Consider the following 72,089-nt stretch of genomic DNA (forward strand, 5'->3'; position numbering starts at 1 on the left):
CTCATCATAATATTTCTCCAAAAATCTGTTTTTAATAAAATCTGCTTATTCTAAAAGTTGATTCCTATCTGTGCAATTTCTTTTTAGTCGGTTAAATTGTCCTAGTGGCACATTATCCATCCATCTAGGTAAGTGACTACTGGATCTCAAAATATAATTATTTTTATCAATCTCTTTAAAGAAAGTTTTTGTCTTTAATCCATTATCCTCTGTATAAATGACTAAATCTAGAAAGTTAATCTTTTCTTTACTATATTTGCTCATGAAATTCAAATTCACTGTGTTTGTATTAATATGTTCAAAAAATGTATTCAGTTTATTTTCACTCCCTTTCCATATTAAAAACACATCATCAATGAAACGGCTCCATAGTACCAGGCCCGCCCCGGGTCCTTCCCCCACAGGCCAGATGAACTCCTCCTCCCAAACCGCCATGAAGAGGTTGGCATAACTGTGGGTGAACCTGGTACCCATTGCCGTTCCACAATTTTGCAAATAAAATTCACCACCATACCAAAAATAGTTGTGATTTAAAATAAATTGTATACTTTCCACAATAAAATCTGCCTGAATTTCCGGTAGTTCTGTATCTTGTTCTAATATACGTCTTATGGCTGAACAACCCTTATCATGGTGTATTGACGTATAGAGCGATGTAACATCACAGGTAGCCATTAAATAGTGATCCACCCATTCAAACTCATTGAGTGTATTCAAAATATCCATTGTGTCTCTTAGATATGATTTTTGTTTGGTTACATATTTCTGGAGAAACCTGTCGATATACATTGACAGATTAGCTGTGAGTGAGCCAATCCCCGAGACAATGGGTCTGCCCGGGGGATTGGCCAAACTCTTGTGCACCTTTGAAAGATGATGGAAAATTGGCATTCTCGCTTTATCTTCATACAGGAAATTGTATACCTTCTCATTGAGAATGCCAATTTCCCTTCCTTTATCTAAGAGACATTTCAATTCTTCAGTATATTCTTTCAATGGATCAGATCTGAGTTTTGTATAGGTGGCTCGATCTTCTAGGAGGCGTAGTGACTCTTTGTCAGAATCTCCTCTGTCCATCAGGGCAACACCCCCTCGATTATCGGCTTGTTTAATGACCAGATCATCATTCTCCACCAGTTCCCTTAGTGCATCTTTTTCTCCCTTAGTGAGATTATCTTTGGTTTGGGTTTGGTTCTTCATTAGATCCTCAAAATCACTCGTAATCATTTTGAAGAACACCTCCAAATTATTGCCTTTGGCAAACTGGGGGTAGAATGGGGACCTGGGTCTCAAATCTGTGTGTACAAAGTTTCTCTCTTCCTGCACCACTACGGGAGTCTCAACATCAATTCTAGGTTCTAGATTTCTTCCCAGGAAATCTTTTCAGGTTCAGTTTTCTTAAATATTTGTTTGCATCAATGTAGAGGTCAAAACTGTTGTGACCTCTCACTGGTGCAAAAGACAATCCCTTTGATATTACTTCCTTCTGTGGTTCTGTCAAAATAGTAGAACTTAAATTAAAAATATTATTATTTATCTTGCACTTTTTTTGTGTTCTCGTTCTTTTCCTTCTGCCTCTGTTCCCTCTAACGGTCTTCCTCTTTTTAGGTTTTTGGATTCTTTTTCCACTAATGGGAGATAACGATTTTTGTCCTCCCATAGTGTGGATGAACCCTCTGCCCCTAAAAAAACCTCTGATCTATCCTGCTGATCATCTCTCTTCGCCTCCCTTTTAACCCTTTCCTCTTCTCTTCTCCCTTTAAGAGATTTTTCTTTTTTCTTCTGATATCTATCTTCTTTTCTTTCTTTTTTGTTGGTTAATGGGGGTAAAGTTAGCTGCACCCCTCTCTCGTGGTTCATATGATTCTAACCTCTCTCTCTGAGGAGGATGGTTTTTATCCTGTTCTCTTACTTTATAATGATAATTACCTTTCTTGTTGGATCTATCCTGATTTCTTTTAAAATTCCTCCCTTTATTCCAGTTTCTTTGTTCACCTTTTAAATAATCTTCTTCATCTCTTTTGAATTTCTTTAGTTTATTTGCCTCTGTTTCCTTTGAAATGGAATCAATTTTATTTTGTAACAATCTACCTTTTTCTTTAAATTCACTTGTATGTTCTACTGCAGTCAATTTATCTTGAATTTCATTAATATCCTTATCTAATTGTTTTAGATGGGCGTTTTGTTGTTTAATTATCAAATAAATTAAATCCTCGGAACATTTGTCCAATATACTATTCCAATCAGATATAAATTCTGCATCTTCCAAATCAAAGGAAGGTTTCACATTACAGTATGTGTCCTCATATTTTTTATGTGTTTGGCTAAGGAGCTTCAGACTACTGTATAAAGTATGAACTTGTAACGTTAATCTCTGCTTCAAATATAAATCTTCAAATTACAATTACTGTACACACACACAGACTTGCAGAACTGTACGGCTGTACAGTAGGTTGAATTGCTATTACACTTTTAAGACAACAGCTCGCGATCGCCCACTTGAGTTTCTATAGTCCAGACAACGCTAAAATGCAATTTTCTGCGCCCGATAGAAAACCGATAGAAACCCGAGTCAATTGCTATACGGTTGGAAAACATAGCGTGTCATGACCCGGTATTCAGAGCGGTATGCAGGGCAAGGTTTTAGAATAAAGGCTTGCGCCTCTGTATGTATTGGGGGGTTAAGTAAAAGTTTCGTGCTAAAATTTGTTTTTGGTAGCATAACCGGCTGCGTAAACAGATGGTGGTTTAAATCAGCCGAAGCACAGGAGCCAATAGGAAGCCTCACCGTCAGAAGTCACAGCTTCCAATTTGCCCGAATGCCGCAGGAGATTTAAGAATCATGAAGCACCATTAAAAAATTCTTAACTAATATTCCAGTATAAAAAACATCTTGTCTCCAATTAATGATTTCAGAACTTTCAAGTAAATACTTAAGTAACTCAAGTTAATATTCAAGTAAATCTCTAGTTAATATGTTTCTATTATTGATTTACTTATATAAATGGTAAAGAAAGAATACTATATGCTAGACTGGGAAGGATAGAAATTTTTAGCCATGTTGCATATTGTTTAAGGATTTAATTGAACTCTACATGGCTATTGATTTCTCTGGTTTGGTTCCCTATTCAATATGCTATGAAAACGCTTTCCCCTCCAGATACAAGGAGCTTTAATCTTCCCAAGGAAGGGGAAGCTTTTTTTTTAAAGAGCATATTACCTATGTTTCTACTATAACAATTTTAACACAGGCTGGGAAACCTTGGGTACCGTGAAAATACTAGTAGTAACTATTGGCAAAATTATCTTGTTGTTTTATTCAATATAGTTTCTGTAGGAATTCAATTTTGTACAATTTCCTACCACTGAGAAAAGAAAAAGTTAAAATAAAGCTCAATTGAAAACTATAATTAGTTCATATTCACTGTTGCTTAAGATGCACTAAGGAAAATAAAGATGCTAGATGTATTGAAAAACTAATTTAAAAGATTGAATAATATCTTAATAAATGTAGTCCTTAATTTATTTTGAATTATGGCTTTGAATAGAAGATACTGCCATAGACAATGTTCTCCTACTTGGATGGACTTGGCCTTCTTTGCATTTCTAATCATGCATTACTTATAGGATCCAATTTTTAATCAGCCAACAGCACCTTGCCTAATGTATGTTCACATGGAATTAAATAAAAAATCAGAGATCCAAAGGATGCTAATGAGTGCTCAGGAAGGAAAATAATGATATTGGAAATGTACTGTAGCTAGGCTTAGATTATCTGTCATATACTTAAATTGGATAATTAACTTTTATGAAGCTATAAGAACACTGAAAAAAACTACACAGTCAACCTTACAGCAAGCTATTAAACTGGGCTCATATATAAATGACTGTGAAAAATTGATCATATAGCACAAATATTACCCCTAAAATGTCCACTCTGCTACGGCAGATATGAATAAAATATATCTAAACATAAACAATTTATTGCTCAGTATAACCTTGTGAACACTTGCAAATTGAACCACCGCTCACTCTAATGGCACACATCACAAATTTACAACTTGTAAACAACTACAGTATTTAAATTTCTACTCATACTATTACTCTCTTTAGCAGGTGATATTGAACTTAACATCCAGGGTAGGAAGGGAGCGATGATTCAGGAACACCCCAAAAACAGAAATGAACAATGATGGTGCAGTAAAATCACAAATGTATGATGAAGTAAAGAAACTTGGCTCATATAGATTGCTTACTTACAACAAGTAGGGGAAGAATCAGCATTTGCGGGGAACAAAGTGTGTAGAAACTCAGGAGGGCTCTCACTCAGGATGATGTTCATGAGAAACACGGCAAAGAGAGACCATAGTGCAGACTAGCAAACAGTTTATCACAGTAAAAAAGGTTAAGAATTGTACTCACAATGTGTACAGCAAGTATAGGCACCTAAAATAGTATTGAGGCAGTAAGTCTCACGTCGAGAGAGGTGGTGATCTGGCGTCTTACTTCAGAGCTCCCACAGTCAGACTGCGTTGGACGGCGGCTGACATCACATCCGTTACGGGCTGAACAGCTTCCGGTTAGATGGGAGAGGGGACGGATACGCGGCACGTGGTCTCTTCACCTCTGGAACGGGGGTTACCGCATGCGAAGTTGAAGCTCTACGCGTTTCGCTGAACTAACGTCAGCTTCCTCAGGAGCAAACATCGACTCAGGTATACCCCAGGTTCTCAGTAGTGGAGACTCAGATCTCCTGTGCACAACAGGTATTGCACCATATACAGTTGTGTGAAAAAGAAAGTACACCCTCTTTGAATTCTATGGTTTTACATATCAGGACATAATAACAATCATCTGTTCCGTAGCAGGTCTTAAAATTAGGTAAAAACAACCTCAGATGAACAACAACACATGACATATCACAATGTGTTATGAGTTATTTATTTAACAAAAATAAAGCCAAAATGGAGAAGCTATGTGTGAAAAACTAAGTACACCCTTACTGCTTCCATAGGAATTAAGATGCTAAGTAGCAGACAGGTGCTGCTAATCAAATGCCCTTGATTAATTGATCATCAGCAAGTGACTAGGACATGCACATTTGTTTTAGGGTCTTTCTCGCCAGATAAACCGCTCGCCGTGGGGTGAAATAAGCCAGACGCTGGGGGAAAAATCACCTTCAATACTCGGAGTCAGCTGCTGCCAGAGTCTGGTCGATCGGCTCCTCCGCTGACGTCACCTCCTGTATCTCACTGCTACGGTGTCCCTGCGATGCCAAAAAACCTCCAACGCGTTTTGAAACTTCTAATAGTGGGTTTCTTCATCAGGGTTAGATGCTGCATGGGTCTGTACTTCTATTTATACCCCAGATTGTCCAATTACAATGATTGACAACATTTGATTACACTTAAATACACTTAAATACTTCAGTGGACACCCAGTATAGTTAGAATCCCCTGATAGAACATAAATGTTAGCAATAGCAGATGGAAACTAATTATAAATGCAATTGCAATGAAGGCTGAATCAGAAATGCCCAAGACACGGTTCATTTAATCAGGGGGAATAAAATCCCTCTTAATAATACTTGTTAAGGGGAATATACAGCAAAATATAAAGCAACAGTTCTTGAGCATCCAAAACAGCATTATAAAGCAATTTGCTTAAACATATACAACCAAATCAATTAAATCAATTAAAATCTGAACATACAGAGAGAACAACATTATGTATCATAGTTTCAAACTTATTATTACAAACATATTGTTACTAATTACATGGTATATTGTTACTAATTACATGGTACCTAACAGATATTGAAGAGACATCATGTTAGGCATGGAACCTTAGGAGAGAGATTACAATATAGTACTGTGCAATAAATTAAACTAGTGTAGTGATAAAATTAATGTTGATGATGATAATCATCATTCGCAGTATTATAATTATTAATTATAATTATTAATGTGAAATTAAATAAACTTATAAAAATAATCTTATAAAAATAAATTTGAATGAACTTATAAAAAATGAATGAACTTATGATGATATATATATATATATATTTTTATTTTGTAGCAGGCTACAACAACAAAAAGCGAACAATGACGATCAGAAGTGTGCTACTTGCAACACTTGTCGGCAGACAAATCCATTGTTCATTTTATGATGTTTGTTTTTGAAATATTGCATTACTATGTTGTCAATCATTGTAATTGGACAATCTGGGGTATAAATAGAAGTACAGACCCATGCAGCATCTATCCCTGATGAAGAAACCCACTATTAGGAGTTTCGAAACGCGTTGGAGGTTTTTTGGCATCGCAGGGACACCGTAGCAGTGAGATACAGGAGGTGACGTCAGCGGAGGAGCCGATCGACCAGACTCTGGCAGCAGCTAACTCTGAGTATTGAAGGCGATTTTTCCCTCAGCATCTGGCTTATTTCACCCCACGGCGAGCAGTTTACCTGGCGAGAAAGACCCTAAAACAAATGTGCATGTCCTAGTCACCTTTGGTGAGTAGGATTTCAATTTTATCAAGGCGGAGCAAGTTCATTCCTCATAGTGCAGACGCACAGGAAAATTTTACATTGGCATCCATTGATATATGGAAAAAAGGGGAAAGGTCCTCAGGCGCATGAAATTGAAGGGAAGAAAGGGGAACCACAGTGAAAAACAACACAAAGGTTATACACAATTCACTTCTTCATTTGGGGGGAGGTGGGAGGGTAGACAATAAAAATTCACTTCTAGGAGGAGACACACTCACATCTAGTCTCCAGTAATGATTAGATGATTTCTCCTCTGTGGGTGATTGGATGGGCTGGGAATGAGGGGATGCTGATTGGCGCAGCAGCAGCAGATGCCGGTGTTGGGGAGCAGAGCAGAGAGATGATTGGCCAAATCGTGCTCAGGAGGGACAGCAGCAGTTTCCTTCAGCTGAGTCTCCTCATGAGGGAGACCACAATTGTGCCAATCCAGATATACAGTAATACAAGCTGCTGAACACGATTTGGCCAATCATCTCTCTGCTCTGCTCCCCAACACCGGCATCTGCTGCTGCTGCGCCAATCAGCTGCTCTTCTCCCCACCGGCATCCCCTGCTCTGTGAGACCCGGGACACTCAGCAAAACCCGGGACATTTCCAGATACCAGGAGGCATCCCCTCATTCCCACCCCATCCAATCACCCACAGAGGAGAAATCATCTAATCATTACTGGAGACTAGATGTGAGTGTGTCTCCTCCTAGAAGTGAATTTTTATTGTCTATCCGCCCACCTCCCCCCAAATGAAGAAGTGAATTGTGTATAACCTTTGTGTTGTTTTTCACTGTGGTTCCCCTTTCTTCCCTTCAATTTCATGCGTTCTACACGTCGTGGAGCCACAAGTGGAGCAACGCGCCTGAGGACCTTTCCCCTTTTTTCTACCTACACCTGTACAGAGGTTGGTGAATCACCTCTGAGAGACTCGGGCAGCGAATCTCCTTTTGTGGAAAGAACTGAAGCCACACATTGAACAGTAGGCTATTCTTTTTGGCGCAACTTCCCTTTTCCTGCTATCCATTGATATATGTTTGTCATATTATTATATTATGTTTTGATTAATTGTTTAATTGTTTTATGTGTTAATTGTTTTATTAAATTTGCTCCATTATATTTATCCATTTTTGTCCCTGGATAATACACTACTGCAGTGTTTTTTTTTGTATGTTTTGTCGTTTTTCTTGAGGTAACTGTCTAAGAAAAGAACTTTATCCACGACCACATCCATATCCTTACCTCAGCACCACAGGAGGTTCTTTCCATCCGTATATCTACTTCTGGTTGGGAGAGACCAGAACAACCTTTGGGCAGCTCCAGGACAATCTTTTGGACTTTTGTATCACAGGTTTTTAATTGTCACATGTATTAATTTGATTTCTTTTGTCACACGAGCGCAATATTGCACTCAATATATCACCATGAATAGGCCGAGTGAAGTATAGTGCCTGCAAAGTTACATCATATGCAGTAGTAATGGAAGTTGATGTGATGATGGCACATATTAAGAAAGGTCATTTGTAGATAGCCTTGGTGAGCTAGATAACAAGCAACGACTACCTTTAGTACTGAGTTAAGGAGTGTATTAAGGTTAAAAACAATGTTTAATAAAACAATAGGATAAACAGTGGTGACATAATTGCTTCCAAATAGAGTCCAGCATTAAGCTAAGGAGAAGTGATTTGGGCTGGACCATTGGATCTGTGAGGTAAAGTGCTGTACTATAAAGATTGTTTATGCACATGACAAGTGATTGTACCATATTCCTGTTCTAACAGCTTTTTTTTACCATAATTGCAGAGCGTATCCCATGAAAAGTGATGTTAACAAGATTAAAAGTGTTAAAACAAGCACGTGCGTGGATTGGGAGTGAAGAAAATTTGAGGATGTCAAATTTTTGGATGAAACATCAATTAAAAACCAGAGACAAAACATAAAACACAGACAGAGCTCAGTGCACATCCAGTGAAATTCATATACGGTACAGTGTCTAAATATATATGTATAAATATCTATTAAATAAAATGGTCTTTTAGTTTAACATTTTTGGCCAAAATTGTTGTAAGCCCCTGAGCCACTGCACGGCAGACCACAATTCCAGGGGTCCCTAACACAAATATAAATTCTTAATAACCTGTGCAATACCAGGAACAATGATTTATAATAAATCTGTCAATATTAGTTGCAAAGTTCTAAGTCTGATTGAAGCTTTTAATAACCTGTACATTACCAGGAAAAGCACTCTGTATTAGATTTGTCACAACCATACTGCAAGCAAGGAAGTTCCTCTGAGTGGGAGATGCTATGGAGTGAGCTTTTAACCATTTAAATGTGGGAGGGGGTAAGCTTCAATTAGGTAGGAGGTTGCCGCCCTCCAATCAGCTAAGACTAGCTGAAAAAGAATTGTAAAACATACTGGACACCTAACAAGCTCCTATTGAACCCCCAAAATAACCACAACATATATTTTGGCCAAAAATGTTAAACTAAAAGACCATTTTATTTAATAGATATTTATACATATATATTTAGGCACTGTACCGTATATGAATTTCACTGGATGTGCACTGAGCTCTGTCTGTGTTTTATGTTATGTCTTTGGTTTTAAATATATATATTGCCATGCTCAGTAGCACTCCTCTGTGAAACTTATATGCTTATATATATATGTTGTGGTTATTTTGGGGGTTCAATAGGAACTTGTTAGGTGTCCAGTATGTTTTACAATTCTTGGTCAGCTAGTCTTAGCTGATTGGAGGGTGGCAACCTCCTACCTAATTGAAGTTTACCCCCTCCCACATTTAAATGGTTAAAAGCTCACTCCATAGCATCTCCCACTCAGGGGAACTTGCTTGCTTGCAGTATGGTTGTGACAAATCTAATACAGAGTGCTTTTCCTGGTAATGTACAGGTTATTAAAAGCTTCAATCAAACTTACAACTTTGCAACTAATATTGACAGATTTATTATAAATCATTCTTCCTGGTATTGCACAGGTTATTAAGAATTTATATTAGTGTTAGGGACCCCTGGAATTGTGGTCTGCCGTGCAGTGGCTCAGGGGCTTACAACAATTTTGGCCAAAAATGTTAAACTAAAAGACCATTTTATTTAATAGATATTTATACATATATATTTAGGCACTGTACCGTTTATGAATTTCACTGGATGTGCACTGAGCTCTGTCTATGTTTTATGTTTTGTCTCTGGTTTTAAATATATATTGCCATGCTCAGTAGCATTCCTCTGTAACACTCATATGCTTATATATATGTTGTTGTTATTTTGGGGGTTCAATAGGAGCTTGTTAGGTGTCCAGTATGAAACATAAATTACCCTGGAAACATGTTCCACAATGGCCTTCAAGGAAAAAAATCATTTATCCTTGCAACCTCAACCTAAACATCCACTCAAGATTTGTGTGAGGGGCAATCACTAGAATTGGACCAAGATCTTTTGTTACTGTATATTTAGAGATGAGAGAATTTATTTTAGCGGATTTGTATCTGCAACAAATCGGTTGCTTCCTTTGATCCACAGATTTCAGAAGGATCAATCTCAAAAAGGGCAATTCGCATTTTGCGGATTTTTATTATTATTGCCAATAGACTCCGGGGATTCCACAATGCATTGACGGTTTGTAGAATCCAATCCGCGTGATTCAGCAATCCGTTGGCGGATTTTTAAGAATGTGCGATTGACATGTTCATATTGGAAAATATTTGGTAAAATAAATAGGTTCTCCTGACTCTGCCTAAAGAATATAAATAATTCTGCTGGCCGGGCTGCTGTACACAAAGTATTCCTACAGGTGGAATTTCACACATTTTCACAGTACTGAAGACAGTAAGTCTTGCTATATCTGTATATACAAATTTGGACTAACTTTATTGAATTTTGAACTTTTTGCAAACATTCACGAGATTTTTGGAAATATTTGCCTAGTTATTAAAAAACCCTCAAAATATCCCAAACAGAAACAAATAAAAAAACTTAAATGGTCTCAAATTTTGTGGTAGTTTTCGGTCAAATTATTTCCATTATAAAATGAGTGATCTAAACACTAATAACTAAAACTGTTACAAACAAATAGTCCACAAACAATCTTTTCCTGCTGAAGATTTTATGATACATTGTAATCATTAACCAGTCTTTTATTATTAAGCTGAAATGGCCAATTGAGATAAATAGTGATTTTTGAATTATTAATTTTGTTTTCTAGGCTTTCTGACCAGACTTTGTGACTTTGTGACTTTGCAACTTCTAACAGCCTTCTTCTAGACTGCTTTGATGACACCAACAGCAACAGTCTTTCTCATGTCACACAAATCAAAATGACCAGGATAGTAAGAGAAGCTCTCAAGACACGTCAATGATGGCATTTTCACCAGACTTCCGGAAATATGGACTGTCTTCCAGTTTCTTATCAGAATGTTGTTAAATCTTTTCCTTCAGCTCATAAAATCTGCAAACAATGGGAGAAGTTTAACTATCCAACATAGTGCCATATCCAACACCAATATGTCCAGGGTTGTTCAGGATGATGAACTGTGCAGTAAATCCACCAACTTCCATGGGTGGGTCATTGTTGTGGTCTCCATCAATGTTACCGCAGAAAAGTTTTCTTTACTTTGAAACTAATATTATCACCAGACATAGCTCCAGTCAGTGCCTTGTGGTTAATTTTGACAGGATTGACATCAGTTTTCACATTCACCGGGGCAAAAGTAAACAACATGCTTGGATTCAGGATACCAGTTTACACACGACCAACTGGTACTATGCCAATACCTTCAATCTTGTTGGCATCCTGGTGAAAAAATAGGTGCAAAAATAAGCGCTCCTGTACACATAAGTAAATATAAAACACAACCTTAGATACAATGTCCAATAGGTAGTCCTGGAGCTGCCCAAAGAGATTGTTCTGGTATCTCTAGATGGGTATGTGAAGAAGGCGCTACTGCGCATGACAGAACTGCTCAATGTCCCGGATGAAGCAAAACAAACTTTATTGGCACAACTACAATGGGGCTACACCACGATCTCCTCCTTAATTGAGTAATGGTCGGTTAGACATAGAGTCCTCTGATAGAACTTTGATGTAATTGTTGCACCTCTACATCGAGATGACAAGGAATGAATAATTAAACATTATTATTCATTCCCTGTCATCTCGATGTAGAGGTGCAACAATTACATCAAAGTTCTATCAGAGGACTCTATGGGCCTCATGCAGTAAGCGTCGATTAAGTGAAATCGGCAAGCTTACCGATTAGTCATGTTAATGGCGATTTTTCCTCTCCGTATGCAGTAAGTGCCGAATACATTCAAAATCAACCCGAAAACAAATCCGCCCACTCTCACGATGATTATCCGATCACACACAGGTGTATCGGCGTGCGTGGCGGGGTGCTGATAGGTTGCCCAATCACAAATCTTGCTGAATCAGGCGAAACAAGCATGTATTGGATTGCGCGCCATATTTAAAGGCAACGTGTACTGCTAATCATTCTCTGTGTTGTTGGGAGTGAGAGAGAGAGAGATGCACAGAGCTGGCTGATTGAACATTTGCATATTGACGGAGAGACTTGTTGTGTATTGGGTGAGCTTTGTCCATTGTTGTTTTGTTTACATCTTTGTCTTGTTTTATATGTGAAAGTGTTTCGTGTGATTGGCTGTACATTAGTTGTCTGTTTTTTGTGAGTGATGAATACAAAAAGGATGGGGGAGCACAATGGTTGGAAACAGGCAGTGTTAGAGAACTGGTGATTGCTTTATAAGGTGAAGCGGTTATATCTTGAGCGGATGTGTTAGCTCAGGTGTCTAATCTCTAATTGGAAGGATAGGCACACATGGGTGTACGTGTGTTGGTGTGAAGGTGAAATAAAATAAAGATATATAAAACTTACACGGCCTTGTGTAAGCTCTGTCACATCAAGGTTTCTTTGGGAGTCCCGTGTGCTTCTGATGAGGCTTTTCTTCTTGCGATGCGGGTTCTTCGTCTTGATGTAGCGGCCACTTACTTCGTTGATTCACAGTGCCACTCCAGGGGGATTTCCTCTCGTATAAATAGAAAGGAGGATAGGGTTAACACATATAATTATATATATACGTCAATGTAGGGGGGGGGGGGGTGGTGTGTTTTATGAACCACCAAGAACATTGTATACTATATATTATAGTTTAGCACTCACACGGACTAGTGTGAGTGTAATCCTATCTTGGTATCTTGTACACTTCTAGGTGTTGCCCAATCAAAATATCAGATGATGAAAGGGTGGGGTATAAGGGTATTAATGGTAAATATAACACGATACTCACACGGGCCAGTGTGAGTACACACTCTTAGCGGTATCTTGCTCTTCTATTCCAGTTGTAGGTGCTGGTGAAGATGGGGTTAATATAAAAGACACTACTGTCTGGAGGGTAAAAACACTAACTTTAATAAAACATGAAAAATAAAAAACAAACACAGAATATAATTCTGTGGAAAGTAAAAGCAAGGGGTAGACAGTGTGGTGTTTAGTTGTAGGGAGTCTCTCTCTTCCGCGTCCGGATGGAGAGCTGCAACTGCACCTCCGCCTCCTCTGAAATGTGCTTTAAAATGTTCCAGGTGAAGAGCAACGCGTTTCGTCCAAGTACTGGACTTCCTCAGGCTCTGTAGATGTGGTCCTGCTGTTCCCAATCTCTTTTATGCCGAGTTGGACCAATCCAGATCGTTGTGTTGGTCCGGTTCCGTTTCTCTAATGCGACATGATGTCGCCATCTTGTGAGGTGCGCGCGCATCCCATCTTCTGCTGGGTCGCGTTTGTGTGGTGATCTGATTGCTAATAAAGTTTTGTCCATGTTGATGTGTTACGTGTTCTTTCTAGCTCAGCCAGTAAAATCATTAATGTCCTTGTCAATGTCCAATTTGTTTCAATAAAGTTCTGAGTTGATAAAAAAGGGGAGAAAGTGCGCGCGCAGTCCCTAATGTACTGCGTGATAGTATTGAAAGTCCCTGGCTTCTCGCAATTGCCTGAGGGGCTGAAAAAATTATGTATATATATCGTGGAAGGTATTGAATATACCTAAGGTTGTTACTACATGGGGTATAGTTGCTATACTATGCCATAAGTCTCTCAGTGTGTAATTTAATAAAATTATCTATGTGTGATAAGTTATGTGTCTTTTTTGTGTGCTCATATTGTTGTAAAGTGATTAAAAAGTTGATCTAAATTTCAATTAAATTATTTTGCTCCAAAAATTGAAAAACATGATTCAATCTTGTGTTTGTTGATTTATAAATAGTGTATGTTTTAATGTGAGTTAATCTGGTTTTGTGTTGATAAAAAGGTGATTAAATATTTAATGTGTAAGGTGTTTAATTTAATTAAATTAGATTAAGTGGTTTATTGTAGAGTGATGGATGTAATTTGTGAATAATGCATAACTTATTATAAGTTGCATCCAAAAGTAATATATATAAAAAATGACATATATAAAAAATATATTGTCTTTTTACTAAAAGTTAGTGTTTGAAAATTTAAAGTGCAAAGTGATTAAGGTTAATTTTGTGAGATTAGTTTAAATACCTATTAAAGTTTAGTGGAAAATGGTGTTGATAGGGATAATAAAATAATGATATTCGACTAATAATGGTAAGCAACATGCTGAATTAATATCTTATGTGGGTAAGTATGGCAGGTGAAAAACCATGCTTTAAATGTATACTAACCAAGTTTAAAGCGAACTGCTGAATAAGGCAGGTGGAATTAATAGTGCCTAAAGCAGGCTAATGTAAATATAAAAAACAGCAAACAGTTCTAAAAATCCCTGCGTAAATACATATGAAACTGGAGAAGTGTCTCTGTCAGTGATAAATCGGAGCAAAAGTAGAATTAAAAGTTGTATTCCATAAAATGAAAATATTAAGATAAAAATATTAAAATATGAGGTCCTGCATTTTAAAAGGCAGTCGTGGTAAATGCTGTCCAATCCTAAATAGCGGAGGGAATTCCAAAATCTTGAGTGGATATATCTGTTTGTTGGAGAAAAAAAGCAGATTAGTGATTGTCATGGATTTAAGCATAGATGTTGTCCAATGAGTGGAATATGCGGGCCGTAGCCTGGGTGCTCACATAAAGGCCCCCAGATCTATGTCTATATTGAGTCCTCTGGGTGTTAGTGTCTTTAATTTGTATATCCAGAAGGTTTCTCGTTGGCATAGTTTACGTAGGCGATCCCCACCTCTCCAATTGACATCTACCCTCTCTATTCCCTTATACGTCAGAAGGTTTGGGTTACCTTCGTGGAATAAGCTAAAATGCTTAGAAACGCTATGCGTCATTAGCTGCCTTTTTATATTTCCCATGTGTTCCAGTACGCGGACTCGCAAAGGTCTTGAGGTGCGGCCCACGTACTGGAGTCCACAGGGGCAGGACAATAAATAAACAATGTGATCTGTGCGGCAGTCTAGATGTTGTTTTATCTTAAAAGCTTCTTTTGTGACGTTCGACGTGAATTCTAGTTTGTTTCCCTTAGCTGTTTGTTTGCATGCTTTGCAATTAAAGCAGCTGTGGAAACCTTTTACTGGGGGTAACCAGGTCTGGATCTTTGGTTCTTCTTTCTTGAAGACGCTAGGTGCTAATTGAAGTTTAATGCACGGCGCCTTTCTAAATATGACCTTTGGGACATTGGGGATATTGTCTTTAAGGACAGGGTCTTGTAGTACCACATGCCAGTGTTTTTTTATTATTTTTTGAATTTTCATAGCATCTGCATTATATGTGCTAATGAATGGGGTTTGAAAATGTGTATTACCCTGTTTCACTTTGGATGTCAGCATGTCGCTACGTGGTAGTGTATTAGTTTTGGCTACTGCTGATTCTATGAGTTCTTGAGGGTAGCCTCTTTCAAGGAATCTGTCTTTCAGAATATCGGCTTGATCCCTGAAGGTGCTATCATCAGTGCAGTTTCTCCGGACTCTCCGAAACTGACCAAACGGTATGTTGTCTAACCACTTTGGGTGGTGGCAGCTGCTCGGCATTAAAAAATTATTGGCATCCGTTGGTTTAAAGAATGTTTTCGTCTTTATTTCTGAATTTTCTATGTATATATTGAGGTCCAGGAAGTTGATATTTACCTTACTGTGCTCTGATGTGAACTCTAGGTTAATATTGTTTTGGTTAATGTGTGTAATGAAATCTCTCAGTCCTAGTTGGTCCCCCTTCCATATAAACAGTACGTCATCTATATAGCGATGCCATGAGACCAGGTTTGCGCTGAAGGGGTTGTTAGACCAGATGTTGGATTCTTCCCAGTCCGCTAGAAAGATATTCGCGTAACTGGGCGCAAACCTGGTCCCCATCGCGGTTCCGCACATCTGGAGGTAGAACAGGCCATTAAACCAAAAAACATTATGCGTTAGAATGAAGTTGATGCTATCGATAATGAAGCTACGCTGTTCTTCTGGGATGTTAGTGTCCTGACTGATGGCATTTTCTACTGCTTTAAGACCGTCTGTGTGTTGGATGCATGTGTACAAAGACTTCACGTCGCAGGTAGCTAATATGAAGTCTTCCTGCCAAATTACATCTTTAAGGAGATTTAAGACCTGAGTGGTGTCTTTGAGGTATGATCTCCCTCTGATAGCATATTTCTGTAGGTAGAAGTCTAAATACTCCGACAGGTTCTGAGTTAAACCACTTAATCTAATTTAATTAAATTAAACACCTTACACATTAAATATTTAATCACCTTTTTATCAACACAAAACCAGATTAACTCACATTAAAACATACACTATTTATAAATCAACAAACACAAGATTGAATCATGTTTTTCAATTTTTGGAGCAAAATAATTTAATTGAAATTTAGATCAACTTTTTAATCACTTTACAACAATATGAGCACACAAAAAAGACACATAACTTATCACACATAGATAATTTTATTAAATTACACACTGAGAGACTTATGGCATAGTATAGCAACTATACCCCATGTAGTAACAACCTTAGGTATATTCAATACCTTCCACGATATATATACATAATTTTTTCAGCCCCTCAGGCAATTGCGAGAAGCCAGGGACTTTCAATACTATCACGCAGTACATTAGGGACTGCGCGCGCACTTTCTCCCCTTTTTTATCAACTCAGAACTTTATTGAAACAAATTGGACATTGACAAGGACATTAATGATTTTACTGGCTGAGCTAGAAAGAACACGTAACACATCAACATGGACAAAACTTTATTAGCAATCAGATCACCACACAAACGCGACCCAGCAGAAGATGGGATGCGCGCGCACCTCACAAGATGGCGACATCATGTCGCATTAGAGAAACGGAACCGGACCAACACAACGATCTGGATTGGTCCAACTCGGCATAAAAGAGATTGGGAACAGCAGGACCACATCTACAGAGCCTGAGGAAGTCCAGTACTTGGACGAAACGCGTTGCTCTTCACCTGGAACATTTTAAAGCACATTTCAGAGGAGGCGGAGGTGCAGTTGCAGCTCTCCATCCGGACGCGGAAGAGAGAGACTCCCTACAACTAAACACCACACTGTCTACCCCTTGCTTTTACTTTCCACAGAATTATATTCTGTGTTTGTTTTTTATTTTTCATGTTTTATTAAAGTTAGTGTTTTTACCCTCCAGACAGTAGTGTCTTTTATATTAACCCCATCTTCACCAGCACCTACAACTGGAATAGAAGAGCAAGATACCGCTAAGAGTGTGTACTCACACTGGCCCGTGTGAGTATCGTGTTATATTTACCATTAATACCCTTATACCCCACCCTTTCATCATCTGATATTTTGATTGGGCAACACCTAGAAGTGTACAAGATACCAAGATAGGATTACACTCACACTAGTCCGTGTGAGTGCTAAACTATAATATATAGTATACAATGTTCTTGGTGGTTCATAAAACACACCACCCCCCCCCCCCTACATTGACGTATATATATAATTATATGTGTTAACCCTATCCTCCTTTCTATTTATACGAGAGGAAATCCCCCTGGAGTGGCACTGTGAATCAACGAAGTAAGTGGCCGCTACATCAAGACGAAGAACCCGCATCGCAAGAAGAAAAGCCTCATCAGAAGCACACGGGACTCCCAAAGAAACCTTGATGTGACAGAGCTTACACAAGGCCGTGTAAGTTTTATATATCTTTATTTTATTTCACCTTCACACCAACACACGTACACCCATGTGTGCCTATCCTTCCAATTAGAGATTAGACACCTGAGCTAACACATCCGCTCAAGATATAACCGCTTCACCTTAAAAAGCAATCACCAGTTCTCTAACACTGCCTGTTTCCAACCATTGTGCTCCCCCATCCTTTTTGTATTCATTACCTATAAGGGTCCTGGATAGATCCTGCTGGGGTTCCGAGTCACGAGAGGATACCACTCGAAAACCATTTACAGGCAGTATTACACCACTCTTTTTATACTTCTGCACATCAGATAAACTACATAGAGATAGCGCCCGGGTACCTCCTCAAACAAACTTGTTTTTTGTGAGTGCTGGAAGTATGCCCGCAAAGCGTGGGAAGAGTGATGCTGGTGGGAGTGGGAGTGCTACTCGTGCGAGTACGTGTCGGAGTGAACGTACTGTTCAGGGGAGTGATGTTGCTGGTGCACCGAGTGGTGTTGCTGGGAGTGGGAGTGCTGGTGCTAGGAGTGGGAGTGCTGGTGCTAGGAGTGGGAGTGCTGGTGCTAGGAGTGGGAGTGCTGGTGCTAGGAGTGGGAGTGCTGGTGCTGTGAGTGCTGCTGGTGGCGCAGTTGCTGATGGGGTGGATGGTGGTGGCGTGCTTGCTGGTGGGCAGCTTTTGGAGGCTCTTCCATTGGAAGAAGGAGAGTCCAGTCAGCACCAGCCAAGCTCTGACCCTAAACCTGCTCGGAAGAAACGTGTGGAGAAGCCACGTAATCCTCGCTTCAATGACCAAGAAAATACAGCTCTTGTCACTGGCATTCTGGAGCACTATGACAGTATATATGGACATTTACTAGGTAAGTGTACCTTTACATTTATTATTCAAATACATGTGATCCTAGGTCATCTGAGTTTTGTTCATAAGCAAATATGGGTTCAGAATATCTTTCTATGTTAATTAGTCTGGAAACACAGCTTTTTATCATGCCTTACAAGGACAACTAAACACAGGCGGTCAATTTGCCATAACTGCATACAATATGAATGCAACCTTGCTTACATGTATAGGTTTAGTAGTGAATGCTCATGTGCTTCACATATTACACATAAAACAGCATGTTTGCTATCTCTTGGAACAGCTAGCAGTGTAGGAAACTGGTGCTTCTATTATTATTCATTTACCTCATATATTTTATATGTTTTTCAAGGGCGGACAAGTTCAGCAAGCAGAAAAGAAATGTGGGACACAATAGTCATTGGTGTCAATGCGTGTGGGAATCATGTGAGGGACAAGCGGAATTGTCACAAGAGATTTGATGATATTAGGTCCAAATTGAAAAAGAAAATACAACACCAACGCGTGCATGCTACTGGCACTGGAGGTGGGCCGACACCACAACGTCTCATATTAAGTCAATTGGAGGAGCTGCTTCGGGCAAAATTACTTCCCGTCGTCGTGGAAGGCTTACCTGGTGACCGTGATATAGGAATTTACCCCTCACAATTTCCACCAGGTGAGAAATATTACTGTACTAGGCGTGTCGTTGCTTACAGTTATTTTGCATATTTACACTGCTTTTTATACTGTTTTCACAATATAAGCATACCTGCATCTATATATGTATATGTCTGATTCTGTATATATATATATCTCAAAATAGACATATATGTTGTAGTCCTACTAAAAGCAGTAACTAATATAGCACGTGCCATTGTGTGCTCATTTACATGTGAATTCCCAAAATGCATTGCTGCAGTGGAAGCAATTGATGGTGGGCGAAGATGGGGAACAACAGGGTAGTACACATGTGTAACACATGTTAATCAGAAATTATTACTAGCTACAGGTACAGAACATAAATATGTAGAATATTATTGTGTATTTTATTTAATTTACTCCGACAAACATGACATTACTGCCTATTTTAAGCATGCATCAAATATATTGCATGCAACGGCCTACAAACATCACTTGCACTAACACATCTATAGTTGTTTATGAAAAGGTCCATTTTTGCTTTAAGTCATATACAGACAGCATAATGAGGCACACGTATCATATTTTATGTCATTGTTTTCATAACTTAAAAACTGCACATGACTATTTAGCTCATCTACCATTGTGTTAAAGCAGCTGCAATTAATATCTCATCACAGCATACACTTCAACAGAGGGGGTGGGGTTCAGCATACACACTAATTACAGCCTCATTTTAGGGTCAACTTAGTTCACACCATTTTCACCTGTTTCAAGTAATTGAAAGGTGTGGCTGATTAGGCTTTTTGGGGAAGTGAATACCGTTCTTACAACCTGACTAGCACAACTGAAGTTAATCACACTCATTTGAAAGCTTCACTTTAGCTACTAAATGCCCCAACAACTCATTACTTATCAAAGCGTACGTCACACATTAGTTCACTCATATCTATAGTTGAACTACTATCAACGACACATTATCACACACTGCATGTGTTGTCTTGTTGAGTCACAGCCACATTCAGGTGTGCCACATCTTATATTAATGTACCACACATATCCTCTACCAAAAACAACACTTTTTGCAATATGACCACCTTCATGATAACCATTGTGAATGGTCATCTCATGATAGTTATGTACATTATGATACTGATATCACTACACAACATATGATTTTTATGTTCAAATTTTATCTATTTATCCTCACGCATTACTGCAGAAACATAGTATGTTTTATGTTAGGGAACTCAAAAGTTCTAAGTACACAGGCATGTACATTGTTATTACAACTATTTATGTTCACTTTCACACACACATTTTGGGTTAAGGAAATGATGCTGTTAGGTACTCATAAATACAGAACATACAATAATTGTTTGTTCAATATTTACACATGTAAATGTAAAACTTATGTTATTGTTATATATAGTTGCCCCTGAAGGACATGTGTCACCTGAGAGGGAACAAGTGTCTTCACCTGGGTCAGCCAGCTCAACACACCTAGAAGGTGAGTGTATCAGTTGGTGGCCATATAATATGTGCTCTTCTATATGTTATGTTGTCATGTTCATTATTTGTTTTGCACATCTTCTTTAAATAGGATTACTTAGTGTCAGTGAAAATGAAGTGTAAGGCAACATGTATTGTGTTAGTGATGTTAACTATCATGTAGGAGTTGTGAGTTTACAGCAAGTTTTCATTCACTCATATTTCATACTGAGTCCAAACATTATTCTTAAGTCAAGGTAGTTTTTAATGTGAGGTTATAAAACGTATGGAAACATGTTAGTTGTTTCTTTTGACACAGTAGAATTACATAGTAACACAGCAGAGATTAACATGCCATTTAATAATGTGTACATTTATTTGTAGAACATGATGAAGAGGATTATGATGATGATGATGATGATGATGATGATGCCGCCGCCGCCGCCATAGACACACAAATACAAGCAAGTGACCATGAAGAGGTTCCAATTGAAACTGTTTTACCGCCAAAACGTCCAGCAAATACCACATATGATGCAATTGTAGCTTCTGAGGGAAAAATTGTCGAAGCAGAAAATCATCGCCATTCTGACCTGATGACAGTGCTGGAAAGGATGATTGCACTGCAGGAAGAAACAGTTTCACAATTGGCACATCTCCACAGAGTCTTCATTGAAGTGCCTAAACAGTTGCAAAAAATCAACACCTCATTCGAAGCATTAGTTGTTCAGCAAACACAAGCTAATTACTGGAGAATGACTAATGTACCACAATTCAACACCTCACAGGCAGGATCTGTTCATGCAGGTCAGTTTTCACCACATTCATCTGATATTCATTCACCAGGCCCAAATGTTACCGGTCAAGTAGCAGACATTGCTGTGCAGGTTCCTGATGACATCCTACCGCTGCCATCTGTACAAATTCAGCAGCAGACACCTACAAAGGAGGCGACAAAAACAAAACAAGACACACATGAAACAGACCAACCATCACTTGTGCAGTGTCTACCAACTTGCTCACATGTGTCAGTGGGCACAAGCCCTGTCCGTGAACAGTCACTACCCAAAAGCCCTGTAGGTGAGTCACTGCCCAAAAGCCCTGTAGGTGAATCGCTGCCCAAAAGCCCTGTAGGTGAATCGCTGCCCAAAAGCCCTGTAGGTGAATCGCTGCCCAAAAGCCCTGTAGGTGAATCTCTGCCCAAAAGCCCTGTAGGTGAATCACTGCCCAAAAGCCCTGTAGGTGAGTCACTGGCCACAAGCCCTGTAGGTGAACAGTCACTACCCAAAAGCCCTGTAGGTGAGTCACTGCCCAAAAGCCCTGTAGGTGAATCACTGCCCAAAAGCCCTGTAGGTGAGTCACTGGCCACAAGCCCTGCCCGTGAAGTGCCAGAGGCCACTCAAAGTGGCTCTGTTGTGCCTAAAGTTGGTGGCAAAAGAAAAAGGAAAATTCAAGAGACAACAAGCAGGCCTGTTACTCGCTCGCAAAAGGAACAAAAAAAATAAATGTTATAATTCTCAAAATATGTCTTTGGCCTTGTTTTGTTGACTTCAGATTATCTAATTACTATTGTATGTATGCTGAAGACTGTGTTGTTTCCAAACTTTCAAGTATGTTCTTGTACACGTGAAGTTTTGGAAATGTTAACACTCCTAATTAATGAATAGTGTTATAAATATTTATGTTTTAATCGTCTGTTCAGTAATGGTCCACCAGGAGCCAGTTGCTAAGTTTAGAGAAGCTGCCATTGACTTTGCAGCAAAACATTGCATTTGGGTGTGTTAATTGATGTAATCATTGCATGTGCATATTATTTTCATGCAATTATAAAAGCACCTATTTAACTGCAAACATCTTTCTTGTACGTGTACAGCAGGATTTTGTGTTAAATATTACTTACCTTTGGTGGCCATTGTAATGTTGTCCTTTAATCATTTATGTGTTCTTGTTTCAAGAACATCTCTGAATTTATACTAAAATATATGTAGTATGTATTGATATATGCACACACACACACACAGACACACACTGTGTGTGTGTGTGTGTGTGTGTATATATAGTACTATCTAAACTGGTATAGATGTATTTACAAAAAACATACACTTCATGCTTCCTTGTGAAAACACACTATTTTAATAATACAGGCCTAATGTTTGACAACTATACTAAGTGTGAGCCTCTAACATTATTGGGTGCAAACAAATGTTTATTACTTAATTCACTCATGTTTATCACCATTTAAATAGGTTTCATACAAGGCCTACTTACTGCCATCAATATGTTGTGTGTACTCCTGCAATATAATTTTTTTTTTTATATATATATATATATATATATATATACATATATATATACATATATACATATATATATATATATATATATATATATATATATATATATATATATATATATATACACACACACACACACACACACTATACATATAGTACAATATACACTTTATATATATATATATATATATATATATATATATATATATTTTTATGAGAGAGATATATTTATATATATATAGATACACACGTATTTAAACTCATGCAGACAGGTAGTTAACCAGACTTTCAAATACACACAGAAATGTATGTGGGAAAAAAACATTTCATTTTGCAGGTGTGTGTATTTACTGATATGGCTGTCTAAGCACTATTTTCACACAGTGCTCTTTGTTATTTTTCTAGAAAACTCAATGTTACTGAAATAAAAGTGTAGGAATGTTTTCACAAACGAGATAAAAAAATGATACATGTTTTTCCCACATTCGCCTATCACTAACCACTAAAGTTAAACCAATTAAAAGGACACATCCAATTGGCGTTTGAAATAAGGAGTAAAAGTAGTTACTTTTGTTGACCTTGAAAACGAAATACAGGAATTTGTTAGCCATTGAGCAGAATCATTTTGATGAGCAAAGAACACAGAACTGCACACATCTTTTGTGCTACTCTGACATGGCTGATGAATTCGTTAACCATATGAATCCCCTCTTAGGTTATAAGTACATGGTTTCAGAAGCAATTTTGAACAGTCGCGGACACAAAGCAAGCACACGCCAAATCTATGATTTGATTCGAGCTAAATATCCTTATTACCAAGACCGTAGGCATGCGCGGAATTTTAATTCCTCAATAAGATTCACTTTATCAACTAATGACTTTTTTGAACGTGTGCAGGATAAGCTAGAACACACCTATGGTTTCTGGAAGATTGCAAAGGAAAAGCATTTTACCCTGAAAGAGGGCACATATATTGTTGTGAAAGGCATATTTATTCCTAATGCCAATAGCAATGGATCCGCTACTACTGTTCCGTGTGAATCGATACCTGCTGCAATATCTGCACCCTCCATTCCTGAAACCCACATTGTACAACAACAAAAGTACTATGATTATGTACCAAGCCTTTCAGCTGAAAATGCATTGGAATGGGAACCCGAAGAAATGAACCTACCTCCCGACCAATTGTTTGAAGAAAGCAGTGGCGATTCCTATGAGCGCTTCATGGAGGAGATGTGTGTCATACTGGATTCAGCGGGTGGGTCAAGCGTGGATGAAAATGCCTTGCATTTCTGGAGCGAGCAGTTGCAGCCAGACGAAGAGTTAATTCTAGAAGAATGGTAAATATAACAACCGTTATGCGTTGACTGTGCGTTTAAATTTTTTTTTTTTTTTTTTTTTTAACCACCATTTTCCCTTTCAATGCGTGGATACAGCGTAACATTGCAGACTGCATAACATGTAGCGATCACAAAGAAATTGTTGCCGAATACAATATAGTATAACCTGAAAGAGTAGTACACATTGCTGATGGAATAAATATACGTACTTTCCTATCCCTTTAACCATATTAGCAACATTTTAACATAACTCTAACACATACCTGTTTTGTTATCATGCAACATTTAAAAGCGGGTCCCCCACGTATGACGTGGGACCCTTGTCATGGCCCAAGGCGTCCTTAAAAAGGATTACGGATGTAATCTGCTTTTAAGCAGATATGCTTTTAAGTATATATGTTTCAAGTATTTATGAAGTTTAAAAAGGAAGGAAGACTATTGAATCACTCACTCATCTCTTCTCTTTCCTCAGGTAAAAACATATTCCAATTGTCTGTCTATCCTGATATCCTCCCATGCTGTGTATTTAGTTCTATTTAGGTAAAAACATATTCCAATTGTCTGTCTATCCTGATATCCTCCCATGCTGTGTATTTAGTTCTATTTAGGTAAAAACATATTCCAATTGTCTGTCTATCCTGATATCCTCCCATGCTGTGTATTTAGTTCTATTTAGGTAAAAACATATTCCAATTGTCTGTCTATCCTGATATCCTCCCATGCTGTGTATTTAGTTCTATTTAGGTAAAAACATATTCCAATTGTCTGTCTATCCTGATATCCTCCCATGCTGTGTATTTAGTTCTATTTAGGTAAAAACATATTCCAATTGTCTGTCTGTAAATCATCCCCCTACTGTCTTAATTTAATTCAGCTTTCACACTTGTGCAAGGCAAGGCAAGGCAACACCCACCTTAGAAAAACCATTTGCTTTAACTACCCTCACATGTGCTAATTAAGTTTGTTGTGCCAACCAGGTGACTTTCTAAAAGTATATAAGTAAACTCCTAACAGCCATTGCTGCTAGCAGCCATGCTTTTAAGCAGATATGCTTTTAAGTATATATGTTTCAAGTATTTATGAAGTTTAAAAAGGAAGTTCAAAAAGAAGTGGAAAAGTGGACATCACCTACTGCTTCTGATTCCTGCTTTTGATCTACGTTGGAAAAGAGGATATCATCTATCTAAGACTGCACATCTCAACACTTAACTATTGCTGTGATGCCGCCTTTATTTTTTATATTTGCTGCAACCGCACTTATTTTCAAATTATGCACTTCCTTCCACCAGCCTCATCATGTCTCTAACTCTATTCATATATCTCCATCTCTCCTTTCTTCCCCACTTCTCAGTTCACATGAACTCCTTTCTTACCTGTGTCCTCTGTCACCACACAGCTATACCTCCTGCACTAAAACACACCCCTACAAATCATCCTCACACATCCTCTTTCTATCCATGCTTCTCCTCCTTGCTTCTGGGGATATCTCTCCCAATCCTGGTCCCTGCCTTATTTCTACTTGCTCTCGTCCTCGCCTCCCACATACAACTTCTACTCCTTCTGGTGTTAACCCCTCCAACCTCATACCCATCCCCTGCCACCCTCCCTCCTCTCTCCCTTTCTCCTGTGCCCTTTGGAATGCTCGCTCCCTCTCTAACAAGTTCCTCTCTGTGCATGACTTCTTTCTCTCTCACTCCCTGCTTCACTTTGCTATAACTGAGACCTGGCTCACTCAGTCTGACTCTGCTCTGGAAGCTGCCCTCTCTTATGGTGGCCTTTCCTTCTCCCACACTCCGCGCCTTGATGGCAGGGGTGGAGGTGTGGGGCTCCTGCTCTCATCTCTCTGCCGTTACCGAACTATTCCTATTCCCCCCTCTCTTGCCTTTCCCTCCTTTGAGGTTCACACTGTCCAGATCTTCTCTCCTCTCCCTGTTCATGTGGCGGTCATGTATCGCCCACCTACCTCTACTCATCCCCCTTCTGCCTTTCTCTCTCACTTTGAATCCTGGCTCTCTTTCTTTCTCTCTTCAGACTCCCCTGTTCTTCTCCTTGGGGACTTCAATTGCCACATTGATGACCCCTCTCTCCCTTGGGCTTCCCGCTTTCTTTCTCTAACCTCTTCTTTTGGCCTTCAACAGTGGACTGCAGCCAGCACCCACAAGGATGGCCACTACTTAGACCTGGTTTTCACTAAAAATTTCTCTCTCTCTGATTTCTCCATTTCCCCTTTTCCTCTCTCTGACCATCACCTCATCTCATTCTCTCTATCTCGCTTCTCAACTTCTCCACCTCCATCTACACCCCGGTTCTGCAGAAACCTGCGCTCTATTCACTTACCTGACTTTGAGTCCACGTTACACTCCTCCCTCTCCTCTCTCAGATCTGCTACAGACCCTGACAAACTGGTCAGGAACTACAACTCTGCCTTGTCCTCCTCTCTTGATCTACATGCCCCGCTTTCTCTCTGCCGCACTCGCCCTTTTAACCCTAGACCCTGGCTAAATTCCCACACGCGCATGCTGCGTTCCTCCACTCGTTCCTCTGAACGCCTCTGGAGGAAATCTCATACTCTCGCAGACTTCCTTCACTACAAATTTATGCTATCCTGTTTCAACTCTGCCCTCTCGCAAGCTAAACAAGCCTACTTTTCTTCACTAATCAACATGCACAAGTCTAACCCACGCCGACTGTTCTCTGTCTTTGATACTCTACTCAAACCACCCTCCGCTGCCTCTCCTTCCTCCATCTCCGCTCAGGACTTTGCTGACTATTTTAAGGAAAAGGTGGAATCCATACGTCAGAACATCCCCTCTGTTTCTTCCTCCCATCCTACACCTCTTCCTAACTCTCCTCCTGCCTTCCTTGACTCTTTTTCCACTGTCTCAGAGGAGGATGTGTCGCTGTTGATCGCCTCTTCTCCCTCTACCACTTGCCCTCTTGACCCCATTCCCTCCCATCTCCTAAAACCTCTTGCTCCTACTATAGTCCCTACGCTCACGCACATTTTTAACTCCTCCCTCTGCTCTGGAACCTTTCCATCCTCCTTCAAACATGCAAACAGTCATACCATTACTCAAAAACAGCAAGCTTGACCCTACCTGTCTTTCTAACTATCGGCCTGTCTCCCTCCTGCCTTTTGCCTCTAAACTCCTTGAACGTCTTGTATTCGCTCGCTTGCTCCATTTTCTCAACACCTATTCTCTCCTAGACCCTCTACAATCTGGCTTCCGTACTGCTCACTCCACGGAAACAGCCCTCATTAAAATAACTGACGACCTCCATGCTGCCAAAGACAGAGGTCATTACACTCTGCTCATATTACTCGACCTCTCTGCAGCATTTGACACCGTGGACCACCCTCTTCTCCTTCACATTCTCCATACTCTTGGCATTCGGAACAAAGCTCTATCCTGGATCTCATCCTACCTCTCCCATCGTACTTTCAGTGTCTCTTCTGCTAATACCTCCTCCTCCTCTATTGATCTCTCTGTGGGGGTACCCCAGGGCTCTGTCCTGGGACCTCTTCTCTTTTCTCTGTATACACTCTCTCTAGGTGACCTAATAACATCTTTTGGGTTTAATTATCACCTCTATGCTGACGACACACAAATATATTTCTCAACACCCGACCTTACACCTACTGTACAAACCAAAGTTTCTGAATGTCTCTCTGCTATATCATCCTGGATGGCCCTCCGCCGCCTTAAACTCAACATGGCTAAAACAGAGCTCCTCATACTTCCTCCCAAACCTGGCCCTACTACCTCATTTCTAAAACCTGTCGCTTTTTCCTCCGCAATATAACAAAGATACGCCCTTTCCTCTGTTGCTCGACTGCTAAAACTCTGACTCAGGCCCTCATTCTCTCCCGTCTTGATTACTGTAACCTCCTGCTGTCCGGCCTTCCTGCCTCTCACCTGTCTCCCCTACAATCTATCCTAAACGCTGCTGCCAGAATCACTCTACTCTTTCCTAGATCTGTCTCAGCATCTCCCCTCATGAAATCCCTCTCCTGGCTTCCGATCAAATCCCGCATCTCACACTCCATTCTTCTCCTCACTTTTAAAGCTTTACACTCTTCTGCCCCTCCTTACATCTCAGCCCTAATTTCTCGTTATGCACCATCCAGACTCTTGCGTTCTTCTCAAGGATGTCTTCTTTCTACCCCCTTTGTATCTAAAGCCCTCTCCCGCCTTAAACCTTTTTCATTGACTGCCCCTCACCTCTGGAATGCCCTTCCCCTCAGTACCCGACTAGCACCCTCTCTATCCACCTTTAAGACCCACCTTAAGACACACTTGCTTAAAGAAGCATATGAATAGGACTGTGGCAATTCTGAACACATGGCACATAAAGCTTGGCCCCCTGCAGATGCACTTACCAGAACTCCCTCCTACTGTCTCTGTACATTCTCCCTACCTACCAATTAGACTGTAAGCTCCTCGGAGCAGGGACTCCTCTTCCTTAATGTCTAAAGCACTTATTCCCATGATCTGTTATTTATATTATCTGTTATTTATTGGATTACCACATGTATTACTGCTGTGAAGCGCTATGTACATTAATGGTGCTATATAAATAAAGACATACAATACAATACAATACAATACAAGTCCCGCCCCCAAGCGACGTGCGCGCCTCAAAGCCTATTGGCTGTCATGTTTTGTTATAGTAACGGTAACTGCAGTGTGTCATGTGTGCGGCTCAGTGTTTGTAGGCGTCAACTGGGCGTTAGCCGAATGTTAATTGAGTGGGAGGAGTGTTAGCGTGCGTTTCACGCTGGTTTAACATGACGTCACACGTATTGCATTTGCGCATTGTGTTATCGGCCGTCCTTTCTGTCCAAACACGTCTGTTTAAAAAGAATACAGATGTTCTCGTTTAGAACGAATGTAGTTTCGTATTCATTGTATTTGAAATAAAGATTTTATGTTTAATGGTATTTTCAAGATGTATTGAACGCACAACGTACGCTTTGTTTTGCGCATGCGCTAACAGTTAGTGCAGACAAGCGTGAAGTGCGTACGCACACTAAGATGTGCGCGCACATTTTTCAGTATACAGGCAACGTTCACATCATATACATAGTTATGCCTGCTACAAATTTAAAGAAACATTACATACTGATGTACACTTGTACTTCTAACATATAAGTGAGTGACGTGTGTATGTACACAATCATATAGAGCTGTGTAATGCGTTGTCACGGATACATATATAGTAAGGTGCCATATTTGACCATCATGTGTTTGCTGTATTTCAGAGATGTCGGGGAAGATACAATCGGATCAATGTATGATTTCAGAAGAGTCTACCTTTATATGAGATGATTGTGATGAGGAGCCACCGACTACTATACTACATATGGAACTAATTTTATATTGCTTGCAGCGCTTATTAACAAACAATTAAAAATGTGATACCCTTATGCCTATATTGCATAAGCACTTAATTAACATAATGATGTTGCAAAATAGTGCCTCATGAATTTTTATTGAGTGTTCTTTAATGACTACTATCATTTTATGGCATGGTGTGTTTTATATATAACAACCATTCCCACTCTGCTAACACATTTGTGAATTCTATTGTGTAATGGAACGTATGACTGTCGAAACTATGTAACAATAATAATAATAATTATAATATGAGCATGTTCATGTATAGCGCTGCTAGTTGTACACAGCGCTTTACAGACACATTTTTCAGGCTGAGGTCCCTGGCCCGTGGAACTTACAATTTATTTTTTGCCGCCTGAGGCACAGGGAGATAAAGTGACTTGCCCAAGGTCACAAGGAGCCGACACCGGGAATTGAACCAGACTCCCCTGCTTCAAAATCTCAGTGCCAGTGTGTGTCTTTACTCACTGAGCCACTCCTTCTCCCAATGTAAAGGACACTTACAACCAACTAGCCATTTCTTGTTAAAAATCTCTTGTTACATGGGTATGTTGATAAAATGGTTTGGGACAGTAGCAAATAATGTTATTGGCCAGATGTTGTGGTCCCCTACAATGCATGATGTTCTGATTATGACATCAACATCATGTAATGAAGTACGTTTCTGTGTATATTTCATTAACCTAACTAACTATAGTTTACTGTGTTTATTAAACGTTCTAAAAATACATAGTATAGTCAATATGATGATATAAGCTACCATAATAAAGCTGGTGTTATCATTTGTCGGTGTTATACATGGATCCTACACAAATTGATACAGACACAAACAGTTGTGTTACAAAGTGTGTCTATGCTAATGTGCACGTGATTGACGTTACAATTGTGAGAATACTTGATAATTAACATCATGATAATGATGAAGTGACGTGATTTATATTCCATAAATATTACCAACATTGTCATATTGGTAAATTATAAATGCTAAATGACAGTAACATTAGCGACAAATTTGTCTTCTCTGTTAACAGTTTAACACTTGGTACATGTAGGACACATCCACACACGTGTGACTTATACATACACATGTCACAAATTTAAATTAATGTTGACTATTAATTCCTAGCATTACAAAACACCAACATTGCTAAATATAAGATGTAGTACGCATTGTTGTGATTGCAGGCATTCATGCATGGAGTTTTATGATCAGTCAATTTCATCCGTGATGAATGATCTCCCGTAAGTAAACACATAAGTACAGTTATCCCCTTTTCTCCAAACACCTCTATATTACATTAATGGAATTTATAAGGAAACATACATAAAATGTGATGAAATGTGAGTAATCATTTTCTAATACAATGCACATGAAAGCTCAAGAGTAGCTAAATGCATATACATGATACAGAAAGTACATGTATGTTACATTTGTGTTAAAACCAATATGTAGGGTTTTTACTTCAAATAATTATAGGAAGATTGAGGTAGGCACATCTTATGAGAGATGTCAGCAAATATACATACCATGATCAGTCATACTGGAGATATACCTATAATGCAAAGGAACAATATATAAATTGCAAACATTGACATGCCATTTTCAGTACCGTAAACAACACAGCAAAGTGTGTATTTGGTGTTAAATGTGCAACACCATGTATATTTCATGACATTCAAAATGTAAATCAGGCTGGTGTACACATCATATGGATGTACATGTTACACTGCACCAATAACATTGTATGTAAGCATACTAGAAGCATGAATGAGTATGGGCATAATATGTGTATTGTGTTAGCATAAGGAACAACACAATGCTAAAATATTAGTGCTTTGTTACCCCAGTTGTATTCAAATACACACAACTAAAGTAAAATTGAAGAGGGATTATATAACCTGTGCAACAATAACATACCGGTGCCACATCCCTTTGTGCACACAGCAGAGAGAAGAAAGGTGTGCAACCCATATTCATCTGTGTCCTACCAGAAGGGTATATAAAAAAACATTATTGTTAAGATAACATAATGTAAGTATAAAAGTATAACTTGGAACATATATGTTTTTACTTACAAGAAAAAAATGAATTGATGAGATTCTGGCGTGTCTGGCCACCACTGGCTGTTTGTTCATTTTCAGCAGCTACATGGGTGGGATGCTCGTCTACCAAAGGCTCAGCTAGGTCTAACTGTACATTGTGCCTGAGTGCAACATTGTGCAAAATCATCAGGCAAGGATAATATCAGACACTTTTTGAGGCTTGTATAGAAGAGCCCCACCAGTTCTGTCCAGACACCTAAATCTGGTCTTGAGTAGGCCAAATGTCCTCTCTATAACAGATCTTGTAGATATATGGGCTGCATTGTACCTGTCCTCTGCTTCAGTTTGAGGGTTTAGCACCGGAGTCAAGAGCCACGGCCTAATTCCGTATCCTGAGTCACCTATAATGAATGTAGCACACATAAGCTGACATTAGTGATCAAATTGTACAATGCCAACATTCCTAAATAAAAAAGTGTTTTGTGTTAGAACATGTAAATGTGTACTCACCCAGCAGCCAACCATGTTCAAAATGTCCCTCTTCGAACGCATGGAAGACTGAAGAGTTCCTCAGGATAGAGGAATCGTGACTGGAACCAGGGAATTTGGGAACCACATGCATTATCCTCATCGTGGCATCACATACCACCTGTACATTGAGTGAATGGTAGTGCTTCCGATTGCGGTACACATGCTCACTCTGACTAGGTGCAATCAAAGCAACATGTGTGCAATCGATTGCACCCAGCACACATGGTATCCCTGCTATATTATAAAAGCCAGTCCTGACTTCCAGCCACTCTGTCGCCTCTGTAGGAAAATGAATATAATTCCTAGCGCGTCTATTGAGTGCATAGAGAAACTGGGTCAAGGCCCGCGAGAATGTAGATTGCGAGACCCCGCCCACTATGCCCACAGTTGTCTGGTATGACGCGGAAGCAAGATAATGTAATGAGCACAGCATTTTAACAAGCCCAGGGACTGCACGACCTCTGGCTGTGAAAAAATCTAAATATCCCCTTAGCTCCTGATAAAGAGCTAAGATTGCTGCTGAACTCAAACGATAGCGACTTACAATCTCCTCCTCACTCATCCCATCTAACAGGGTTCTCTCCCTGTACAGACGCGGACGAGGCACAACTTGTCTCCTCTGTCTTCTCCTCTGATCTCCTGTCCCTCGGCCTGTCCCTCTCCCTGTCGTATCCGCGTGACTGTCCCTGTCACTGTCCCTCGGTGTGTCCCTCCCTTGCCCTATATGATTCTCTTCATCATCAAGCATGTCATAGAAAAGAATGTTCCTCCGTCTCCTAAACAATCTCAACATTTTGAAATGAGTAGCTGTGAATGATCAGGTAATGGGCGTCCTTTAAATAGGTATGTGATGATGTCAGGTGACATAGTAAAATGCAAGGTGTTACATTAACATAATAAAGTACTTCTGTGGCAAGCTGTGTGCAGTTCTTGTTATAAGTATTTGTTGTGTGTATTCTGCAGGGAATGATGATATTTGGCAATGATGTGACGTGAACCTTTGTAGAAACAATGCTTGCAAATAAATAGTTGCATGTGCAATGCATTTAACACTTGTGAACGCAACAGTCAGTCATGTAATTAGGCAAAAAGGCTGAGATTGACGTGGGAAAAGTTTTGTGTAACATGTGTAATTAGGCATGTTATTGTGACATGTTGACAACAATGAATAGTCGTGTGCATATGCATGCATTTGTGTAATGAGGATAGTTGCTATAAAATGAGTTTACAAGGTGTCCCAATGCTGAATTACTGTACATGTGTGTATAAGTTAGGTTGAAGTGCTTGTAATGCTACGGTTACAATGTAAACATGCAATGTGATTGAGCGTCCAATAAGTGACGTCATGAAAATAGGGAGGACCCAAAACTATATGTAAACATGAGAAGACAGATGTACATGAACGTTTAAAGATGCGTGACACATTACAAGCATTGTGTAATGTAAAGGAAGATGAATATACGGTGTATGTGTGACATGTGTGACATGTGTAACATCATGTAAATAATTGTCGCTCAGTTCAGTAAAATGTGTGATATGATGTGAGGTTCTCCTTTAAGAGTTGAGTATAGTATTTTCCCTTGGCACATCATCACATGATGAGTAATGTGACCCGCAAATGCTGCAAACATGTAAAAGTATAATGTTATGCAAATAATACACGTCAGCTGTGACACAATGCAGGGAATGCCCCCACACTGTAATGCAAATGACGTTTGTATTGTGAGCAATGAAACGTAAACAGTACTATACTGTTATACGTCCCCGCTCCATTGACTCCATTGATGTACAGAAGATTTTTTTTTTCTAAGTGCCGTTCCGGCAGCCTTAGCGATCGTTCTCCCCTCCAAACTGCCAACTTTAGTTGGCGGGAGAAATTGGCCATAACATCTCAATTTCGTAGTGCCGATCAGGCCCGATAAGCTGTTTTTTTTTGTTGAATCCAGCCGATTTAAAAAAGTGGCGATCAGTGGCGAAAACAGGCTTATCGGCAGCCGACTGGCCATAACAAAATAATCGGCTCCGAAACCTGGCGAAATCAAGCACTTATCGGCGCTTACTGAATCTCAAACCCAATTTTGCCTATAAAATGCCGATAAATCCCTTATCAACGCTTACTGCATGAGGCCCTATGTCTATCCGACCATTACTCAATTGACTAATGTCATAATTGAACGAACTGGGGTATATATAGAAGCAGAGATGAATGGAGCATTTATCCCTGACGAAGAAACCCACTATTTGGAGTTTCGAAACGCGTAGGAGGTTTTTTGGCACCGCAGGGACACCGTAGCAGTGGATATTCAGTGGTGACATCAGCGGAAGAGTTGATCGAGCGTTCTCCGGCAGCAATTCTACGCGGAACATAGAAGTTGATCCTCCACACACAGCTGGCGTATTTCACCCCATGGCGACCGGTTGATCCGGCGGAAAAGACCCTAAAACCAATGCACATGTCCTATTCACTTCTGGTGAGTAGGATTCCAGTTTTTACCGAGGCGGAGCAAGTTCAAAGATCAATTGGTCTAGTGCAGAGGCACATCAAAGTTTTAGTGTAATACTTTGTAATTTTTATTGTTTATTTTTAACATTGTGTAATAAATTGCTCTTTTTATTCATGATTCTAGTTGTCCCTGGGTAATGCACTATTGCAGGCTATCTGCATGTTTTGTCTTTTCTCCTGAGGTATTCGTTTAAGAGAAGATTCCTGTTTCCAATCCACGCCCTTGCCTCAGCACCACAGGAGGTTGTTGGCATCCTGCAGATTAAGACGGAGAGCCTTGTCAGTGGGGCAACTTGGTGGAGGAATGCAATCAAGGTCTTCCAGCAGAGTAGTTCCACTGCCGTTACCATCTTTATGGGAGATCTTCCATTCCTTGAACCAAGGCATACTGGAGCTGAGCTCAAACATGTTGTCAATTATTCTAGTCATAAATTGGCACAAATCAAGTGTTTCAAGGTTGTAACCAATCTTCATGATGTAAGTTCTGGCTTCCTTAACATTTTCCTCATATCTCTTCTGGCTGTAAGGTGCTCAATTGAATCAATCTTGTTAATGTCAACAATCAGTTGTTTAGACAATATAAGAGAAATGCAGCACACCTCAAAAAGAAAAATAATGATACAGTTACCGGTGCTCCAGTGTTTGCACGAAAACCTGCAATCAGTCCTGAACAGATGAACAAAGGAACATACGACGTTTCGACCATAATGGTCTTTATCAAGTGACAATGGCATGTCACTTGATAAAGACCATTATGGTCGAAACGTCGTGTTGGCTCAATAAATGAGTTTGATTTGCTAAACCCGTTGTGCCCTATGTTCCTTTGTTCAACAATCAGTTGTTTCACACACAGAGTGTAGGCTAGGAGAATTTGCTCATGAGTTTGTCCATTCTTTGAAACAACAGCTTTGATTAACAAACCCCAGCAGTAAAGGACATGGCTGCACAGTCAGCCTTAGAAGTACCGGTTCTCATGTTCATAATTAAGTGGGTAAGGACATCAATGATCATAACATAGTATTTGCTGGTCTCAAATTTCCACAGGATGATGTTAATCATAATACAATGTTCACGTACAGCCTTCAATTTGTCCACAACCCAGGCACACTTAATGGAGCCCTTTCCCTTTTAAGCAGCTTCCTTGTCAAAATTGTCAACAGTTCTCTTATTGATACTGCCACATTTGTAGATAAGATGTCCGGTGGTTGTAGACTTGCCAGAGTCTACGAGTCCAATTACAACTATGCTGATGTGAGCCTTTTCATTTACCTTTGTGACTTGTTAGATGTTTGGTGATGGACTCCTAAGAACTCACAGCAGACCCAGTAAAGAAGAACAATAACCACTTTTTTAAAAGTAACATTATCAAATCTCTGTGCTTGCTTCTTTTTGTTTTAGGTAAAGCCCCACCAATATATAATTGCAAACATATTATTAAGACTGCCAGACTCTATCATTAGGAGAATACGTGAATAAGTGTAAGGTGGTAAAATAGGCTATTAGAACTTCATGGTTTGGCCACTAAAATTGAAGCTTTTTGTAAGTGATACTCAAGTACTAGACCTTTATTAATATATACAACTGTAATACAAGAATTCACTTGAGAATTCAGAGATTAACTTTTTGTCATGTGGTGAACAATCTTACTTGTTGAAGGGCATCATTCAACTTTAATGTCTTGTCATAAATAAATCAGCGTGTTTTGTTCTCAAGTCTTGATATTTCCTTTCAGAACAGTAACTGGAATTTGTCAGAAAGTTTGAGATAAAATTTAATGTCTTTTCTTTTTCAGAGTTGTATTGTGCGCTGGTGCATTTCTAATGCTTTGTTTATGAGGACAGACTTTCTGACATTCATATTGGACTTCTTTTATTATATATTCAGTTACATGAAGTACAGTAAAAAAAAAATACATCCACATATGAAACTATTGTTGTTCATTTTCTAGATGTATTTAGAGGAAGAAATACTATAGCATGTATTAGATGGAAACTATTTAGTACAGTTTGAGACCAGGACTTGTAAAACATGCTTGCAATGAATTGTAGTTTTAAAATATCATAAAGTTAAAAATAATACAGTACTCTTAAGCAGCCTGTTAACTTCTTCCTCTGAGCTGCAAGTATTAATGAAAAATGCATTTCATATAAAATAGATTCAAGCTACATGTACAAGAGATACAGGGGCCTATGCAGGAAACGGCGAAAAGCCCTATCTCGCCAGTTTTTCGGCAAATATGCCTACAGCAATTCTGTAAATGCCAAAAAGCTTTGAGATGAGCAAAATCTGCCTTTTTTTTTGGCGGAAAATAAAACTCGCCGCGCGGGTGGCGAGAAGCAATATCTCGCCAGTTTTAAAACCCGCTGTATTCTAGTAGCGCCGATCAGCATCTCGGTGCTGATAGCCGCTCTAGAATGGAGAAATTTTCTCCAAATCGCTCCGCCAACAAAAGTTGGCAAAAAGCTGGTGCTGAGCGGCGATACGGGACATTGAAAAAATCAGGCCCTTTTCCTGCCACAGATTGATGCCGGGGGGCTCCAGAGCTGATTCCCAGTAATATCAGCACCGAAGGCCTCCCCCCATGCATCCGAAGCAGGAATAATGCATTAACAGCCCACTTCATTACCTTAGCGGCTAACCGCTACCTAAGTGGTTTATACCGCTACAGTCATGAAGCGGTTAAGCCCTCCAGCTACCCACCCGCAAGCCATAAACACCCACCGTTGGGGCGATTACACACTGCACCCATCCCCGCTAACCACTATATATATATATATATATATATATATATATATATATATATATATATATATATATATATATATAATACATCACTAACCCCTTAAGGTCCCTAACATTTTTGAGATGCACAGCAATGACACTATAGGCTGGCGGTGGCCCTCGGGTGTTCCCCGCAGGTGTCCCCGCTTGCCTGCACTATCAAGTCTGTGCCCCAAAAAAATAATTAAAAAACACATAAATACTTTTACATAAATACACCCCCCCACTACCCAGCCCCGTGAGGCATAACCACCATCATCCCTACACACCGGGAGGCCTACCCTCCCTCCCTTGAGGACAATACCCCCTACCCCCAATACCTCATTCAAAACAATACACACACCCACACTAAACATAACAATTATTAATAAACTATACATAACCCACCCACACCATATAGCAAATATATTGTGGTATTACTTAACACCTTAATAAAAATAACGGTTAAAAAGCGGTAAAGTTATTCATGGGTAAAGCCACCCTGCACCCATTCATTTGTAGAGTGCCTTCATCATTCACATATATATAATATTTTAAATATATAAATATAAAAATATATTTAAAATATATGTATGATTAAGCAATCTACAAAGAAATGGTAAAGGATATCCATGTACAATTTAAAACATCCGATCTCACTGCCAAATTAAAAACAAAGCCAAATGAAAATTAAAACACATTGCATAAGAGAATACTGCAAGCACCTATCCAAACCAGTAAATAGCAAATTGCAATAAAACATACAATTGAATAATGTGTACATGATGCAAATTATATTTCCATCATGTACACAATAGCAATCAATGGTCCAAAACAAATACACGATTGAAAGTAAACATTCAATATAAACAAAGCAAGTAGACAATAATAAATTACCAACACACAATTTATGCCATCCGAAATACATTACAAGCAAATCTAAACCCAAAACCCTATTCAATACTGTTATGCAAAAACAAAACCATTCCAAAAAAAATTATATTTCTAACTAACACGATCATATACAATCTAACTTCACCAAATAAGCCACAATAAAAAATAAAGGCAGGGTCCCAACATAAATCCATGCAATCATCATCATCTGAAATGACATAAATAATTCAAAATAACATTGCACACACACAAATTTAACCAAACAGGGAAAATACTTGTACAAGACATGAAAAAATGCAATTAACATTTGAAAAACAGCCCTTTAATAAACATGTATGTATATAGCTCCATAGGGATATATATACATACATGGGCATTAAATGGACATTAAAAAAATAAATCTGACATGTTAGAAAAAAACAAAAAAACAGTTACAACTTAAATAAAATACATTTCTTTAGTTTACTTACCATTAGATGACCAATGACCGACTTCCGGGGAAACCGCTATGGGCCTCATGCAGAGAGCAGCGAATTTTAAAAATGGCGAATTTCATAAAAAGGAGCTTTTTTGGAGAGTTTTAATCTCCATATGCAGAAAAGTGCGAATTCTGCTATGTTTAACATGGATGCGTCTGGCGAGTTTAAATTGGCGAGATGCGCGCTTCGGAAACATGTAAAAACAAATTCGCGCCTTTTTTTTTCCCTTTGCAATGGCCGCGAGCGCCAGTTTTTTTTGGCGAGGCAAAACGGAGACAATCGCGCCATTTTATTGGCGCGAACAGCCGCTAGATGCCGTTCGCGCCTCTCTGCATACGGATATATTTTAAACTGGCGAGATTGCGGTTCTCGCCAGCCGCGAGGCGAGTTTTACAAATAGAAATGAAAAATTGGCGCGATTTTCGGAAATCTCCATTTTCTGCTGTTTTCTGCGCGATTATCTCCAAAAAATGGCGAATTTCGAAAATTCGCTGCTCTCTGCATAGGCCCCTATGTCTGTAACAAATCCATAGACAGGAACCAGGAACCCATGAAATTAAAAAAACTTTGTAATCGAATGTGGTGTCTTCTTTCTTGTCTTTATAATCCATACCGTCTGTGGTCTTCTTTTTGGGGTCTTCTTTACCGTATACGGGGTCTTCGGGGTCTTCTGGCTTCTTCTTCTACGACGCACTGTCCATCTTCTTCTGAGGGGAGGTCCTCTCCCCATGGCGTCTAGCTGGAAAATGAGACGACACAGGCTTTTATAGACCTATGGCGTCACATTTTGCATCAAATGGTTCTCACGGTCCTGATTGGTCCATGAAAAGCATGTAATTTTGGTTAAGGAAAAAAAAAATGATGACGTCATTTAAAGGAAATTAAGCCAGCCAATCAGAATGGCTGTGCTTAATTTCCCTTTAACATGACGTCAACAAAACCAAAATGGCGCCATCACATGGGACTAGAGCCAATGAGATCGTGGGAACTAAATCAACGATCTCATTGGCTCTAGTCCCAGGTGACGGCGCCAACTGGGTTTATAGTGTGCTGTTTTGTCACTGCTAATACATGTCTTTTTGCTTATCTGAGTGTTGCTGCTTTTGTGCCTTCTCTTATGGGAAGACAGGGTTTATATATATATATATATATTTTTTTTTATGTGAATGATGAAGCCACTCTACAAATGAATGGGTGCAGGGTGGCTTAACCCATTAATAACTTTAGCGCTTATTAGCCGTTATTGTTATTAAGGGGTTAAGTAACACCACAATATATTTGCTATATGGTGTGGGTGGGTTATGTATAGTTTATTAATAATTGTTATGTTTATTACGGGTGTGTGTAATGTTTTTAATGTGGGTATTGGGGGTAGGGGATATTGTCCACAAGGGAGGGAGGGTAGGCCTCCCGGTGTGTAGGGGTGATGGTGGTTATGCCTCACGGGGGTGGGCAGTGGGGGGGGTTGCTTAGGCCTCCAGAGTGGTGGGTGAGGATGGGTTAACCCCTTTATGATGGTAGCGGTTAATAACCGCTACGTGATTAAGGGGTTAAGGGACATAACATTGGCTCTTTTTATGCTTGTGTGTGTTTTTCAGCACCCAAGGCCATGGACGGTGATGAAGACGAGGATGGCCTTCATCGTGGCTGGTGGCTAAGGATGAGTGCAAGATTTATTTATTGGGATTAATGTATTTTACATGGGCACATGCACTATTATCCATATGTACTGTGTATGCGTTAGGGGGGGTGTATTTATTTACAATAATGTATGTATTTGTAATTGATTTTTTGGGGCACACAATTGGTACTGAAGGCAAGTGGTGACCCCCGGACTGCTGCGGGAACACCCGAGGCCCACCGCCGGCCTATAGAACCATTCCTCTGCCTAAAATAATAACTATGGGTTATGTATATAAGGAGGGTATAGGGGTTGTTGGGGGCACCGAGGTTGATTGTGTTGTGCATTGCAATGTTTAATGGGGGCAATTGTCCCCAATAAACATGCTAATGTGACTTAACCCCTTCATTGCCTTAACGGATAGCCGCTAAGGTAATGAAGCAGCATTACTGTATTTGTATTATTAGTGAACATGTGCAGAGGTTGTCCGGAAATGAGCCGCGTTGGTTTAAAGTCCGGGGACCCCCTGCTTCCCGAGCTTCCCGAGATACAGGCCCCGTTATGGGGTGCCGGTATCTCCTATGAATGGAAATGTCCCGCGTCACGTGCTCCGTCTCGTGATCGGGCTATATCCATGCATAGGAGATACTGGCACCTCATAATGGGGCCTGTATCTTGTGAAGCAGGGGGTCCCCGGACATAAAACCAACGTGGTTCATCTCCGGAGACCCCCTGCACATCTACAATATTAATCCAATTTTTATGTAAACATTTTTTATTTGCCGGCGAGATTTGTGTAGAGAGAGGCAGATCTCGCTCTCTGCTGACAGATCTCGCCAGAAGAGCCCTTCTCGCCAGGGCTCGCCCTCTCTCTGCCGGATTCCTCTCACAGATATGCGCACCTTCCTGCATACTGCGAGGGGAATCCGCCAAAAACATGATGAGTTCAACGTCTGGCGAATGGCAATTCTTGCAGTTTCCTGCATAGGCCCCACTGTAGTTGATGATATTTACTAAGCAACGCTCAGCCTTCATTTAATGAGCTACAAGGTGTCTTATGGTTTAGGAAGAGACAAAAAAACAAGGCGCACAACGCACATAGTGAAGTACAATAAAAATAAAAGTTTACTTGTAAAAATATATATATTCTGCGTACATCAATAGAGTAAAACATACTGGACACCTAACAAGCTCCTATTAAACCCCCAAAATACCCACAACATATATATAAGCATATGAGTATCAGAGGAGTGCTACTGAGCATGGCAATATGCATTAAAACCAGAGACATAACATAAAACACAGACAAAGCTCAGTTTTTAGCACATCTAGTGAGACTCATACACGGTACAGTGCCTAAATATATATAGATAAATATCTAATAAGTAAATGGTCTTTTAGTTTGACATTTTTGGCCAAAATTGTTGTAAGCCCCTGAGCCAACGCCAAGGCAGACCACATATCAGGGGTCCCTAACGCTAATATAAATTCTTAATAACCTGTTTAATAACAGGAAGAATGATTTATAGTAAATCTGTCAATATTAGCTGCAAAGTTCTGTCTGACTGAAGCTTTTATTAACCTGTACATTACCAGGAAAAGCACTCTGTATTAGAGATGTCACAGCCAAACTGCAAGCAGGCAAGTTCCCCTGAGTGGAAGATGCTATGGAGTGAGCCCATAACCATTTAAATGTGGGAGGGGGTGAGCTTAAATTAAGTAGGAGGTTGCCAACCTCCAATCAGCCATGACTAGCTGGACAAGAATTGTAAAACATACTGGACACCTAACAAGCTCCTATTAAACCCCCAAAATACCCACAACATATATATAAGCATATTTATTTATAAGTTTAAATTATTATCATTGAGTAATCTATAAATAATAAAAGTGAATCTACACAACCGTGTCAAATAAAAATGAGATCATCTATATAACGTTTGTAAAAAGTGATAAACTGTTACCTCAATGATAATAATTTAAACTTACACTTCACTCACACATATAATTTTCATCACATACATTATCTGGACGTGTTATTATTTATTGATATTAATATGTTTATTAGTTCAGATGTTTATAGAAAACCTAATTCACGGAACACCTTTCTCAGAGCTGAGTTTCTAGTGCCTGCTTTTTCCCACTGTTTCTCTTGTAACTTCCCCAGAAAAAACGGAAGCACACCCCCTGCTGTGGATGAAGACTGGACAGTCTCAAGGACATCTACAACTCAGAGTGAGTTATTTATATCACCTGCTTATTCTCCATTCCGATAATATATGTTGGGTCACTTTATTGTGAGGTCTCTTACTACATTGCTCGTGGGGACCCTAGCCCACTAGTCGGATTATAATGGAGTAGTGATTACAATATTATTGTTCTACATGTCATGGGTTGATATCCCTTACTTATTATTCAGGGGGTTCATACTGCAGGAATCTTCAATCAAAAATTTGAACTTTATTGTGGTTCCTTTATAGACCATATTGAGGCTTTTTTTTCTGAGCACCACACATTTGCTTTTTTCTTGTGCATTATCCTTTGTGAGGTTGCTCAATCAAGCCCTGTTTAAACTCTATACGGATCAAAAAGAGAGCGTGTTTTTTCCCTTTTTTCTTTTTTCTTTTTGTATACATTTTATATAACTTTTTTAGAATGGATTCCAACAATACTGGGAGTGATACTGAGGGGGAAAACCCTATGCAATATGCTTTTTGTTGCTCAGATAATTCCAAACGAACACGTAAAGCAGAACAGGTTTTTGATAACACACGGGAGCCAAACTGTGATGATGTGTCTGATTTGAAAATACAATTCACAAAACTGGAGAAATTAGTTACTAACAACATACGCACTTGGTGGGACATTATTGCAATACAAAATTATATACAAACAAAGAGAATACCCAAAGGTTTGCGTATTAAGAAATCTCCCACATTTGGTTTTGTCAATGCGGACTTTGAAATGAATTGGAAAGAGGCTTTAAATTGTTGTTCCTTTAAATTAATGAATTTAATTGTAGAAGTAAAAACCAAGGAGAAGAATAATTTGGATAAAGAAATACAAACATTACAAACAGTGTTACGCCAATATACTTCCATGGATGGCTTTAATGAATTAGATCAGATTCTTTCAAATAATATAGAATCTATGGAAAAAGATGTTATGGCTAAAAAAATAACTAAAGTTCGAGAGAGACAAGCAGGATGATATCCGCAACCAGGTTTATGTCTGGCAAAGACCTGTCCCTTTCAAGAAATTTAATGCTTCTACTCCACAGAAAACAACTTCTCATAAACAACAACAGCATACATCAATTTTGAAGAAAAATATATCTTTCCATTCAGCAAGCGGGGAATCTGATCTTTCTGATTTTGAGGTCCTTTCCCAGGCTACAACGTCCAAATATGAGGAAGGTGGCGAACGAGATCATCGGAATGATAGCAGAGGTGGATCCAGAAGTACCGGTCAATTTCATTCAGATTCCAACAAAGATCGAGTATATGAAAATAAGACATTCTTTGGAGAGTCAAAAAAACGGAGGGGTTCCAACGGACAAGACGAAGCAGAAAGAAAAGATCCCAAAAACCAACAAAAGAGGAAAAAGAACTTTCATTAGAGGACACTGGGGGTGATTAATTTATCGGGTACACCTCTTTCCCAAACAGAAATATCAGTTCTCAATAAGGGACTTAAATTTGCTCCGGACTCAAAGTTTAAACTTTTTGACACTACAATAGATTTGCATAAATATGTGCGAAAACTTACACTCAAACGTTTTTTTGAGAGTAAGAATTCTGAAGTATCTGTCTCCAATAATGAAAATGATAACATTGATTTTGTTTCAGATGATCTAACAGATGATATGGGGCACAAAATACTTGCAAGGGCAAGCAAAAGAACCCCTTTTAAACAAGCACTCATAAAGTGAAAAAGTGTATTTAAAATAACTAAACCTTTAATAAATGCTAATGGGTAACAGTGAACACAAAATGCTTAAAAAACAAATTAAACAGCTAATTCCCAGTCCTTAAACCAAGGCTGGTTAACATGTGAATCTAGGGTATGGTAGTTACCTGGCAAAAGCAGAATAGATGTTTAGCTGATGCCTCAGTGTGGTATGTAGCTGTAGAAATAATTATATGTCTATCACGGACAGAACGAACTGGACATATAAATTCATACCTAAATTGACTAAATTGATTCAAAGAGTGTGTTTGTGCTAATGCATTAATATACTTAATGTATATGAATCAACCAAAATATATATATAAAAGAACCCTAGAGACGGCGCGTAAATATAACATAGATTAAAAAAGCTACTATGTAGCTAGATTGAAGCTGAGAATGAAAATGTGTGGTGTATTGAAAATATCAGCATATCACTTTACACATTATCTGTTTGTAGTCAAATACCTCAGCATATATAGGAGTTCTCACAGAGATAAATCTTAGACTAGTGAGAAACTTCCCACGGACTTCCGTGGAAACAGCACAGTATAATAGGACAGAGTTGTATAAGTAATAATTGGTATAAAGTGCAATAATACATATGTCAACAGTGTGCAAGAATATAGTTTGCAGATCAGATCTAAATATTCAGATGTATATATTGTAGCACTAGAAAAAATCTAGGCACCTCCCACCCGGTGTGGTGTATTCATGAACACCACCGGACTTTAAGTTATCCGGGTGAGGAAGAGGTTAAACTAGGTATATCACTAGAGTACTCTATATACCTTCCACCCGGTGTGGTGTATTTGTGAACACCACCGGACCTTTAAATAGCCGGGTAAGGAAGGGGTTAATATAGGGTTATAAGCTAAACCCCATATGTGTATACTAGATCCTCATAATATATAATATACTGTATACAATTCTAGTCAGTTGTGGTGTATTGGTAAACACCACCAAACATATTGATGACAGGTCTGATGGTGTTATTAGCGCAAACCCCCTATGCAAATAGGTATAGTCAGTTATACATGCGGTCGTAATTACTCTAAGTTGGAGCACAAAGTACACAATATATTCTCAATGTGTGCCAGGCATGAGTTGCAGGGACTCCACCCGGCGTGGTGTATTAATGAACACCACCGGACATTAGTTAGCCGGGTGGGGGGAAGTCCCTATGGGGGTAGAAAAGCGCCGATACAGCTCACCCTTGCAGGAGTAATTTTAGAGCTGCATCCGACACCGCACTGGTATGCGCTGACGTCACGGAAGTGCGTCCTCCACCGACAGCTGTTTCGCGTCGCTCTGACGCTTCCTCAAGGTGGTCCCACCTCCATGGTAGCCAATGAATTTAAATAGGCACGCGTTGTCATGGCAACGCTCGGTATTAGGATAAATATGCAGCGAATAAAGTTGAATTCAAGTCTTGTGTTTCCTTTCTTATATTAGGTTATGGCAGGTATTTTAGGATCATAGCCTGAATGTTACATAGGGTGTGGGGGTAATGAGCAGAATTGGTGATGTTACAAGCCTGTGTGGTAACGGGGTTATGAACACTTAAAGGGACATTTGCTGCAGCCAATGATGGATGATCAGTCTATTGATTACAAATATGACCAGTACTGATGATATACTTGCAGAATTAACTATCAAATGGTACACAGGCATTGTTCTGCTGATATCAATGTGCATCTAAATCTCCCAAAGAAGGGAACCAATCAATGAATATGTACAAAATATATTTATATATATTTATACTTTTATCTGATTCCGCAAAGAGGGGGGGGGGGGAGGGGGTTGGTGTATTCCTGGATGGAATGTCCATTGAAACCATTATAATCACTAAAGATGGACATTTGGACATATAGGGACTCCTACATCCTGGTATAGCGGGATAATGTTAACCCTTCCCTCAAAGATGGAATAGTTGGAAAAACTGTCACCAGGGCTGATGTGTGTATGCTACTGGCTTAATGTCTGTGTTGTTTCACCCAATAAATGGCGCAAACATAAAGATTTCAATCAGGCCTTGTGGATATAGAGTGCCGAGTGTATAAATCCACTTTGCCTCTTTTTTTAGGAGTTCTCTGTCCCAATCCCCCCTTCTAATAGATTCCGGAAGTTGGTATATCCCTTTGAAACGTAAATTAGAGATGTTCCCCCCGTGTGCAGTGTTCACATGTTTTGCCAACGGAGTATCAACTTGATTCCGTATTGTCCCTATGTGTTCAAGGACCCTCCTTCTTAATTGTCTGCTTGTTTTTCCTATATTTTTTTTGCCACATTGACACACCGCCTGGTAGATTACTCCTGTAGTGCGACAGTTTACAAAATGGCGTATTTGAAATGTCTTGCTGTCATCCCAGTTACCAAATGTTTTTGTAACCTGAGCATATTGGCATGCGCGGCAACCCTTACATTTGTAGTTGCCCGGGGATCTTTTATCAAGCCAAGTGCCAGAGGAGATAGATTCCAGATGGCTGTGGACTAAAAGGTCCTTCATGTTGGTTGATCTCCTACTGACCATAGTTGGTCTTGGTTTCAAGACCCCCCGCAGGTCCGTGTCCTCTAGAAGGACATGCCAATGCTTATTGACAATATTGGCGATTGTTTGCCATTGTCTGTTATATGTGCCAATAAGACAAATAATTTTTGGCTCATGTGGTTTCGGTGTGGGATTAAGCAGAGACGCCCGTTGTGTTTGTTTGGCTCTATTGTAGGCCTTCCTTACGCTGTTTTTACTGTAACCTCTAGCGAGGAAACGTTCGCGCATGGAATGGGCTTGTTTTTCAAATGTCTCATCACTCGAGCAATTCCTTTTTACTCGTAAGTATTGGCCTGTTGGAATGCCCATTAGGAGATTATGGGGGTGATGACTCTCAGCGTGTAATAGACTGTTTGTTGCGGTTGATTTGCGGTGTGTGGTGGTCTCAATTCTACCATTGCTAGCACGAGTGATCCTCAGATCTAGAAAGACTATACTGTCTGTGCTAATGTCATAGGTGAGTCGTAGATTAAGGGAATTACAGTTCAGTTTGTTAGTGAATTCCACAAACATTGTACGAGGTCCGCCCCATAGAATGATAATGTCATCAATATACCTTGCCCATAGGATAATATGGGTGGTATACATCTCATTCTCCTCTGTGAATACTACTTCTGCCTCCCACCACCCCAGGTACAGGTTGGCGTATGACGGGGCACATGTTGTACCCATCGCCGTCCCCTGTACCTGGTGGTAGAGTTTGTTATTAAACAGAAAGTAGTTTCTAGTCAATACAAATCGTAGCAGTGATTCAATGAATAGATTGTGTTTAGTGTACAAAAGTCCCCTTGTTTTGAGAAAGTACAGAGTAGCTTGTATACCGTTGTCGTGTATTATGCTTGTGTAAAGCGACTCCACGTCCATGGTTATAAGGAGAGTGTTTACATCTACCACGATATCATCAATGCGTGTAAGGATATCCGTGGTATCTCTCAAGTATGACGGGAGTGCTACCACAAATGGTCTCAGTACCTTATCCAAATAGACACTTGCCTTCTCACTTAAGTTACTGATACCGGAGACGATCGGTCGTCCCGGTGGTGGTCTCTTTGGTTTGTGTATCTTTGGGAGGCTATAAAATGTGGCTATTTTGGGCACTTTGTTGTACATAGCATTGAATTCACGCTTACTAATAACCTTCTCTGTTAGACCTGTATTGAGAATGGTGGTTAGTTCCTTGTTGTATTGTATAGTGGGGTCTTTTGTTAGGATCTCGTAGCAAGTACGGTCGGAGAGAAGTCTAAGATTCTCTTTAATGTAATCCTCTCTTTCCATGATCACAATGTTCCCCCCTTTGTCAGATGGTTTGATGACTATGTTCTGGTTTGCCCTTAGTTCGTTAAGTGATTTCCTCTCACAAATAGTGAGATTACCCGTATTTGGGGCATATCTGATTTGTTCTAAATCGTTCACAACCAGTTTGGTAAAGACCTCGACGTTAGGGCAAATGCCCGAGGGGGGGATAAATGTGGCTCTGGGTCTAATGTCTGTAAATGGGACTTTTGTACACTAAACACAATCTATTCATTGAATCACTGCTACGATTTGTATTGACTAGAAACTACTTTCTGTTTAATAACAAACTCTACCACCAGGTACAGGGGACGGCGATGGGTACAACATGTGCCCCGTCATACGCCAACCTGTACCTGGGGTGGTGGGAGGCAGAAGTAGTATTCACAGAGGAGAATGAGATGTATACCACCCATATTATCCTATGGGCAAGGTATATTGATGACATTATCATTCTATGGGGCGGACCTCGTACAATGTTTGTGGAATTCACTAACAAACTGAACTGTAATTCCCTTAATCTACGACTCACCTATGACATTAGCACAGACAGTATAGTCTTTCTAGATCTGAGGATCACTCGTGCTAGCAATGGTAGAATTGAGACCACCACACACCGCAAATCAACCGCAACAAACAGTCTATTACACGCTGAGAGTCATCACCCCCATAATCTCCTAATGGGCATTCCAACAGGCCAATACTTACGAGTAAAAAGGAATTGCTCGAGTGATGAGACATTTGAAAAACAAGCCCATTCCATGCGCGAACGTTTCCTCGCTAGAGGTTACAGTAAAAACAGCGTAAGGAAGGCCTACAATAGAGCCAAACAAACACAACGGGCGTCTCTGCTTAATCCCACACCGAAACCACATGAGCCAAAAATTATTTGGCTCAAAATTATATATAGCTATATATCACAGCAAAGAGAATTATGATTATAAAACAAAAACGGGAGGCCATAGGAGTAAAGAATACAGATCGTTAGCTGTTTTAGAATATTGCCCACATTCACACCTTATAAACAATTGAATGTATATGCTACCTATGTAATGAATGTAATGGCAAACAATCGCCAATATTGTCAATAAGCATTGGCATGTCCTTCTAGAGGACACGGACCTGCGGGGGGTCTTGAAACCAAGACCAACTATGGTCAGTAGGAGATCAACCAACATGAAAGACCTTTTAGTCCACAGCCATCTGGAATCTATCTCCTCTGGCACTTGGCTTGATAAAAGATCCCCGGGCAACTACAAATGTAAGGGTTGCCGCGCATGCCAATATGCTCAGGTTACAAAAACATTTGGTAACTGGGATGACAGCAAGACATTTCAAATACGCCATTTTGTAAACTGTCGCACTACAGGAGTAATCTACCAGGCGGTGTGTCAATGTGGCAAAAAATATATAGGAAAAACAAGCAGACAATTAAGAAGGAGGGTCCTTGAACACATAGGGACAATACGGAATCAAGTTGATACTCCGTTGGCAAAACATGTGAACACTGCACACGGGGGGAACATCTCTAATTTACGTTTCAAAGGGATATACCAACTTCCGGAATCTATTAGAAGGGGGGATTGGGACAGAGAACTCCTAACAAAAGAGGCAAAGTGGATTTATACACTCGGCACTCTATATCCACAAGGCCTGAATGAAGGCTTTATGTTTGCGCCATTTATTGGGTGAAACAACACAGACATTAAGCCAGTAGCAGACACACATCAGCCCTGGTGACAGTTTTTCCAACTATTCCATCTTTGAGGGAAGGGTTAACATTAACCCGCTATACCAGGATGTAGGAGTCCCTATATGTCCAAATGTCCATCTTTAGTGATTATAATGGTTTCAATGGACATTCCATCCAGGAATACACCAACCCCCCCCCCCCCCTCTTTGCGGAATCAGATAAAAGTATAAATATATATAAATATATTTTGTACATATTCATTGATTGGTTCCCTTCTATGGGAGATTTAGATGCACATTGATATCAGCAGAACAATGCCTGTGTACTATTTGATAGTTAATTCTGCAAGTATATCATCAGTACTGGTCATATTTGTAATCAATAGACTGATCATCCATCATTGGCTGCAGCAAATGTCCCTTTAAGTGTTCATAACCCCGTTACCACACAGGCTTGTAACATCACCAATTCTGCTCATTACCCCCACACCCTATGTAACATTCAGGCTATGATCCTAAAATACCTGCCATAACCTAATATAAGAAAGGAAACACAAGACTTGAATTCAACTTTATTCGCTGCATATTTATCCTAATACCGAGCGTTGCCATGACAACGCGTGCCTATTTAAATTCATTGGCTACCATGGAGGTGGGACCACCTTGAGGAAGCGTCAGAGCGACGCGAAACAGCTGTCGGTGGAGGACGCACTTCCGTGACGTCAGCGCATACCAGTGCGGTGTCGGATGCAGCTCTAAAATTACTCCTGCAAGGGTGAGCTGTATCGGCGCTTTTCTACCCCCATAGGGACTTCCCCCCACCCGGCTAACTAATGTCCGGTGGTGTTCATTAATACACCACGCCGGGTGGAGTCCCTGCAACTCATGCCTGGCACACATTGAGAATATATTGTGTACTTTGTGCTCCAACTTAGAGTAATTACGACCGCATGTATAACTGACTATACCTATTTGCATAGGGGGTTTGCGCTAATAACACCATCAGACCTGTCATCAATATGTTTGGTGGTGTTTACCAATACACCACAACTGACTAGAATTGTATACAGTATATTATATATTATGAGGATCTAGTATACACATATGGGGTTTAGCTTATAACCCTATATTAACCCCTTCCTTACCCGGTTATTTAAAGGTCCGGTGGTGTTCACAAATACACCACACCGGGTGGAAGGTATATAGAGTACTCTAGTGATATACCTAGTTTAACCTCTTCCTCACCCGGATAACTTAAAGTCCGGTGGTGTTCATGAATACACCACACCGGGTGGGAGGTGCCTAGATTTTTTCTAGTGCTACAATATATACATCTGAATATTTAGATCTGATCTGCAAACTATATTCTTGCACACTGTTGACATATGTATTATTGCACTTTATACCAATTATTACTTATACAACTCTGTCCTATTATACTGTGCTGTTTCCACGGAAGTCCGTGGGAAGTTTCTCACTAGTCTAAGATTTATCTGAGGTATTTGACTACAAACAGATAATGTGTAAAGTGATATGCTGATATTTTCAATACACCACACATTTTCATTCTCAGCTTCAATCTAGCTACATAGTAGCTTTTTTAATCTATGTTATATTTACGCGCCGTCTCTAGGGTTCTTTTATATATATATTTTGGTTGATTCATATACATTAAGTATATTAATGCATTAGCACAAACACACTCTTTGAATCAATTTAGTCAGTGTAGGTATGAATTTATATGTCCAGTTCGTTGTGTCCGTGATAGACATAATTATTTCTACAGCTACATACCACACTGAGGCATCAGCTAAACATCTATTCTGCTTTTGCCAGGTAACTACCATACCCTAGATTCACATGTTAACCAGCCTTGGTTTAAGGACTGGGAATTAGCTGTTTAATTTGTTTTTTAAGCATTTTGTGTTCACTGTTACCCATTAGCATTTATTAAAGGTTTAGTTATTTTAAATACACTTTTTCACTTTATGAGTGCTTGTTTAAAAGGGGTTCTTTTGCTTGCCCTTGCAAGTATTTTGTGCCCTTCAGTTCCGTTAACCCCTGGCACCATTTTCAGGACACTAGCAAGAGCTTTTTCCCCCACTCCCCTACCCACCCTTTGTAATTCTAGATGATATGGGGGACATTTCTAACACCAAATTCACGTTTAGTGAGTATTGTTGTGCACATGATTTGAATTCTTTGTTGGAGGAGAATGAGACAAGGGATGAGGTTGATCCCAATAACATTCTGGGTAGCATTGGTTCTGGCTTCAAAAAGAAATCATAATTTTTTCCCTTACACATGAAGGGACATTTTTTGACCACATTTAAGAAACTGGTGGAGAGAGATTTGGCTCTGCTCTCCAGGGGATACACCTTTGAGGTGTCGCCTCTACGGAGTAGATTCCGGAATCTTTCTCTAACAGCGAGGGAGGCCTTGTTATCTCTCAAGTCCAATGATTCCCTGGTTATTAAAGGGGCTGACAAAGGGGGGGCTGTGGTCGTCCAGAGTAAGACTCAATACAGAGATGAGGCTTTACGCCAATTAAATGATATATCATCTTATTCTGTATTTAAATGCAATCCCACACCACAATTTCTCAAACAACTTAGATCCCTCTTGGATGATGGATCTCATCTAGGAGTCCTTGATCTTAGGGATTAGAATTTTTATTTCAACCATACCCTACAATACCAATTTTTCACCATCTCCCAAAGATCCATAAGACATTGGTCTCCCCACCTGGGATGCCAATAGTCTCGAGTATTGGTTCTTTGGGAGATGGTGTTTCCAGATATGTGGATCATTATTTACAGCGTTTTGTAAGAGAACCTCTTACATTAGGGATAGCAGTAACCTATTGGAACAGTTGGATTCTATCATTTGGCAAAAAGGTTTTATATGGGTAACATTGGACATCACATCCCTGTATATGGATATAGACCATCATCAGGGGATGGCAGCTGTCAGACATTTTCTTGAACACTCCACTTTATCACTTGTACAGAGCACTTTTATTTTAGATTGTATTCACTATCTTCTCACTTACAATTATTTTATGTTTCATGGGGTTTTCTATCTCCAAACACGTGGTACCGCTATGGGCACTAGTTTTGCCTCCTCGTACGCAAACCTATTTTTAGGTTTGTGGGAGTCGGACCACGTGTTTGGCGATAGAAAACCCTATCGACAGTTTATCACTTTTTACAAACGTTATATAGATGATCTCATTTTTATTTGGCACGGGGGTGTAGATTCACATTCATTATTTATAGATTACCTGAATGATAATAATTTAAACTTACACTTCACTCTAACAAAACATATATGATAAGTATTCATGACTAATTTTCGAAATATACTTGTTGGCCTCAGTTATGTCATTCCCAGGCATATTACAGCTCATTATACGATTTTTCATTTTTTCAAATGGATGTTGACGTTTTATATATTTTTTTACATATCTACAATAGTTCTGATTTATACCATTGTGTGTTGATATAAATTAAAATATTAATCATCTAGTCCATCCATCTGTTAGGTATTTTCTTTCTTTTAATAGAGATATTCATGTTTTCTTTATGATGTTTCTTTTTAATAATGCATTTTTCCTTTTTTTTCAGTGTTTAGCACTGTTGAAAGATATACCAGGTATTCATATCTGTATTTCTAGTATTAGGATTGTTTTTATGTTTTGTTGTCAATAAAGTTGGAGTATTTTGTATTTTTGTACCCTCGTGGGTATATAAACTGCTTGGTGAGTACCTTATATAGTCACCTTGAAAAAGAGCTTACGCTCGAAACGCGTTGGTGGGGGTCTGTGTACCCTGTAATTTAGCTGTTTTTTTGTAGTTTCCATTAATTTTATTTTTAATGGGCACATGCTCTCTTGGACATCATTCATTTTTTGTTTCCTGAGTTTCTAGTGCCTGCTTTTTCCCATTGTTTCTCTTGCAACTACCCCAGAAAAAACTAAAGCACACCCCCTGCTGTGGATGAAAACTGGACAGTCTCATGGACATCTACAACTCAGAGTGAGTTATTTATATCACCTGCTTATTCTCCATTCCAATAATATATGTTGGGTCACTTTATTGAGAGGTCTCTTACTACATTGCTCGTGGGGACCCTAGCCCACTAGTCGGATTACAATGGAGTAGTTATTACAATATTATTGTTCTACATGTCATGGGTTGATATCCCTTACTTATTATTCAGGGGGTTCATAATGAAGGAATCTTCAATCAAAAATTTGAACTTTATTGTGGTTCCTTTAAAGACCATTGTAACAAGGGACTTATCCCTGTTAAGTAATTTGCCTTTAATCCAGCAGTGTGGTGGTTAACCTCTGGTAGTTAATTACTAAACACTGCCTGATTAGAGGGCTTAGAAAGCCTGTCTTTTGAAACAGGAAGTGAGAACTCTTTAGCTGACACCTGAGCGGAACTTGGAGACACACTTGTCTTGAGCTCTGCCAAAAGATAGCAGATCTGCTTTCAAGACACAGGGAAAACTTCTAAACCTGTATGCTGACAAACCCTGAAGACAAGGGAGCTGAAGAAGGGACAGTAAAGATTTTCCCTCCAAACCACAAGGACCAAATAAGACTTCTAAAACCTGGATGCTGATATTTTCTGTGCACGCATGGGTGCGGATCCAGGAGAGCAGAGAAGCTTACAAACAGATAAGACTTTTATTCTTTAGAGACTGCTTATATCTGCTTATTGCATGCTATGTTTGGGGCTGGGGAGAAATGCTTGACTAGGGAGATGTGAATTGATTGCATAGTGTTTTCACGAGAAATACTCCCAAGTGAACGGAAGCTTTGTTCCCCCCCCCCCCTTGTTTGGATGTTTTCCTAATAAAAAGGAAAAGGCACAATAAAGCCTTAATATAATTTAACATTATAAAGCCTCCTAATTGCGTACCTCTGCGAACGTCCATCCACATATGGGGTCCGAGGTGGGACAAGAGGTGTCTTTGTAGTTAAAAAGGACCGGAGAGTTTTATATGAAATTTTTTTTTATGCTTTTTGCCTACAAACAAGTCTGAGAAACTTAAAAAAAAAACAAAAAAAACCTCATGCAGCAGAGATCAGAATTAAAGGGACACACCACTGCACTGAAACTTACACTGCATTGAAACTTACAAAAACACAGATGGACTCTTTACCCCAATCCCAAGAGGAGAGAGACTGCTGAAGCAGCTAAAACTTTATTTGCCTATCACAAAGCGTAATATGGTCATTGAAATAGGAGTTTTGCCTTCCAGCCATAGTCAGGGTTCAAGAAGTGAGTCAGCCCTTGAAAAGGGATAGGTGTTTGTTGTTTTCAAAAGTTTCGCTGAAGCAGTGAATACAGATGGTGACCCACGAGTGGTACTGATTTTGCAAATAAAGGTTGCCACACCGCATAGGGCTACCAGCTGTGAATGGAGTATATGCAGAAAAGTGTGAAAATTGATACAAGACTGTGCTGAAGCAAGGGAATTTTTAGCAAACAAATGCTGAGTGTAAAATTGCCCTATAATGGAAAAGGTTTTTCAAAGCCAATTGCTGAGTGTTGAGTCCACTGCAAAGAATGTTTTTTTTTCTGCAAGTAAAAAAGTATGCCTATTATCTTGGGAGCAAAACAGACACCCAAAGTGGGAAGTGTGAATGCCATAATACCCAAAGATGAGACTGAAAATTACTGAACTCAGGCAGAAAATCAACTTCTGTTGCTGAAGCGGAGGGATTGCACCTAGCAAATAAATGGTGTATAGCAAATAGACTTTTTTTTACCTAGCAACTGCACAATCTTGTATACCTGATAAAAGAAAATTCATGCACAGCACTGCTGATATTGGGAAAAAAAAAAAAATTACCCAAGAAAGAAAAGTCTACAGAGATGCCTGTGAGAGCTACGACCTCTACAAGCAAAATATGCCCATCTGTAGGACTACCACAATTGGGGGTCCTAGCAAATACAGTGGCAACAGCTGCAATAGCGCCTCCTGAGGTCAGGAAGAAAATTACACCTGATAGCCTAAAAATGGAGGACAAGATGCAGCGTTCCTGTAATGAACTCTACCCCACGGAAGAGTGGCCCTTCCAGTCCAATAAAGAGGAAGACATCTCTTACGGGGAACCCCAACCGAGTCACACCCACAAACACCCCAAGAATGGTGGGGGTGCCTGAACTCGGCACGAACAGAAAAGACCGCTCCCTTTGATGACGAATATGATCAGCAGGAGACAGAGCGGGAGCAGTGGATCACCGAATATTTCTGTCAGCTAAAGCAGCTGCAAGAAAAGCCTGGCGTATATAATGAAGCTGCTAAAATTTTCAATGAAGATGGAGACCCCAATATCCCTGAAGGGACGGTGTCATCCAAATCAAAAAGGCGGAAAAAGAAAAAGAAAAGCGGTTCTTCATTTACCGTGGAAGTAACAGACACGTCTGCAGATCCTGTGGATAAAATGGGGGACAGAGTTGCCCTGCAGCCTAGAGAAAATGGAGAATTCGTCCCACGTTTAATTGAATATCCAGAGGGCCCAAGGCAGAAGTAGGGTACTCCAAAGAAGTGTCTGTCTGGTGCCAACAGTGAGGAACCGTCAACCAACCATCCCAGGGAAGCGGAGCCGGAACCAGTGAGTGACAATCCCTTGACCAGCCCTGAAGACTCCCTGAAAATTGCCAGGCGTGACTGTGATCTACTTCGAGAACAATTGAAACTTGAGAGAGCAGATAACACAGAGCTACAGAAAAATAACGTGAGGCTACAAAAAGATGTGCTCACAATTTACTCTTTAGCCAGGACAGAATTGGAAGATCTCAAGACTGAGCTACTGCTGCGGCAGAGTTTATTCGAGCATTTGCCCGTTCTCTGCCGCAGCAGTAGCCTGGCGCGCGCCCGAGAGTGACGGGCGCGCGCCGAAGCAGCGGAAGAGCGCCCTCCGATCGGGGCGCTCTCCCTACCGCTGCCGGGTCCGCCGGGTCCCCCGGAACCCCCTGCCGCTGTCCCGCGATCGCGGGACACCAGGGCTCCCTCGGGGAGCCCCTGGACGCGCGTGCAGTTGGCGCACGCTCCCGATGACGCGTGACCGCGCGTCTATGACGCGCGGCACGCCGAGGGGCGGCCACTAGCAAGCCGGGAGATTTCCCGGCTTGCGGTACCGACCACACTCGGATAAAGTGTGTCGGTACTGTAGATACTGCAAAGGCTACTATTTCCGCCATGGATGAAAAGCAGAGCCAATCTGATAAAATGGTGGCTACGCTAAAGCGGAAGTATGAGGAGGCACTGAAGCAGATGACAGTCTTCCAGCAAGAGGTTCACACTCTTCGCATAGAGCTGAATGTCTCACAACAGGAGATCAACAGTGTCCGGATAGAAGTGGACGTATCTCAGAAAGAGGTTCAGACACTCCGCAGAGCACTGAATGTATCACATCATGAGACCAACAGCTGCCGCACAGACCTGGAAGTTTCCAGAATGGAACTACACAGTCTCACTGAGGAGCTGGACATTGCTAAAGAAACTATTGGTAATCTTGATGCAGATTTCAAAGTCTCTCAGAAGGAGCTTCAGACCCTCAACCTAGAGAAGGAAGTCTCACGCCAGGAGATGGTCATTCTCAAAGCAGATGTGTGTAGATGGAAGGTGGACTGCAAAGAAGCCCTGAAGAATACAGAGACTGAAAAAGGAGAAAATTCAAGATTAAAAAGAGAGAACTTAAAACTGAAAGAAGAAAATTTTCAGTTAACAGAAGAAGTCAAGGAAAAGTTTGACGCAGAGCACCGACTGCAGAACCAACTGCAAGGTCTGCGTATACACCTCCAGTATGCTGAGGAGAAGCAGCAAACGCTACAGGAAGAAAAACTGCAGGCTGCTAAAGAGGTACAAGTGCTGCAGGAACATCTGAATACCCAGTACGTCCCCACAGAGCAGTATGAGGAGCTAAAGGCCACGCTGCATGTCTTCAGAGAATCGTTGGAAGCGGAGCTTCGATACCAGGTGACTCTGTATGAGAGGGAGCGTGAGAAGGCTCAGAAACTGGATCAAGAGCTGGAGAGACAGAGAGACTGTTCCATTTCCTTGAGTCAGTACACCAAGGAGAAAACAGACGCAGCGGCAACCTTGACGACAAAAATTACAGAGCTCCAGAATATGAAGGAGACTCTGATACAGATTCCTCCAAAACGGAAAAAGGTATTGGCTCTGCCCAAGCACCAGTATCGCACAGTAACTAATGCCCTCAAGGACAAGGGTACAGTGAGAGTTGGGGACTCCACGCAACTTCAAAACAAAATTACGAAGTTTGAGCCACCAAAGAAAGCACTAGCCAAACCTACAGCTGCCAAACAGGCAACAAACAGAGGTAGGAGTGCAGAATCAGAGCCACCAAAGAAAGCACTAGCCAAACCTACAGCTGCCAAACAGGCAACAAACAGAGGTAGGAGTGCAGAATCAGAGCCACCAAAGAAAGCACTAGCCAAACCTACAGCTGCCAAACAGGCAACAAACAGAGGTAGGAGTGCAGAATCAAAGCCAGAAGAATTCTTAGCTGAAGAAGCTGAACTGGCGACTCCGTGGTGTGGAGAAGCGGCAGAAAGACCACTTCAAGAGCAGATAACTCTAAGGGCTAGTCCTAACTGCTCTACAACTGTTGCCATACACTTTGTCTACAAAAAGAGGAGTGCCCGACGCAACAGAATTCTCAAGACCGATAAAAAGACTTTACGTGGAAAAAGTCCTCCTCGAGCGACTGAGGAGTGCTGATCTCAAGCATCTTCGGGAGGAGACAAAAGTAAATTGGAGAAAGGGCTCCAATCCCAGCGGGACAGAGGGTTCTCTTCCTCCATCCACTCTCATTCAAGTCACAGAGATATCTAGAATGAGAGTGGAAGGATGGGCTTTGGCCGTGGAAAGCCCGAGCTTCCCACAAACGGGAGGTATGTAACAGGGGACTTATCCCTGTTCAGTAATGTGCCTTTAATCCAGCAGTGTGGTGGTTAACCTCTGGTAGTTAATTACTAAACACTGCCTGATTAGATGGCTTAGAAAGCCTGTCTTTTGAAACAGGAAGTGCGAACTCTTTAGCTGACACCTGAGCTGAACTTGGAGACACACTTGTCTTGAGCTCTGCCAAAAGATAGCAGAGCTGCTTTCAAGACACAGGGAAAACGTCTAAACCTGTATGCTGACAAACCCTGAAGACAAGGGAGCTGAAGAAGGGACAGTAAAGATTTTCCCTCCAAACCACAAGGACCAAATAAGACTTCTAAAACCTGGATGCTGATATTTTCTGTGCACGCATGGGTGCGGATCCAGGAGAGCAGAGAAGCTTACAAACAGATAAGACTTTTATTCTTTAGAGACTGCTTATATCTGCTTATTGCATGCTATGTTTGGGGCTGGGGAGAAATGCTTGACTAGGGAGATGTGAATTGATTGCATAGTGTTTTCACGAGAAATACTCCCAAGTGAACGGAAGCTTTGTTCCCCCCCCCCCCCTTGTTTGGATGTTTTCCTAATAAAAAGGAAAAGGCACAATAAAGCCTTATTATAATTTCACATTATAAAGCCTCCTAATTGCGTACCTCTGTGAACGTCCGTCCACAACCATATTGAGGCTTTTTTATCTGAGCACCACACATTTGCTTTTTTCTTGTAGAATAAGGTGCTAGCCCTGTGTCAATCGGCAGATATACACACAAATGTAAATGCATACATATATCGGTGCATATATACATAAGTATGTATATATATATATATATATATATATATATATATATATATATATATTCACATATATATATATATATATATATATATTCATATATATATATATATATATATATATATATATATTCATATATATATATATATATATATATATATATATATATATATATATATATATATATATATGTGTGTGTGTATATATATATATGTGTGTATATATATATATATATATATATATATATATATATATATATATATATATATATATATATATATATATACACGTGATGCGACAGCCCTTGAAAAATCAATTTTTGCCGGCTTCCAGTTTCCGCGCCGTCGCGCTCACTGTAAGTGCACGCGGAGGCAATATATTTGTTTTCGGGCGACGTCGCGTTGCCGTTGCCAGCACTATAAGCGCGACCTTAGGCTGCGCCGATAGAGAGGCTTCCTGTGTGGTGGTAGTCCCAAGGACAGTCAGAACAGCATGTGCTTCACTCACCAACAGTCAGGAAAAGCGGAGGATCGGACCGACCAGCTTCCTGTCCACCAGTAGTGACGTAGTGTCACTTGCGTCGTCCTTACGCGTTTCGTCTCTACTTGAGACTTTGTCAAAGGCTCAAGAAGAGACGAAACGCGTAAGGACAACGCAAGTGACACTATGTCACTACTGGTGGACCGGAAGCTGGTCGGTCTTAAGAAAGAGGGGGACTGACTGGATACCCATACTGCTGATGACACATGTGTGTCTGTACATACTGTGCTATATATATGCACACACAGCTGTCTCTCACACATACTAATACTCCTTATTTTTCCATCCCTATACACCAATAGGGACCACATTGTATCCACACACACTCTTAGTTGTGCTAAAAACTCTCACATTTCCACACCCACCCACACCATTTATATCCCTCTCACACACCTTGTGTAGAGCACTGTTTATACTGTGGGCTCTCCATTCATTTTTATTCACACTGATACACATACACACTCTTTCTTCACTTGCTTTCAGTTACCCTTTGACACCTCTAGCCATAAAACACATCCACACCGGGGGAAGGACAAGCACAGATAACATTCCAAGAGACACTGTTTTCAAGTTATCCTTGCTTCATTCATTGTAACATCGCCGGAAGAAGAGATCAGTGTATCTCGAAAGCTCGCACAAATAAAAGCATTTCGTTAGCCACAGAACGGTATCATCTATTTATTTTTTGATTATATATATATATATATATATATATATATATAAAACAGAAAGAAATCAGCGCTGGACTAACACAAATGAAATATTATAAGTGAGTAAATGGGTGACTAATAAATGTACTGACCCAGGTGAAATGAGCTAGCAGGATGCAGCCCTAATGAGGATATGCCTATCCTGATTAAATGGAAGAAAGAAAAAAGGCGCAATCCTGTATAGCAATAAAAAACAGGAAAATGTATTAATTAAGCAAGGAAGGCTAGGTGACTGAACAGATTAAAACAAACACAATTATGCCAATAGATACAATAAACACAATATATGACAATAAAAAAACAGAGTACTCTTGAAAATAAAAAAGAAGGGAAATGTGACCAAATAATGTCCAATAGCGCAAATGTAGGAGGCAGTGAGATGTGGGAGGAATTGTCAGTCGATAGGTTGCAAATGACTGGAGCAACAAATGGGGAGAGGTAATTGACCCATCAGATGATAGATGCAAACGTGAAAAAATCAGTCTGATATTGACCTCTATAGATGGAGATGGGGGGTAAGCAAATAGCATAGGCAAGCGATTAAGGAATGGTCTCACCAAAGGATGTAACCGCGATGACCACAGGGGTCTCCGCGTCCCTCCGTCAGCACACCAACGAAATCACGCTGGAGATGAACATGTGGTGCTGATCCGGGTAACACTGGAGACGCTGTTCCACTTCCACATCCTGGATTACCCCTTCACACAAGACAGCTGTATTCTTTCAAATTGAATATTCACTCGTGTCTCTGCTTGATGTCAGACTCAGACTCAGCCAGACAGACAGACAAATGCAGCCTTCCACTTTGTTCCGCCAATATAACTGAAATAGTTGCTCTCACTCCTCACATGCGATTAGGCACTCCTCTCACAGTCTGCTGTTGGACATTGATGACGCGAACCTACGCCGTTTCCTCAGCTGTTGCGCCGACTTCTTCAATGTATGAATATGTATTGTGACAGATTCATTGACTCTGTATACATTAGTAGGAGGTGGCAGTATGCCTGCTTTCCAGTATGCGAGGAGTTAACCCCACTGATTAGGCAGTCCACAGGTGACCCTAATTAATTAAGCTCACCTGCTTTTAAAAGAGGAAGAGGAAATGCCTCTGGGGCAGCATACTCTCTCAGACATTGAGAGAGGACAGAAGAGAGCTGACAGACAGACACAGGCTGCTCATATTTATGCTGTCCCGAGGGGAATAAAGCTCTCAGGTAAGGAGCCAAGTGGTGTTACTGAATATTGTTTGTCTGGTCTAATTTAGCCAGCCAGGTAGATAGTGGAACTAACTAAACAAAAGTTCAGTCTTAAGGGGATAGCTTTTAGTTTATGTTTTGTTTTACTTAAAGGGACAGAACACCCATTTTTTGTTATATTTTTGGACAAATAAAACCACCAGCAAATTATTTCAATGGAAGAATTGTGTTGCCTTCTCACTAACCACGGTCATCCTGCCTAGTGGTGTTAGAAGTGGGATGCCAAACACCCTATGAAAGGGACAAAGCTGCACATTGTGACTGGTAGATCCTGTGTGGACTGTTACTGTCAGTATGGAGGACGTTGTGAAGGCCCTACTACACAGCACCGCTGTTCAGCAGGAAACTAACAGACAGGGACTTGAAAGCACTGCGGCACAATGTGAAACAAACCAGATACTTGCGGCCCAGCTTGACGATATCGCAGAAACACAGAGGGAGCTGGTTCAATGCCTGGCCCAGATTAACTATGGACTCAACCAGTGTAGCCAAGGTGCAGCCAATTCAGGCAAAACTATACCTGCAGAAAATTATGCCGCAAGATGACATAGAGGGTTACCTCCAGTCCTTTGAGCAAATCGCTTTCCGGGAAAGTTGGGCCCGCTCCAAAGGGTCTTGAATTATAGCATCCTTTCTACTAGGGGAAGCCCAAAAAGCACATCTGGCGACCAAGTAGCTAAAACTAGAAGTATATAGCCCAACCCGGATCCTTGAGATGGTGGCGTTGGACCGCTTCATTCGAGCATTATCCCAGGACCTCCGACATTGGTTGGGACAAGGATCCCCTCACTTATAATGCCATGGTAGGTACAGTGGCATTTTTTCTAGCCACCCATGAACTGTCACACTCCACATTCTCTCACATAAACCAAAACCCGTAGCCCAACACGAACAGTAGAACAAAGACCCCCAACCGGCTGCACGGTTTGAGGGAGTGGTAGAAAATCTGGATAATGATAGAAACTCTAAATCTCTGAAAGGGTTTCAAGACCGAACTGGGCCAAATGTTTGTTTTGAGTGTGGGAAGGTGGGACATATTAAGGCTCACAGCCCTAAGTTGCCTGAACCAATGGAGTGTGTGTATGGCTCTGTGAGGTCAGAACTCTGTGAAGTGGCATGTGTGACCCGCGGGGATAAAAATACTCACAACTTCTTCACCACAGTGATTTTAAATGGTAAACCAAACTCCGCCCTGGTAGACTCAGGCAGTAATATCAACTTGGTATCAGGGAAGTTGATTAAGCCTCTCCAGTTACGCCAGGGTGAGAAGCTGCCGGTATTATGTATGCATGGGTGTACGCTTCTGTACCCACTGTCACGCTGTGCTCACCACATACTAGGCGGGACCATGGTGCTGAGGTGGGAATGGATATTACGCCACCCACAAACACGAGGGCACGTCTTGAGTGTAGAATAGTCCGGATATCCGGGCTGGGGCAGGAAAGGTACGGGTAGTGGGAGGTACTGTTAGCCAAGTCCAGGGATAGAGAGAGGAACGTAGTCATATTACCGTAAGCCAAGGTCAGGAGCGGAGAGAGCAGAGTAGTTGTATTGCCGTAATCCAAGGTCGGGTGCCAGAGTAGTCATATTGCCATAAGCCAAGGTCGGGTGCCAGAGGTTCAGAGTAGTCGAGGAGGAAGCCGATTTGGTACACTGGGTCAGGACTGAATGACAAGACAAGAGTAGGGAGGCAGAGAGTGATGAGAACAGCAACAGGTTCTATGCTTAGCCGACGTGCCAGTGGCACAGCTGAGCTTATGTAGGTGAGAGGGTCCAATGGCAGAACAGCAAGGTGGAGGTGTGTGAATGAGTCAGGCTGTGATAGGAGACAGGTCCAAGTGAGATCCCTGGGGTGGAGCTAGGGAGGGCAGAGTAGTATCCATGTGCCTGATTGCGCTTATGCCGTCCGGGACATTGTGCCTTTAAGAGGCTGGAGCATGCTCCCGTATATGTGGCCGCACCTCCATGTGAGTGGCTGGGTGCACGCCCAGAGCCGACACTATTTAGGGGTTACCTGTGTGCGCGCGCGCATCCTAGTGTGGCGGCATATAGGGAGGCTGACGTGTGCGGCGCGGGAGGACCCGCGGTGGTGCCGGTGAGTGGGGAGCACGGCGATGGCGGCGTGACTCCCCGGGTGTTACACCAACAATTTCGGTAAAAGTCGAGGGGCAAGTCATCCAAACTATGGCAGCAATTGTACCAAAGTTACCCCATTCCCTGGTTTTAGGTTGTAATTTTCCTGGTTTTGACACCTTGATGAGAGGATAACTCACCTTAAACAATCCTACTCCAGATTATGTTTTTTCATTTACAGACCCGGAATTAGTCTCTGGTGTCTAAAACCCCTAAATCAAAATGAGAAGGACAAAATGGGGTCCAGCCCCACCCCAGTTAGCACTGGCTACTATTCCTAACAGAGGGAGAACAGAGGACGAGGAGTTGTCAGAGACAGGGCTTGGTGACACTCAGGAGTCAGAGTTATCTGTAGATGTTACCGTCCAAACTTCAGAAGAGGAAGGTTTTGGAAGTCTAGAACTTTCACCAAGTAATTTTGGTAGGGAACAGGCTAATGATCCCCAGTTGAAAAATGAGTTTAGCCAAGCGGGAGAAGTTAATGGGGTCCCAGTAGAAGGGACAACCAAAGACTCCTATCCCTATTTTTGTATTAAAAATGATTTGTTATACCATGTGACAAGTTGCAGAAAAAATGGGAGTCTCACACCCCCTAGTGGCGCTTCCAAATAGTGACCACAGTCAGAATACATTGAAACTGCTTGCTGAACAGCCGTCCATGTGTATAAAACACTAATGAATAGAGTGGTACAACGGTCCCACCAATAGCCTCCAACGTGAGGTAAATCTTGTATGGGACAGGGACTACGATATAAATGGTACTCACTGTTGTGATAACAGGACTTGTAGCTGCTCCTGCTGATTGAGTCGGAAGAAGTTCAGGATAAAGAAAGCGGTGCAACTCCCACGCAGATAAAAATCACAGACCAGGGTAAGTACACTCTAGTGAAGCTTTAATGACAACCCATAGCCCCCAAAACCCACTCTGATGCGTTTCGCATGTACACCGTGCTTTGTCAAAGAGAACAAAGCACGGTGTACGTGTGAAACGCATCAGAGTGGGTTTTGGGGGCTATGGGGTGTCATTATGGGGTGTCATTAAAGCTTCACTAGAGTATGCTTACCCTGGTCTGTGATTTTTATCTGCGTGGGAGTTGCACCACTTTCTCTATCCTGAAGTTATATCATGTGAGCCAAGAGCAGGGCCAGGAAATAGAAAAATTGCTAGTGCCCAGTTCATTATTAAGGAAGGTCCTAGAGCTAGCACACTCTCACTTATTGGGGGGTCATCTTGGAGTAGAGAAAACACAGAAAATAATCCTAAAAAGATTTTACTGGCCAGGGATATACTGTATAATGCAGTAAAAAGGTTCTGTGCCTCCTGCCCCGAGTGTCAGTTGACAGCCCCCCGACCAAGCTTGAGGGCCCCGTTAATTCCTATTCCTATTATTGAGATTCCATTTGAGAGGATTGCTATAGATATAGTGGGTACCTTGGAGAAATCTGCCAATCTAGTAATTCTAGATTGTCACTTGCTATCCAGAGGCGCTGCCTTTACGTAATACTGAACCCAAAACCATAGCTAAGGAATTGTTCCAAGTATTCTCCCGACTCAGGATGCCGAAGGAAATGTTGACAGGTCAGGGCACCCCATTTACGTCTAAACTTAAGCGACAATTACGCGTAGAGCTAAAAATAAAGTCCCTAAGAACCTCTGTTTACCATCCGCAAACGGACGGAACAGTAAAAAGATTTAATAAAACTCTTAAGATGATGTTGAGGAAGGGTGTTGGTAGTGATGGGAAGAACTTGGACACCTTGCTGCCTTATCTCTTGTTTGCTATCCGAGAAGTACCACAGGCCTCTACAGGGTTTTCCCTGTTTGAACTCCTTTGTGGGAGACGCCCAAGAGGGCTTCTGGATAGCTTCAAAGAAGAATGGGAGCAACAAGCTGTTCCAGGGAAGAATGTCATCCAATTTGTAGAAGATTTAAAAGAACGCATTGCGCATGTTACTCCCATAGTCAGAAAACATTTAGAAGAGGCACAAAGGGCCCAACAGAACATTTACAACAGACATGCTACGTTTCACAGCTTCCGACCAGGGGACCGAGTAATGGTGCTTGTTCCCACAGCCGAAAGCAAGCTGTTATCACATTGGCAAGGGCCATATGAAGTTCTAGAACATGTTGGCTCGGTGAGTTATAAAATTTGACCGCCAGATCGGAGGAAGGTAGAGCAAATCTATCACATAAATCTATTAAAATCTTGGAAGGATAGCGTAAGTAATCCACACCACACTTATTTACTTACTTACTGCTTACCTTGCCTCACAGACCTGTGCAGTCCTGGAACACTCCCTCTGGTATCTACTGCAGCTGTGCAACCTATCTCTGCAACCTAGCCTTGTATTCACTCATTGGAGCAGTGCCTTCACACCCCCCTCCGGGATTGGCCAGCTGACCTTTAAGTACTGCATCCCCACAATCCTCCCCTGCCGAGCATTGTCCTTCCTGGATGTCACTAGTGTTCTGCCAAAAGCCCGAAGGCTTGGCTCTGTTGTGTACTAATCTCTCTAGTTCTATTCCATAGTTCACGCAGAGTTCTGTTCCTGTCTCCTGTGCTGAAGCGGAGTACTCTCCTTGTTTACTTCAGCTCCTTGTTTCCTGAGACCGGCTGCTAGTGTCCCGCAGCGGTCTGTTCCTCTCTCCTGTGCTGAAGCGGAGGTTTCCCCAGTGTTGTCTTCAGCTCCCTGGTTCCTGGGGCCTGCTGCTCATTCTCTATTGCAGAGGCCGTGTCCTGGTTCCTGCACTGAAGCGGAGGATTCTCCAGCCCGCTCAGGACTCTTGCGCTGAAGCACTGATCTACTACTGCTGCCTGATGGTGTGCCCACTCCGGTCTACCTATCACTTCCTGAGACCAATACCATGGGCCATGGTCGCCGCACGCGCAGAGTCCACTCCCGCGCTCCTAAGCTGAAGCGGGGTACTCCTGACTACCTGTTGCCGAACTCCTGCTTGAACAACGTTTACTCCTATCCTGACCCTGGCTTGTCCACTGACGATGCTGCCTTCTCCAGTCCTGACCCTGCTACGTACGACTACGAACTGCGCAATCCAGTTCAGCCTGCGCGGTCTAAGGTCGGTGCTTTTACAACCCCACCTCAGCCACGCGGTCCGACCCAGGTTTGTGGCGAGCACAATCGTAACAGATAGAGAGGTAAGTCTGACGGTGGTAGCTAACAAACCGGGAAACTGGAGGATCCACTAGTTCGAATATTATCAGAACTCACTCCTGAACAATACGGGGAAGCTGTAGAATTGATCAATAGGAACAGGGACGTATTTTCCAGCGTACAATGGAAAACTAGGGTGGTTTCCCATGATATTGTCACCACGCCGGGAATAGCCGTTAAGATAAGACCTTATAGGATCCCAGAACAAAGGTATGCCACGGTAGAAAAAGAATGTTTGGCCGTAAAGTAGGCAATAGACACTTTAAAATATGACTTATTAGGCAGTTAGTTTACGCTCATTACAGATCATGGACCCTTACAGTGGATGCATAGAAACAAAGAAAAAACTCTAGAGTTACCTGCTGGTTTCTATCATTACAACCCTTCAACTTCACAGTGCAGCATCGGCCAGGCATACTGCACAGTAATGCGAATGCACTTTCTATGTTGCACAGTCTCGGTGCATGGGCCGCTCCACTCAGTAATGTTATGCTGGTGAGGGGTATATGTGACAGTCATAGACTATGTATACATTAGTAGGAGGTGGCAGTATGCCTGCTTTCCAGTATGCAAGGAGTTAACTGCACTGATTAGCAGTCCACAGGTGATCCTAATTAAGTAAGCTCACCTGCTTTTAAAAGAGGAAGAGGAAATGCCTCTGGGGTAGCAGTCTCTCTCAGACAATGAGAGAGGACAGAGGAGAGCTGACAGACAGACACAGGCTGCTCATATTTATGCTGTCCCAGGTAAGGAGCCAAGTGGTGTTATTGAATATTGTTGGTCTGGTCTAGTTTAGCTAGCCAGCCAGGTAGATAGACTGAACTTTTGTTTAGTTAGTTCCCCTAATGGGGAAAGGCTTTTAGTTTATGTTTTGTTTTACTTAAAGGGACAGAGCACCCATTGTTTTTTTATATTTTCGGACAAATAAAACCACCAGCATAATATTTCACTGGACGAATTGTGTTGCCTTCTCACTAACCATGGTCATCCTGCCACAGTATATGTGTGTATATATATATATCAAACACACAGAAAGGGGATGTTGCTCACACTATAAATGGCTAAACCAGAACCTAAATATCACTGATTAATTGGGTATCAAAAATCAACCCAAAAGAAAATCAGGAAAAATAATGAAGGTAAACTGTTTGTGCTGGGGGATGGGAAGTAATATAAAACACACAAAAGAGAACTAAGACAATCCCCTAAATAGCACTCTAAAATATACCACAACCTTGAGAAGATAAAATAACTCAGTACCTATAAAAAAAAGAAGAGGTTAATAGTCACTAATTATCTGCAAAACATATTATATAGCAGTATAAAAAGTGTATAGAGGATGCGCATGCGCGGCTGGCTGGTGATGGACGCTTAGTCACTCAGCTCCACCAACCGCCGGCATAATAAAGATAATAAATAAGACTAAAACCGACTTCGGATTAAAGCAAAAAGGCAATACGTGAACGTAAATACACCCCGATCCGGCAAATCAGCCCTAGACCCTGATGGCGGCAACGAGGCAGAAAGCCCGACGCAAGTCGGATGTCAGGGCCTACTTCACGGGACAAAGTAAGGCAGGGGCCGCGGAGATGTCAGCGGTGTCGGATTCCGATTCCGCCCAGGATGCTGAGGGATCAAGAGCAGCGGCAGAACAATCTAAAATTATTAAAAAGGAAATGTCCAGGCTCTTGGTGGATCTGAAATCCTTTTTCAGGGGGGAGGTGGAGGGGCTCCGGCATGATCTTATGCAGATCAGGACCAGAACCAACGACTTGGAGGAGCGCATGGAAGCTAGCGCTAATACACAGCAGGAAACAAACACCCGTATACAGGCCCTAGAACAGAGGGTGATGGAATTGGAGGCCCGCCAGGAAGACGGAGAAAATAGGGATAGGAGGAACAATTTGAGAGTCAGGGGGATCCCGGAGGAGATTTTGGACCCGGAGGCGCTGCTGACACGCTGGATGGCCTCCATCCTGCCGGATAAGCCGGAATCTGACTTCAGGATGGACAGGTGCCATAGAGCCCTGCGCTCTAAGCCACTGGCCTCAAATCCCCCTAGGGACATGATCCTCCACCTCCACTACTTCTCCGTAAAGGAGGAGGTGGGAAGGATAGCCCGGGCCAACCCCCATATCACCTTTGAGGGGGTCACCCTCACGGTATATCAAGACCTGTCTCCCCTCACCCTGGCTCGGCGAAGAGCTGTAGGCCAGGTTACACGGGCACTCAGAGACAGTGAAATAAGGTACCGCTGGGCTTTCCCCTTTGCCCTGGTGGCCACGAAAAATGGAAGACCCCATGTTCTCAAACATCCTTCGGAGGGGGCATCCTTCCTGAAAAAGCTTGGGATGCAGGGAAATGTGGCTAACACCCCAGAGGGGGCCCAACAAGGTCCCAATGCGGACTCCCCGCCAAGACATCAGGGTCCCTCTCCCCCGAAGGATAAGAGCCTAAACAGAAAAGATGGGAGCGGGAAAAGCCCTTAAAACAAGGAAGGGAATAAAGCCAGCACAGTTCTGTTACGCTTGTTGCGTTTTTTCCAATCAGTTAATACCCTTCAAGTCTGCCAAAATGTTACCCCAAGGACTACTACTGCCGGAGGGGGAGACCAAGGCCAGAAGGCCTCAAATGGCGGCCGTTAATCTCAGCAGGCTAACACAGATATGGAGGAACCAAGATGGCGTTTCCTTACCTATTTGAGCGGGAAGGTGGGGAAGAAGCGCGAAGACTTCCATGGTGGCGCAGCTCTTGGCGGGATGGAATGCTCCGGCGGCGGGGCCCGCCCAGGGAGCTGCCCCCAGACCAGCCCTCTCTCCTCGGAGGCCCGCCTGTGAATGAGAATGGCCCGCCCAGCTCGGTGACGTCAAAGCATTGGATCTCGCGAGAGCGCTGGAAGGGAAGGCTTCGGAGTGCCGGGATGGAGTCGCAGTGACGTCAGGAGGACGGCGACGACCCGGATATGCTGCGGGGCTCCTCGGCGGAGGCACGCGAGATCCGCCGCCGGGGAGAAGCTCCGATACAAGAGGGACAAAGGGGACTTGAGCGATGGTGGGGGGCAGGGGAGCAGAGGTCTCGAGGGCAGACGGGGGGGTCCCGAGGGGGAGGGGGGGAAGGAAAGTAAGAGGCGGGCGGTAAGAAAGAAGGTAGATTCCACCCGATAGCATAAGCCACAGAGGGACGCTACGGGCCACAGAGTCCACTAAAAAGGATTAAGTCCCAGCGTTAACAGGCGGCCAAGGGAAAAATTATCCCCGGGGGAGCAGCGAGGGAAGGAGCCAGTAGGGCACAAGAGTCTGCAGGTGGGGATAGCAGAAACGGAGGAAGGACAGAATTGAAGGGTTAAAGTAGTTCAGAGTTTCGGGAAGTAGTATAGAGAATGTCGAGGGGGAGAGAGTAGAGTATAGAGGTTAATTAGGGTTTACACTAGGTTTGGGGGAAAAAAAAAAAAAAGAGAAAAAAAAAAAAAAATTGCCCAAACACGACAGTAGTTCAGAGTTTAGAGGTTAGGTTTTAGTTTCGCATAACTGCCGGCGAGGGGGGGGAGTACCCACCACTCTGCCTGCAGGCATGTGCATCCAATCCAGGAGATGGGATAAGACCCACCTTCCTGGCAAAGACCCGGTTGTCCGTGGCTGGTCTCAAGAGCCACGGAGGTGGACCAAGGGGGTGAGAGGTCCAGGAAGAAAAGATCATAGCCGGGCATTGAACCCGAGGTCTATTAGGACCAATACGGTTCTTGTTATTTCTATATGTGATGTATATATGTTATTTTCCCTCATGTTTTCTCCCCTTCCCATCCCAGCCCCAACAGGCGTCAGACGGAACCCGTTCGGGAAGGGCAAGCACCACGGCTCACAAGCCCATCAGGAGCCCCAGGACAGGGGTAAGAGTAATTACGCCTATACACTCTATCTGCACACACAACTTATCTCAATATGGCGGTAACCTTTATATCACAAAACGCCAAAGGGCTCAATAGTCCGCACAAGCGGAGAGTCGCCTTCGCGGAGTTCAGGAGGAGAGGGGCTGAGGTGGTCTTTCTTCAGGAAACACACTTCAGTTCTAGACACAGCCCTAAATTTATAGACTCACACTTCCGTCAGTTTTTCTTAGCTTCAGGGGAGGAAAAAAAGAGAGGGGTAGCTATATTAATAAACAATAACACCCCATTCCAGGTCGAAAAGATCAAAAGGGACCCCGGGGGAAGGTATATCGTGCTGATAGGGCTCCTCAAACAGACCAGAATTACATTGGCATGTATATACGCGCCTAGTGAAGGACAAACAGATTTCTTTAACGCTTTCTTTCAAAAGCTGCAACAGTGGGCCGAGGGTCATATTGTATTGGGAGGGGAGTTTAACACGGTACTCAACCCTAAGGTCGATCGCACGACATCCCAACAATCTAGAAGGCAAGTAGGTAACACCGCACTTCTGAGGGGACTAAGACAAACTGGCCTAGTAGATATTTGGAGAGAGCAGCACCAAGGTGAATGCAGCTACTCCTTTTATTCCCATCCC

General features: G+C 41.3%; 1 pseudogene; it reads right to left on the bottom strand.

The window, feature by feature from the left end:
* Positions 1 to 10,746: 10,746 nt before the first annotated feature.
* LOC142490704 (elongation factor 1-alpha, somatic form-like) lies at positions 10,747 to 39,651 on the bottom strand (annotated as a pseudogene).
* Between the last annotated feature and the right edge of the window lie 32,438 nt (positions 39,652 to 72,089).

The sequence above is a fragment of the Ascaphus truei genome, chromosome 3, assembly GCF_040206685.1.
Source record: "Ascaphus truei isolate aAscTru1 chromosome 3, aAscTru1.hap1, whole genome shotgun sequence".
Taxonomy (NCBI): Eukaryota; Metazoa; Chordata; class Amphibia; order Anura; family Ascaphidae; genus Ascaphus; species Ascaphus truei.